The sequence below is a fragment of the Solanum stenotomum genome, chromosome 7 (genome assembly GCF_019186545.1).
Source record: "Solanum stenotomum isolate F172 chromosome 7, ASM1918654v1, whole genome shotgun sequence".
In the NCBI taxonomy this organism is placed as follows: Eukaryota; Viridiplantae; Streptophyta; class Magnoliopsida; order Solanales; family Solanaceae; genus Solanum; species Solanum stenotomum.
The window spans coordinates 35646970-35719058 of NC_064288.1; positions in this window are offsets into that span (position 1 = coordinate 35646970).

A 72089-nucleotide genomic window follows, 5' to 3' on the forward strand; every position below is an offset into this window, starting at 1 on the left:
GGGTTTAGGGGTTAAACATCAAGGTACGACTGCCCAAGGGCCAACCAAAGGGGTCCTTGAGGAGGCCCCAAAACTGTCCCTAAAACTACCTAAAAAGGGCCACATACGGTTGGGACTCATTCCCCGTAGGTGGACCCACGCCCCGTGGGAAGGGGTCATGGATCAAGACCCCATTTGGAGAGTTGCATACCAACTCTTATGAGTGTGCAGCACGCCACGTAGACCCACCCAATGTCTGTGGTTCGTGGTCTCGTGGGTTGGGGCAACTTTGTGTTAAGTTGTTTTAAGTTGGGGGTTACATGAAGGTTCTAGAGTTAGTTAGTTATTAAGGAGGGCCAGTTTATTAGTAATTAGGCCACCTATATAAAGCTAATATACCCTTCATCAGATGACTTCCAAATCATTATTTTAGGTTCACCAAAGAACCCAAATTCCCTCAAGAAATTCTCTATCTAGAAGTGAAGAAGAAGAAGAAGAAGAAGAAACCTAGGGAAAATTACTCCATTGTTGCAAGATTTTGTGAAGGCTTTGAATCAAGGTATAATAGCTTATTCATCCTTAGATTCTTCCATCCTTGGAGCCCCTTAGATTTCCCCTAATTGTGAAGACAAAACCCAATTCTAGTTAGGGTTTCTTCCTACATTGTGGGTAGTGATTGAGTATGATTCCAATTGAGTGGATAGTACTTGATTATGAATGTTTTAGTATTGATTCATGATATTATGATGATTTTACATAATTTCCATGGTTAACCCTTGTCTAATTGATGAATTTGATATTTTGTGGGTTTATGCCATGAAAGGTGAAAGTAAAGACTTAGAGATGATCTTCTAGAATTGATGATATAAATAGTAATTGCTCAAGATTAAAAGCAAGTAGACATGAGTTGTGTTAGATTATAGTATACATTCTGGATCATGACTAGTAAAGTTGAAATTGAACCTTTATGATGAATTACGACTAGAACCACCTACTAATGAAGAATGTGATTAGAATGCCTTGAAATCTAGGTATAAATGATGATTATAGGAAGTAAAGCTATGAGAGTAAGGCTTGTAGTCAAGAATGTTGAATCACTAGGGCATTGAGAGTAAAGTTAATGTGATGAATAGAAGTCTAATAGGTAGAATTGTGGTAAAAGGCCTACTCTCACCTAACTTACCTTATAAGTGCTTGAATGTATAAAGTGATAGAATCACTTGAACATGGATTGATTGTCAAGGACATCCTTCCATGAGACATGAATGTTAAGCAATGCTTAATAGTGAATCTTAGAGTGTATGCTTAGACCCAAGTGGATATTGACAATGAGATGGAGTGTCACACAAGGTAGGGTCCGGGCTCCAAGTTGAAAGGAGAACCACATTTAGTTGATGTGAGGACTATCCAAGTTAAAGGGGGAACTCTTACGTAGTAGAGTGTGGGTTTTCCCAAAGTTAGGTTTTATGAGGTGTAAGCCTTCACCTAGTGGTGTTAGGGTTGCAATCTCTGTATCCAATGAACTAAGACTTACTTAAAGAAGTACCTCATAGTGTTCAAAAGCAATAATGGACTTAGACATACTTAAGGACATATCTGATAGGGTCCATCTTAATAATGAACTTAGGCATGCTTAAAGTAGTATCTCATAGGGTTCAAATTAATAATGAACTAAGATGTGCTTAAGGGAGTACCTCATAGTGTTATAAGGACTAAAGAAAGGAACTAGTTTCCAACCAAGAAGCATGAGTATGAGGATCTAAAAGTGGTACTTAGCATGGATATGATTATGGGGTCTTTTTCATACATTGCACAAGTATGACTTAAGGTTATTCAAGAAAGTGTTTTCTTGTGTGATGTATGTTGAGATATGATTGTGCTATAGTTTCCTTCCTTGTTATAATTCACTAAAGGTGAGAGATTCCGTTAGTTATGAGAGTTAATCTAGGGATGAGATCTTAAAATGGTTAGTTTGATGGTCTAAGGTTGTACTTAGTGTGAGTGAGATTATGGGGTCTTACTCATACATTGCACAAGTACGACTTGAAGATAATTATAAAATGAAAGTCTAAAACTTGATTATTGCATAAGGAGTATGATTTATATTGACTAATGCTTACATTATGTCTTAATTGGAGATTATGCTTATGACTATGTTATTATCTCTTGTGTTTTGTGGATTATTTCTTATGTTGACTAACCATTATGTAATACTCTTATGATGTTGTGCTAGCTATCATATTTAATACTTTTGTACTAATGCATACTTTGACTTCATTCTAATCAAATGTAGGGTTTGGAGATTTGAGTTCCATTCTTGAGGATATGTTTCTAAGGAGCAAGGAGTTGAAGATTGGGTGAGTCCTCATAGCTTCGAGGACAAAGCCACTATTTCCTATATGTCTTTTATTTTCATGTGTTGAGACTATTGTATGGGCTGGGTCCCAAAGATTTTAATTCAAAGTTGAGTTAAATGGTTTGAGACAAAGTATAGTAATGACCTCCACTTGCTTTTATAAAAACTTCGATTGTATGGATTAAGTTTTTAAATTTTCTGTACTTTTTCTATTATCTTATGTTCATGATATGCTAAGGGCTTGTATGAGACTCATTCGGGGTCAAGTACGCCGTGTTACAACTAGGGTGTACTCAGGGTCGTTACAAACTTGGTAATCAGAGCACAAGATTTAGATTGGTTCTAGGATTATCTCAAACCATGTCTAGTATAGTCTTGTTGATAATTGTGAAGCACGCCACATTTATGAATAAGAGGCTATTGGATGTTTAGGAAATCTCACTTCTTCATTCTTTAAGTCGTGCCATAGGGTTTGGCTCTAATAGGTCTTTCTTTTAATCTGTGACCTATGGTTTTTTCGGGTATGGCTAATACAAGGGCAAATGCTAGGAGAGATGAGGATGGCAATGTAGAGCAAGAGGTTCCTCTCCAAGTTCTACTCCAAGCTCCTCCTCAATATCCAATTGACCATATAGAGGAGAATGTGACTCACGCGGAGTTTAGGTCTACTATACAATTGTTGGCTCAAGCCGTGACAGCTCAAGTCAATAGAGGGATGGTAGCTTCGGTGAACCCTAATGCAAATTCCGCAGCTTTTAGAATAAGAGTGTTTTTGAGGATGAACCATCCGGAGTTTTTATGGCTCCAAAGTGGAGGAAGATCCTCAAGGTTTTATAGATGAGGTGTATAAGGTGCTTCCTATCATGCAATTAATTTCGGTAGAGAAAGCGAAGCTAGCTGCTTATCAATTGAGGGATATAACACAAATATGGTATGAACAATGAAAGACAATAGGTCGGTAGAAGCAGGTCCAATAGAGTTGGAAAGGTTCAAAGAAGCATTTCTTGATAGGTTCTTTCCCTTAGAGTTGAGGGAACGAAAGATGCAAGAATTCATTAACCTTCGTCAAGGAGGTATGAATGTGAAGTAGTATGCTCTTAAGCTCACCCAACTATCCAAGTATGCTCCAACTATAGTGGCAGACTCGAGGGCTAGAATGAATAAATTTGTGATGGGAGTGTCCGACTTAGTAGTCGAAGAATGTTGTTCGGCAATGCTTATCCAAGTATGAATATTTCAAGTCTTATGGTCCATGCCGAACAAATTGAGGAGCAACAACTCATGCGAATGAATAGGGAGATGAAGAGGGCTAGGACTAATGAGTGGAACTTTTCTAATGCTAAGTTCGATGGGCAAGGTAGACCTAAGTCTAAACAAAGATAATCCGATCAAGACTCTTCCAACACCCACAGGTTTGACCAAAAGAAAGGTAGTGGGTCTCCATCCCCTAAGTCTATTTGCACAAAGTGTGGGAGGAACCACCATGGTAAGTGCCTAGCCGGCATGGATGGTTGTTATGGGTGTGGGAAGAGTGGGCACAAAATGAGATATTGCCCGGTTCTTAAGGCTAAGGGAAGAGAAGATAAGCAAGTTGCCACTAGTGGTATAGATCCAGAGCCTCAAAAGAAGAATAGGTCTTATGCCCTCCAATCTATGGAAGATCAAGAGTAACCTCCTTATGTTGCTACTAGTATGTATTTCTTGCTTTATTTGATTCCGCTATTGTTTGGTCTTTTGTGACATGATATGTTAGACTTTGAAGTTGTCCTTAGTATGAATGATGTTTGAAAGTGGTTGTATAGGCTTACTCCCAAGGGGGAGATAGTGTGCCTAGAAAGCAAGGTTATTGTGTGTTTATGTGTTACCATGATTTCCTCACATGCATGTTCATGAAAGCTTATGATTTAAAAGAGAAATGAGTTTGCATGATTATTTCCTCATGTGGTGGTGCATTGAGTATGAGCATGCCTTGGTTTAGAGTTGAAAGATTCCTCCTTGAATAAATGCTTTTTGAGAGTAAATTGCATTTCGGCTTCATGAGTGTGTGTTGAGCATGTTTTAGTTTGGAGATGGTAGTTCCTCCTTGAAAATGAGTAGGTATAGAATTTCATGCATTTTGGGTTGTTAGAAGTAGTTCCTGCTCCCTTGTGTTGCATTAAATATGCTTAGCTTGTAATTGAAGTTTTCTTCCTTTGCTTATGTGCATTTAGATGAGTTAGATGCATGATGGGCTGCTAGTCTAGAGTTGTTTCCTTACGATGGGGTTTTAGAGTTTGATGTGAGAGATAGAATCGTAAAATGACTTTCTGAACTTAGAATGAGTGGTTTAGGTGTTAAACGTCAAGGTACGACTCCCCAAGGGCCAAACAAAGGGGTCTTTGTGGAGGACCCCAAAATAGTCCCTAAAACTACCCAAAAAGGGTCACCTACGGTTGGGACTCATGCCCCGTAGGTGGACCCACGCCCCATGGGAAGGGGTAATGGGTCAATACCCCATTTGTAGAGTTGCCGACCAGCACCTATGAGTGTGCAGCACGCTCCGTAGACCCACCACGCTCTTTGGGTCGTGGTCTCGTGGGTTGGGGCAGCTTGGTGTTAAGTTATTTTATGTTGGGGTTTAAGGGAAGGTGCTAGAGTTAGTTAGTTATTAAGTAGGGTCAATTTATTAGTAATTAGGCCACCTATATAAAGCTAATAGACCCTTAATTAGATGACTTCCAAATCATTATTTTAGATTCACCAAAGAACCCAAATTCCCTCAAGAAATTCTCTTTCTAGAAGTGAAGAAGAAAAGAAGAAAGCTAGGGAAAATTCCTCCATTGTTCCAAGATTTTGTGAGGGATTTGAATCAAGGTATAATAGCTTATTCATCCTTGGATTCTTCCATCCTTGGAGCCCCTAGAATTCCCCCAATTGTGAAGAAAAAACCCAATTCTAGTTAGGGTTTCTTCCTACATTGTGGGTAGTGATTGAGTATGATTCCAATTGAGTGGATAGTACTTGATTATGAATTTTTTAGTATTGATTCATGATATTATGATGATTTTACATAATTTCCATGGTTAACCCTAGTCTAATTGATGAATTTGATATTTTGTGGGTTTATGCCATGAAAGGTGAAAGTAAAGACTTAGAGATGATCTTCTAGAATTGATGATATAAATAGTAATTGCTCAAGATTAAAAGCAAGTAGACATGAGTTGTGTTAGATTATAGTATACATTCTGGATCATGACTAGTAAAGTTGAAATTGAACCTTTATGATGAATTACGACTAGAACCACCTACTAATGAAGAATGTGATTAGAATGCCTTGAAATCTAGGTATAAATGATGATTATAGGAAGTAAAGCTATGAGAGTAAGGCTTGTAGTCAAGAATGTTGAATCACTAGGGCATTGAGAGTAAAGTTAATGTGATGAATAGAAGTCTAATAGGTAGAATTGTGGTAAAAGGCCTACTCTCACCTAACTTACCTTATAAGTGCTTGAATGTATAAAGTGATAGAATCACTTGAACATGGATTGATTGTCAAGGACATCCTTCCATGAGACATGAATGTTAAGCAATGCTTAATAGTGAATCTTAGAGTGTATGCTTAGACCCAAGTGGATATTGACAATGAGATGGAGTGTCACACAAGGTAGGGTCCGGGCTCCAAGTTGAAAGGAGAACCACATTTAGTTGATGTGAGGACTATCCAAGTTAAAGGGGGAACTCTTACGTAGTAGAGTGTGGGTTTTCCCAAAGTTAGGTTTTATGAGGTGTAAGCCTTCACCTAGTGGTGTTAGGGTTGCAATCTCTGTATCCAATGAACTAAGACTTACTTAAAGAAGTACCTCATAGTGTTCAAAAGCAATAATGGACTTAGACATACTTAAGGACATATCTGATAGGGTCCATCTTAATAATGAACTTAGGCATGCTTAAAGTAGTATCTCATAGGGTTCAAATTAATAATGAACTAAGATGTGCTTAAGGGAGTACCTCATAGTGTTATAAGGACTAAAGAAAGGAACTAGTTTCCAACCAAGAAGCATGAGTATGAGGACCTAAAAGTGGTACTTAGCATGGATAGGATTATGGGGTCTTATTCATGCATTGCACAAGTATGACTTAAGGTTATTCAAGAAAGTGTTCTCTTGTGTGATGTATGTTGAGATATGATTGTGCTATAGTTGCCTTCCTTCTTATAATTGACTAAAGGTGAGAGATTTCGTTAGTTATGAGAGTTAAGCTAGGGATGAGATCTTAAGATGGTTAGTGTGATGGCCTAAGGTGGTACTTAGTGTGAGTGGGATTACAGGGTCTTACTCATACATTGCACAAGTACGTATTGAAGCTAATTATAAAATGAAAGTCTAAAAATTGATTGTTGCATAAGGACTATGCTTTATATTGAATAATTCTTACATTATGTCTATATTGGAGATTATGCTTATGACTATGTTATTATCTGTTGACTAACCCTTATGTTATGCTCTTATGATGTTGTGCTAGCTATCATATTTATTACTTTTGTATTAACGCATACTTTGCCTACATTCTAATCAAATGTAGGGTTCGGAGATTTGAGTTCCATTCTTGAGGATAGGTTTCTAAGGAGCAAGGAGTTGAATATTGGGTGAGTTCTCATAGCTTCGAGGACAAAGCCACAATTTCCTTTATGTCTTTGATTTTCATGTCTTGAGACTATTGTTTGGGCTGGGTCCCAAAGGTTTTAGTTCAAAGTTGAGTTAGATGGTTTGAGACAAAGTGTAGTAAAGACTTCTTCTTGCTTTTATAAAATACTTCGATTGTATGGATAAAGTTTTTTAAATTTTCCATACTTTTTCTATTATCTTATGTTCATGATATGCTAAGGGCTTGTATGAGACTCCTTCGGGGTCAAGTGCGCTGTGCTACATCTAGGGTGTACCCCTGGATCGTGATAGGTGTATCACTGCAAGAAGATGAATCGGGAGAGCAGCACAACATGCTTGATAAAAATGGCTCTACCCCCTTTGGATAGAAGTTTGGAGTGCCATTATGAGATTTTGATGAGAATGTTGCTTATCATATCAACAAATAAAACATTTGGTTTCTTCCCCACATAAATGGGGCATCCAAGGTATTTGGTAGGGAGGTCTTTGTACTCTATTCTAGTGATGTTTTTTTTATTTAGCCACCTTTTCTAGAGTGGAGTTCGGGGACAACATGATGCATGACTTCATCTTGTTAACAAGCTTCCCCAAAATAACTTCATATTCAACTAAAGCTTCCAAGATTAAGTTGATAGAATTTCCGCAACCACTAGAAAATAAAATTATATCATCCGCAAAAGTTAAAGGGTTAATTTGTGGGCCTTTTTTATTCATACAAAAAGGAGTGAACAAGATGGTGATAAGGGGTTTCCCTGTCTTAAGCCTCTTCCCCACCTAAAGAAGTCTTGTCTAGTGCCATAGACCAAGATGGAGTATCAATTGTTGGAAATATGTCTATGAATTAGGTCAATCTAGACTTCACAAAAATCCATTTTCCTCATCAAGATGCATAGGTATGACCAAGAGACTATCATAGGCTTTGGCCATATCCAATTTTATGATGACATTTCCGTTAGTGTTAGGTTTATTTATGTCATTCACAATCTCTTGGGCCAATCAAATGTTCTCAATGATGGATCTTCCTTTAATAAATCCACTTTGGTTGTTGCTAATGAGGCTAGGTAGTAATTTTGGACAATTTGGAGTTGAGGACTTTGGCAAAAATCTTGCTAATAACATTTCATAGGCTGATAGGACTTATGTCATTAAAATGTTGGGGATGAGGAACTTTGGGGAGGAGAACAAGACAAGTGTGGGTAAGCCATTTAGGAAGTTTGGCACCACAAAAGAAAGCTTTGAGGGCCAAGATGATATCATTACTGATCAAGTCCCAACAAGTTGATAAAATTTAACAATAATGTCCAGCTTAAAGTAGTCAACATAAATTGGATCTTGGCTAAATATACCCTTGACGTAAGTCACAACAACTTTGGACACTTCAGTAGTGCCCTCCACCCATTGATTGTATTCATTTTAGATTTTGTAAATGCTCTATTTCCTTCTCTAGTCCTTGATGGCACCGTGGAAGTATTTTGTGTTGAAATCTCTATCCGTGGCTTTTTGTCTGAGAATGGAGTCTTGGATCATTAGGTACTTCATAAACTCCGCCTTGGTTCTATTATCATCATTATTGTCAAAGATCCTCTTTCATGTCCAGCTCATAAATTTCTTCCTAGCCTTTAAGATTCATTATGTACATTGTCAAAGGTGTCTTTACACCACTTACTTAGATTCGAGGACGCTTTCTTCAATTTCACATGGAAGGACCACATATAATCCCCTCCGACGTGGGTGTTCCAGCTCCCAGGGACAACTTTGAGGAAATCATCATGATCTGTCCAGAAGTTCTGAAATTTAAAATATTTGATAGTTCTGGCTTCCTCATTTTTGCACCGAATGAGCAAAGGGTTATGATCAGAGCATGCATTGGCTAGGTGAGTGACAATGGTGCTATTGGAACCATCAAACCGCTCTGAGTTATAAACCAGCCTGTCAAGCCTCTTCCGTATAGTATCTGGATGCCCTCTATTGTTACACCAAGTTACTATGTTGCCTAGGAAGCCAACATGTTGAAGGCAGCAATCCCTTAGACAGTTGATAAATTCAATACTTTTCTCAATCCTATAGGGTGAGCCTCCTATTTTTTCTTCAACTTTTGTGATGACATTAAAATCTCCTAGAACAGCCCAGGGCTCATAAATTGAATTAGAGAGGGCGACCAGGTTTTGCCATAAATTGAAATAACAGCTTTATATAGAGAGATTTTACAAGTGACATGTTGCTCAGTGTCTTTCACAACTATGATGTTATAGTTCGAGTTCCACATGAACCAAATTTTATTGTTGATATTGGAGTGGCATCCTTGTAGGACAAGGTTCCTCATGTAGTATTCCATATACAGAGAATTGTCTTTGGGTTCCTGCAGGCAAATGAGGGGGATATTATATTGATGCTTCAATGTTTTAAGCCTTTCAAGCGCACTTAGAGTCCTCACACTCGTAATATTCCATAAGAGGATGTTAAACATTGGAGGACGAGGGTACAGTAGTTATGTTAGCCTTTGAAGAGGCCTTGATGTTGGAGAGAGATGTACAACGCTGCTGCAATGGATCAATCCTTCTAGGGGATAAATTATAGGCATGCTTAATGGATCAATCCTTCTAGAGGAAATATTCATCCTCGAATGGTACTGAAGCTAGCATGAACAGAATAGGAGAGAAACTAACAACCCAACCTAACACATATAAACATGAAGAATCACTCCAAGCTAAATCATGACATCAAAAATCAAGTTTTTCATGAGTATACATGCATATGGAAACATGAGGATGACTAAAACACTTGAATCCGAAAGAATGAACCATGAGGAGCTAATACCTCAAGCTAGAATAAGAGCGAAAGGAAAGAGATGAGGATACCGGACATCATATCGGCTTCGGCCTCCGAGTAGCACCCCCAACTATTTGGTTCTTTCAAAGAACTTTTACGAAAACAACTTTTTGTTTCTCAACTTCTGAAATTGTTCGTCTAAAATATCAACCGGAACCTCTTCATAAGAAATATTTTCTTTAACTCCCAAACCTTCCAAATGTACAATGGATGTAGGATCTCCAATATACTTCTTCAACAAAGGGACATGGAATATTGGATGTACCTATGCTAAATCATTAGGCAACTCAAGTTCATAAGCAACTTTGCCAATATGTCTCAAAATCTGATATGGGCCCACATAATGGGGACTAAGCTTTCTTTTCTTTCCAAATCTTACACTCTTCATGGGTGAAATTTTCAAATAGACACAATCATTAACATCAAACTCAAGATCTCTTCTTCTAACATCGACATAAGACTTTTGTCGACTTTGCCCTGTTTTCAACCTTTCGTGAATAAGTCTAACATTTTCCATTGCCTCATGCACCAACTTTGGCCCTATCAAAGCGTTCTCATCAACTTTAAATCAACCTATAGGAGTTCTACACCTCCAACCATAAAGGGCCTCTAACGGTGCCATCCCAATGCTAGAATGATAGCTATTATTATAAGCAAACTCAATCAACGGGAAATGATAATCCCAATTACCATTGAAATCAATCACACAATTGTATACCCAGCTTGTCCATCGGTCTAAGAATGAAAAGTCATGCTAAGTTTAACTTGAGTACCAAGACCTTTCTGAAATGACTTCCATAACTAAGACGTGAACCAGGAGCCACGATCGGAGATAATAGACAAAGGCACTCCATGTAACCTTACCATTTCCCGAACATTTAGCTTGGCATACTCTTTGGCTGAAAACAAAGTCTTTACGTGAATATAGTGAGTTGATTTTGACATTCGGTCCATAATAACCCTAATTGAGTCAAATCTTCCCACTTCCATGTAGGGATATTAATATTTTGAGCCACACCACCTAGTTTTTGATGCTCAACTTTTACTTGTTGACAATTCAGATATTTAGCCACGAATTCCACAATATGCTTCTTCATCCCATTCTACCAATAGACTTTTTGTAAATCATGGTACATCTTAGTGGCTCTCGGTTGAATAAATATCGAGAACTATGAGCTTCTATCAGAATCTAATTTCTCAAATCATCAACATTAGGAACACATAACCAATTTTGATATCGAAGGACTCCACCTCCCCTTTGGGAGAAAGCCTCAATGACTTTTTCGAAAACCACTTCTTCAACTCAACTAGCATCGGATCAAGATCTTGTTTAGCCTTTATATTCAACACAAAATATGATTCTGAATCATTATGAACAACCACACCACCTTCATTAGAATCAACCAAACGAACAATTTAATCAGGCCAATCAATGAACATCACGAGCTAACTCCTTCTTATTATCCTCAACATGAGCAATACTTCTCATTGATAGTCGACTAAGAGCATCCGCCACCATATTTGCCTTACCGGGATGATATAGGACACTCATGATGTAATCCTTTAACAACTCAAGTCATCTCCTTTGGCAAAGATTCAAATCATTTTGAGTGAACACATATTTCAAACTTTTGTGGTCGATAAACACATCCACATGGACACCATATAAGTAATGTCTTCAAATATTTAAAGCAAGCACTACCATCACTAACTCCAAATCACGAGTCAAATAATTCTTTTCATGCACCTTCAATTGCCTTGAAATATAAGAAGTAACTTTCTCATGTTACTTAAATATATACTCAAGACCAATTCGTGAAGCGTCACAATAAACCACAAAACCATCTGATCCTTCCAGTAATGTCAATATAGGGGTCGAAGTGATTCTAGCTTTCAACTCGTGGAAACTCTTCTCACAAGCTTCTAACCAAAGAAATTTCACTCTCTTTTGAGTCAATGTTGTCAAAGGTAAAAAAAATAGAGAAAAATCCTTCCACAAACCTTCTATAGTAGCCGGCTAAACCCAAGAAATCTATATATGTGAAGTGGACAACGGTGCAGGCCAATTCTTAACCACCTTAGTTCCCTTAGGATAGACTTGAATACCTTCACCGGAGAAAATAACACACCTCAACAAAATCTTGTATTTGCTAAACTTATCATACAATTCAAAACCCTTGAGAATTCGTAACACAATCCTCAAATTCTCAACATGCTCAACCTCACTTCAAGGGTAAATCAAAATATCATCAATAAACACAATCATAAACATGTCAAGATATTATTTGAATATCCTATTCATCAAATTCATGAACACCGTCGGGGAATTAGTTAAACCAAAAGACATCACCAAAAACTCATAATGACCATATCAATTTCAAAAAGGCGTCTTCGGAAAGTCACTCTCCTTCACCCTCAATTGGTGATAATCAGACCAAAGGTCAATCTTAGAGAAGTAACTCGCTCCTTAGAGTTGATCAAACAAATTATCAATCCTTGAAATAAGATACTTAATCTTAATGGTAACCTTATTCAATTGTCGACAGTCAATGAACATTCGAAGGGAATCATCCTTCTTTCGAACAAACAACACCGGAGCACCCAAGGAGATTTACTCGGTCTAATAAAACTCTTATCCAACAAATCTGTCAATTGATCATTTAACTCCTTAAGTTCTGCCGGAACCATTCGATAAGGAGGAATAGAGATAAACTGCGTGTTTGGGAGTAGGTCAATACTAAAGTATATTTCCCTTTTAGGAGGAATACCAGGAAGATCATCAAGAAACACTTCCAGAAACTCATTTAAAATCGAAAGTGACACAAGAGTAGGGGTTTTGAAATCTATCCCTAACTCGAACAAGATGATAAATGCAACCTGTTAAGATCATCTTTCTAGCCTTTAAGAAAGATATAAACTGACCCTGAAAAATATAATTTCCCAAAAATGGTCAAAAGGAGATTAAGGACCATACAAGCCTAATAATACATCCTACTACCTTCTAACGATCATGTAACTCATTTTTATATAGAAACTAACTAAGATAAGTCTAAAAGGAAATATTTTGTAACCTACTTCGAAGCCGAAATCACAATTAAGCGTTTCCTCAAGAGATTTTTCTTTCTAAAGAGCCTCAGATGCTACCACGCAATAAAAAATAGAATATACATGTCAATATGATACTAACATTATCCATATTGATGTTATGAAAATTACACGGAAAATTGGGTTAAAATTGACTCTCGAAGCTCAACAATGAATCAGAAAACTAACTCTGTCATTATGTTTCCTTACACGTGAGAATCACATGCCCCATATGGTCTAAAACAAAACTTTAAGGAATAAGAAATAAAGGAATTTTATCTTAAAATAGAATTCAATTGTTAAAAAAAACCTAGAATGTGTAATACAAGGTGAGGGGGAATAAATCTACCTTGAAATCAAGAGAAATGGCCAAGCGACGAGAAATTCCCTCAAGACCGAGCTCTAACCCACTTATTCTCACTTATGAAAATGAAGAAGATGAGACAAATATAACACTAGTAATGACCGCAAAAAACGCTAGATCTTAGTTGGTCAACTACTGAAAAAAGGTTCGGAGGCCGCCAAAGCGGTCACACCACCAACTTTTGCATAAACCAAAAGTTAAGATGAAATTCTTCTCCAAACGGGTCCTAGGGATTCGTTCAGAACCCCATGAACGCAAATGGAATATGCAACCATACTGAAAACAACATTGTAAGCTCCACGAAATTGACGAAATGACTAACGAAGGCCATCTCGATTAAATGTTGATCCAAATCAACTTGCGCACAAATAATCAGAGTAAGTATTTCACAAAATACCTCAAATCATTCTGATCACCTTGGGATCCAAATCAGGGGTCATTCTAGACCAAATTCGACGTTTTGGAACTAACAACGCTAATAAAAAAATTCATCTGAGCCCGTTTATAAAGAATGTTGACCAAAATCAATCTTGTCAATATAAAAGCTTCAAAAATGGAGAAAATTCACCCATAACTCTCCTGACCACCTCGAGAAGTGCGCCATCCATCCCAAAACATCAAAAATACAATACAAAAGCTACAAAAACGGACAAAACAGTAATATCACACAAAGCAAGAAAATGACCGAGAGGGTCATTACAATAATCATACTGATGGTTTGTCAAAATTTCATCTTAGATTGTGAACACAAATTTGTATGCTTATAAGAACTGATGAATTAAAATCCTCTGTGCATAAGCTAAATCTCTATACACTACATCATTTACTAAATAAGTTGATAGACACAAATGAATATATGATCTTTTAACTCTTTTATTAAAATTGAATAAATAATCATTCTATAATAAATATTATATATAAACACATGAGTATATATCACAACAATTACCACTATTTAATTCACCTTTCAAGACTATATTTATGAATGACAAAAACTAAAGGAAGTAGTGCAGAAAATACAAAAAGCAAAACGATACAGCCACCAAAAAATAATCATATCAAAATATAATTAGCATTATCTCCATTTTTTTGAATGATATTTTGTAGAATGATTTTGAGTTTTTTTATTATTTGATATAGTTAGATTTTTTATTTTTTTTATTAAGCTTCAGGTGATGTTTTACACTCCTAAAGTTTACCTGGAGGCTGGATTATTATCACGAAATTGATAATAATATAATTTTATTATCTCCTAAAAGTTTGTTTGGAAAGCCACATTGATAATTGGATTTGGTGTAATAGAGTGTAAATTACATTGTTTGACATGTTTGATTTGTCATGTAATTACTATGTCAGTAGGTAATGGATTGTAATTGACAGGGGTAATTACACTCTCAAACTCTCAAAGAAGGCTCTGAATTGCTAGTAATTGTATTACCTTTTAATTTCTTCTTTGTATTTTTATTTTTATTATTTCTAAAAATATATTTTTATTTATATTATCTATTTTGTTTATTTATTCTACTTTTTTTTTATTAGCATAATTTTATTAGTATTCTAATTTTTAAATGGAAGGAAAATTCATTATTAAATAAGGTTATAAGTTTATGTTTTTCTTTTCTTTTAAATTACATATATGTATGTTATGTTGAAATTTGACATAAGAGTATTATATTAAATTTCCTTTCGAATTTAGAACTGATGTTATATTTTCAATTTTATTTTATTTTAGTAGTATTAACTTGATATTTCACATTACAAGTAATTTATTTTTAGTTAGATTTGATAGATTATCTTTTGGTTAAATATTTTTATAATTTATGAAATTATATTTATAATATTAATCTTTTTGAAAACATGTATTATATGATGTTCATAGAAATCTTGTACTTTTAGTTTTTATTATTAATTTAATTAATAAATACTAATTTGAAAAACATAAATAATTATTTTTTAATAATATTAGTTAATAACATATGTTTGTTGATTAATATATTTTTAAAAGATAATATACATCTTAAATATTTAATTCAATATCATTTATAAAATTTCTTATTTGTCTAGTATAAATTTTTAATTTTAGATAATGAACTTTTATTCTTAGAATTGACTATAACCTTATGATTGGAATTGTCCAACCGAACAGTACATTTGTAATTACATTGTGACAAAAAAACATGCCAACGTAATTACTAGACTGATAATTACTACTATAATAATTACACCAATTTTAATTACATGGTGACTTTCCAGACAAACCCTAAATATTTTACACTTTTGCAATTTTACAGTGAAATATTATATTGATAGTAAATGATAGAGGTAATTTATTTGAGCTGCACTTATTTTTTAATTAATTAACATTTTATTTTCAAATTCACAGATGAAATGACTCATAAATTTGAATCAATTAAAAAGAATGTATATATGTAACTTTATATTAGAAATATTGTTATGTATCTGTAATAACAATATTTATTACTTTTGTATGGTATAAATGAAATTGAGACTTATGTAGTAGTCATTATATGAAGGCATATATTAATGGAATTTCTAAACTGCTTTCATTCTAGAAGAAAGCACAAATTTTAAGATGGGAAACATTTGCACAAATATGTAATGTAGAGTATAATTTGATGACCGACAGCAAGGGCTACGATCGAATTTCTTTCTTCTTTATTTTCTTGTATTGTCGAAGGTGTCCTTTGGCTCAATAAAAAGTAAGATTCTTCAGCAATATATTATATAAAAATAGGTTTGTCTTTTGTAGAAAGGGTATATTTTACTTTTTAGTTCAATGGAGCTACATCTCTCTCTCTCTCTCTCTCTCTCTATATATATATATATTGGACTGATCATTTCTTTCTTCTTTATTTATTTGGTATATGCATGATTGGATCTGGGCAAAAACGTTGGAGAAATGTATATACATAGTTTTCACTTAGATTCGTTGAACCAAGCGATATGAAATCATGATTTTAAATTATGATATGAAATCATGATTTCAAATCATAAGATGAAGTTAATGTTTTGTTTAGACATGAGATTTAAGCTTTTTATATTATATATTTTCTCATAAAGACAGAAATCTTATAAGTTGTAAAACTATTAAAATTGTCTCAATTCTGTATACAATCTTACAAAATAAATAAATAAATAAAATTAAAATCGCATAATGCACTATCACAAAATTATTCTAAAAAATAACATTTATTGATCAAACCTTAAATCATTAAATAAAATTAAATTGAACATAAGTTGTAGTGTTCAAGTTGTTAGTATCTAAGATAAGTATCTTTTCAATTAATGTGTAGTGGTTAGTCTTGTCCACTCAATATAATTTTTTTTTTCATTAAACATTAGTTTGAATGAAATAGTAATAAATTTGATAAAAAAATAATGAATTTGGTGAAATATATAGCGATATAAAATCATAAGATGAAATATGTGTTTGGACATGCGATTTCATACTGATTTCATTACTAACGATTTAATTTATTTCATATGTAAATAAAATTTTAATTCACATCATTACTTTTTAAACCATTTATATTACATATAATGATTATTCTCACTAACAAATTTATTATTGCTTCAAATAAATTTCAACTCTACTATTTATATTCATCATTAATTAATTTTTTATCAAATATATTTATCAATCAAATTGACCAACAAATGGTTCAAACTAACGATATAATGTCGATTCATTTCTCAATCATATGAACAAGAAATGTAAGTTCAACATGAGAAGATTGTTCGTACTATGTTGGTCGTTGGAGGATTATATTAAAGAGTAGTACACAAAAAACTTATGTTTAATTTTTTTTTAATGAATTAAAACTTGATCAATAAATATTGTATTTCTTAAGAATATCTTTGTGATAGTTGTTATGCAATTTTATAAACTTGTGCTTATTTGATAAGATTGTATAAAGAATTGAGACAATTATAATAGTTTTACAACTTATGGGGTTTTTATAATTATGAAAAAATATACAACATAAAAAATTAAATTACATGTCCAAAATAAAACTTTAACTTCATCTCATGATTTAAAATTATGATTCCATATCACATGACCAAACGGGCCTCTAGTATATATAACTAATTAATATTTTCAACGAGTTCAACACATGGTATAGGGTATAGACATGATGCATGTTCAAATGTGCCAAAATATATAATTCAGGTGCACATGCAAAATCAAATGTTATCATTCATTATTTTGTATTGTTATCTATTACTCCACCATTAAACTATCAACAACTTAGCAAAGTAGATGAATAGAAAAATGGAAGTACTCCTAATTCATACATTGAAATATCATAATCTTTTGGAATAGAACATAAAAATACTATACTCTCCATTAGTAAGAGATTTTAATTATCATTTTAAGAATTTGGTTCTTGTTTTGTACAAATAAGTGAGTTTATAACTATAATCTTTTCTCTCTCATTGGTATATTTATCTCCCTCTTCAATCATAAGTTTCTTCCTACGTATACATTCATTTTGTTTTCATGATTCTACTTTCTTGTTTCAATTTAAGAGGTCTTTTAATATAGTTTTTCACATATTCTTATAACTTTGTTTTTTTATGTTGTATTATTATTACAGGTGGTTTCCAATAAAAAATTTGAACATTTTACTTTGAAGTTCAAATTTGAATTTTGATAATTCAATTTAATTAGATAGTTATTCCAAAAACAACATCTATAGGAGAAGTTCTATTTTACCTTTACTCATAATCTATCCTACATGTTGCATTTTCTTCCATTGTGTGACATGTTTCATGTCAACAATATTTTGAAATAATGTTAAAACAAAAGAAAATCACACCCACTCATAGAATTACACTAAATTTATTGTTGTTGTTAAGTAAATAAAGAAAGGGTAAGAAGAAGCAAAAATATTAATCGACAACAATACAAATAGTCATAAAAAAAAAAGACTATATGCAACCTGCACAAAACAAGACATAGCAACTAAACTGAAAAAAAATTATTATGTGTGAGGCACGTCAAATCATACTTATGTGAAACATTATTTGATTGATAAATGGAACCAAAGGAGACCCATTTGCCAAGCTGACAAACCCACAAAGGGACATCTTAATCCGTCATTGTTTTCTTTGGTTTACTCTTCTTCAAAATATTTTGTTTTTCTATTTTATTGAATATTTTTTCTCTCTAATTAATATTTTCTTTCAACCAAATCTTTCGGAAATTTATTTAGCTGATATAATTAGGTTATGTCTTTTTTTATGTAGTAAATTTCGATTTATGCTTTTGTGGTCAATCTATAAGTTTTCAGTTTAATATTTTGATATTATTTTTTCTATTCTAGGTTAGTTATCGACATTATCATAAATAGTTGTTTGAACTTAATTGTCAATTTATAAAACTAAGATATAATTAATTTATTTATTTATTTTCATTTCGTCCCTAAAAATTAATTTATTTTGAATTTGTAAATAAAAATTGTAAAGTTGCAAAAAAAAGTCTCATAAGAAGTAAATTAATAAAATAATAATTCCATTTATGATTTCTTAAGAAACGTGTAAAAAGAATAATAGAAAAACAAAATAAATGTCGTAAGAGCCTGTTTGACATTGTTACTAAAAATAACTTATTTTAGAAGCGCTTTTTAGAAATGGCTTTTCAAAAAGTGCTTTTAAAAAATAATAATTTATATTTGGCTAATTAATTTGAAGTGCCCTTTATAATCAGAGGAGTGACTACAAACTCCTCTCAACTCTCGAGAACTTGTGTCAATCTTTTGCAGCTCCATCTACGTGAAATTGGTGGGTTTCTTCCCCTTCTTTTTCTTATTTTTCATGTTGTTTTTCGTTGTTACTTCCATATTTTTTGTGTTCTTATCTTTTTCGATCTTTTGTATTTTGGTGAGTTCTTTCTATCTTCTTCTTCCTTTGTTCCGCTGATGAAACATAGTAATACGAAATGCTTATATGCAATAAATTGTTCGATTATAGAGAACATGAAGAACAAATCTTGAATATAAAAAAATAGATTTTGCATGTGGATCTTCGGGAATGTTTAACTAAGTACTCAGGTTCTGTTGATTTTTGATTCAATCGTGTGTTCAAAGTTCTGAGTGTGAATTGGTTTTGTAGCTTCCATCATTGCTCTGATTGAATTCTTATTTTCTCCTTCTTGGTTTTCAATTTGAGTTGCATGTCAATATTGTAAGCAAATATTTTTATTTCAAAAGATTATTTTATTATATGTATTTACAAAGCCAAATAATTAAATTGTTTTGAAATTGTTATTTGGAGAAACGGCAATTATACTTTTATTAAGGCAAGATTTTATTTCATCTCTTTCACCTTTACTTCCACATGTCACTTTGCATGTAAGTGTTTGGACAAGTGGCATGGCCACTTGTCATGATACAATTTCTTTCTAACACTATAAATGCTCTCATTTCTTCTTTTAGGAACAGATAGAAATGAACAACACTGCATGATATCACGTTTTCACCATTTCTCTTCTTATGTTTATTTTAATTAATTATTTTGGCTTTGTTATTTATTTTCCACTAATAACTTAATAACTTGCTGATATTTCATGTATCCTCTATTTAAGATAGCTAGGGAAGTGCTTGTTTAATCTTGGGAAATATTTTACACCGTTGAAATAGTTTCTTAGGACAGTGTCCATCACGACTCAAATATTAATTTTATGCACTATTTTTATATATCATCGTAGTAATTTTTATCTTATTTTCAGGACTAATTTTTGTTGATAATAAGTTATATTATTATTGTGAAATTTCAATTATTTTCCCAACATTACCATACCGTGGGTATTTGATAGTATGTCTAAATCAACTTTGCCCCTTCTTTAATTGTACATTTATAGAAATTTTTACTCAAACTTCACGTTTATTGCAATTCATTGTTGGTCTAGAAAATTTTGATATTCTCTATTTAAAAGTTTATCCTTTAATTTTTCCTATTTGTTGGTGAAATCTTCCTCAACTTATGGTCACTATTTTTTGGTAATCACCTATTTTGTCGGTATACATTTTGCAATTCTTCCTGCTTTGTATTGATATGTGGGTTACAATTTTATTGCATGGTTGATTAATATTTTATCTTTACTCTTGGTGTGTTGTGTTTGCTGCGCTCTCCTTCTCCTCCTTTTGAGGTGCGGTCCTTTTCAGTTCCAAGCAATACGTTATGTGTTTTCCCACAAAAAATGTTTAATCTACTTTGCAAAGTCAATTCACTCCAGCTTTGGCTATGATCAGATGAATCTTTTCCCTTCCTACAACAAATATCCAAATATATTTGTTTTGTATGTATATATTGCCATTATTGGGACCTTGGACATTGACAAACGAATTTGATGCATGCTCAAAATATGTATACAACACTTTGTTTTTTATTGTGTTAGAAAAAAAAACAGTGTAAGAGCTTAAAGATTAACTAAAGGATATGTGTCTTAGTTTAAGATACCACCAGGGGCGGCTGGCAAGGCTACTAAAAAAGTCTTTGGCCTTAGGCCCCCAATTTTAGGGGGCCTCATTTTTTAGTTAATTAGGTAGGATTAAATTAAAAATAAAATAAAATTAGAACTAAGACAATAAATGTAAAGGCCCCATTTTTTAGTTAATTAGGAAAGATTAAATTTAAAAAAAAAAATTGTTAGAGCTAGTCAATAGTGTAAACGGCTAAATGAAGTGATAGTCATAGATATGACTATCACTTTTTAACTTTCCAATAAAAAAGTTGTGTACTTTTTTTTAGTGTACAAGCTATCTTATTTTTTTATCTTATTTTTTTTCTAATTGTATTTTTATATATTCTATCCTCCTCCCTTCTATTTCTTTTCACTTTCTCTTTTCTAATCTTATATCTCTCTCTTATTCAAAGCTAAAAAAATTACTTATTGATAGTTTATATTTTAAATTTGGAGAAAACTATATTGCAGCAGTCCAATTCATTTTCGGAAATCAAGTCTTCATAGCTTTTGAATTCGGTAATATCATTCTAATTTCTAATATTAGTTTTGTTTTGTGTCTTATGTTTATTATATTTTTTATTTGATATTGTAAATAGTGTTTAAAATATTTGTTAGATTTTAATATGTCAACTAGAAAATATGAATCCGGTCATTCAAAACTTAAAAAAAAAAGAAAAGTCGATAACTTGATAAAATCTCAAAAAGGTGCTCTTGATAAATTTTTGGAAAACAATGAAAAAAGTAAATCAAAAAAAGTAGGGGAATGCTCTTTAGAAGAACAAGTTACAAACTTAGTTGAAGTTGAGTTAGATAATTATATAAACCAAAAAGAAGAAGAAGGAGAGGAAATTAGTGAAAAGTCGGATGTAGATTCCCAAGAAAATCAAGAACTTATAAATGAATTGAATAATCATACTCCTAAAAATATCTATGATCCTAGTCAATGGAATATTGTTGATACAAAGTTAAGAGACTTATTAGTAGAAAAGGGACCAATTAGAATTACCGACACATGTTTTCCAAAGGATAAATTTTTAAGGCACTTTTCTATTACATATTATTTTCAAAAGTTGGCAAATGGAGAAAGACATGAAAGAAGATGGTTAGTTTATTCCAAAGATTTGAATAAGGTATTTTGTTTTTGTTGTAAGTTGTTTAATACGACATTTAATGCAACGAATAATAAGTTAGCTAATGAAGGTAGTAGAGATTGGAAAAATCTTACTACTAAGCTTAGAACCCATGAAACAACTAGCCAACATATTATTAATATGAGTTCATGGATTGATTTAGAATTTAGATTGCGTAATAATAAAACAATCGATAAAAACATTCAAGACCAAATTAATAGAGATAGAGAACATTGGAAAAATGTATTGTCAAGAATTATTTCCGTCATAAAAACTCTTGGAAGAAATAATTTGGCATTTAGGGGGAAAAATGAAAAAATCTATCAAGAAAATAACGGAAATTTCTTGAGTCTTATTGAAATGATTGCAGAATTTGATCCAATTATGCAAGAACATATTCGACGAATCAAACATGATGAAATTCATAATCATTATCTTGGACATAATATACAAAATGAATTAATAAATTTATTGGCAAGTGAAATTAAGAACAAGATTATTGAAAAAGTTATAAAAACAAAGTATTTCTCTATCATACTTGATTGCACGCCAGATACAAGTCATCAAGACCAAATGTCTTTTATAATACGGAGTGTAGATATTTCGACAACTCCAATAAATGTAACCGAATATTTCTTAGAATTCTTAAAAGTGGATGATACAAGTGGAAAAGGTCTTTTTGAAGTTATTTTAGATGAAATAAAATGTATTGGACTTGATATTGATAATTTAAGAGGACAAGGATATGATAATGGGTCTAATATGAAGGGAAAACACCAAGGAGTGCAAAAAAGACTTCTTGATATAAATCCTAGATCATTTTATACACCATGTGGCTGTCATAATCTAAATTTGGTACTTTGTGATATGGTTAATTCTTGTACGAAAGCTATATCATTCTTTGGAGTGGTACAACGTATATATTCACTATTTTCTTCGTCTACTAAGCGGTGGAAAATTTTAAAAGATAGTGTACCTAGTTTAACTCTTAAATCATTGTCACAAACACGGTGGGAAAGTCGTATTGAAAGTGTTAAAGCAATAAGATTTCAAACTCCACAAATAAGAGATGCTTTATTTAAATTAGAAGAAGTTAGTGATGATCCAAAAATTAAAAGTGAAGGTAATTGTTTAGCAATTTTTGAGCTTGAAAATTTTGAATTTTTATTGGGTATGACTATTTGGTATGATGTACTATTTGCTGTAAATTCAATTAGCAAAAGTTTACAATCAAAAGATATGCATATTGATGTCGCTATAGATCAATTAAGAGGTTTAGTTTCTTTTTTTAAAACATATAGAGAAGAAGGATTTACAAGTGCTATGATTTCGGCTAAGGAAATTGCATTAGAGATGAATATTGAACCTGTATTTCGTAAAAAACGTGTAATTTATAGAAAAAAACAATTTGATGAGAATGTTGATAATGAAATCACAAGATCTCTTGAAGAATCATTTAGAGTTGATTACTTCTTATACATAGTAGACCAAGCCATCTTTTCACTTCAAAATAGATTTGAACAATTTGAAGTATATGAAAATATTTTTGGTTTTCTATTTAGTGGGAAAAAATTGAGATCATTAAATGATGAGAATTTAAAAAAATATTGTCTTAATCTTGAATGTTCCTTAAAACATAATACTCACTCCGATATTGACGGTTTAGACTTATTTTCTGAATTAAAAGTGTTAAGAGAAATCATAAAAGTAGAAGACAATACTCTAATTGAGATACTCAATCAAATAAAAAGACTTGATTCTTTTCCAAATGCTTACATTGCTTATAGAATAATGTTAACAATTCCCGTAACAGTCGCCTCAGCCGAAAGAAGTTTTTCAAAATTAAAAATAATAAAATCTTATTTAAGATCGACAATGTCTCAAGAAAGATTAAGTGGTTTGGCTATATTATCGATTGAAAAAGAATTATTAGAAGAGATTGACTACACAAAAATTATTAACAATTTTGCATCTCAAAAAGCTAGAAAAATAGATTTAAAATAAAAACATTTATAATTTTTTTTAAGGGCCTCTAATTTGATTTTGGCCTTAGGCCACCAATGGGTTTGAGCCGCCCCTGGATACCACAAATTGAAGAGAACTTTAATTTGTGTGGCTCTCTAACTCTACCTGTTCTTATTTTCAAAATATCTTGGGTGAACACATGACACTAAGATTCAATATCGAATGACATGTGCCACTCCTAATTGAACTTGCAAATTCCAAATCGTTGACATGAGTCGAGAGCGAGAAAGTTTGGCAAAAGAAAATTAGATTTCAAGATCTGATTTTGGATTTGGGAAGATGATGAGGTACTTTCACCTATAGTAGTTCCATCGAATTTCTTCTGCATAATTGTATTACTTCCTCACATCTCAAAAGCTATTAAACTATAACAAATTATGATAGTTTTGCATGGTGATAATATTGGACATTGTGCAGATAAGCTTCACATACAAGTTTATCGCTGAACACCAGATTCAACTCAACAATACGCATTATTTCCAAAAATAAAAACGATTTCTTTCCAATTCCAAGTCTTTCTAGTTCTTTCAAAAAGTGAGGTGTTACAAGATGGATCTCATTTTTTCCTTTTTTTTCAACATAATAATAATAATAATAATAATAATAATAATAATAATAGTGATGGTGATAATGTGAGTATCGTCAATCCCAAGACTATGGTTTCTCAAGAAAATTCTGTTACTAATGCTGCAAAATAGACCATACAGATTCAAGATTTTAAGCTAATGGGTAATAGTGTCTTTTTTCCATCAATAAGTGCACATTATGTTAGTTGCACATTTAGGATTTTAAGTTTTTAGCATTTAACTTCTTGTCTTTCTAAATTTATAGATTCATCTACTATTTTAAGTGCAGATTCATCTACTATTTATTGCGGAAAAAAAATGGCTCACATGAAGTTTAAGAACAGCACATACCTAAGTGTAAGCGATAGAAAATCCAACCTTTATAAAAGAGTAACAAGCTTGTTCAAGAAAGCACAAAAGTTATCAAATCTATGTGAAGTACAAATTGGAATAACTATTTTTAGTTCAGATGAAGTTCTTTTACGGCCATTCGAAACTGAAGCTATGGAAAAAGTCCAGTGGTATTTAAGCCTTCCCTAATTTGAAAGGATGAATCATCTAGTTTTAAATGAACCTCTTCTTATCAAAATTGTGAAGGATCAAGAAGAAAGAATTAAGAAATTGGAACAAAAGTATGGGGACAAAAAAAATGGAGTTGTTGTTCAATGAAGTTATAGAGGGTAAAAGTACCCATGAACTTGATGTTGAAGAACTTAAAGGCTTGATTAAGTTATGTGCTCTTAAGAATGCTAAAGTTGCTGAATGAGAGAAACAACTTCATGAACATGATCAACCAATAGAAGGTAATGACAACAATGTTGAAGAGAAGAATGATGGCCGTCCCAAAATTTAATTATGATTAAGCATTTACTGCTTTTATTGTTGAGACAATAGTAATTTTATATTTCATATCGTTTATCTATCCTTATTATCATGTTGTTTGTTTTATTGATATGTTGAAGTTATATTGTTTTCTTGAAAAAATTGTCTTATTGTTGTTCATTCAATATTGCTATGGGTACAATTTACAATGTTGTTGAATATTTTTTTTCTGTCATATATATCCTTCCTCCTTCTTTCTCTTTAGCTTGAATAATTTTAAATTAATTTATTCTATATAAATATTAATGGAGACATTTTGATTATTTATAGAATTAATGAAATTTTTTTATTGGTCGAGAACTCGCCATCATAAAAAATAAAAATATCTATCATAAGTGTGATGCCAAGTCCTTTTTCCAGAATTCTTCATGGATAGTAGAATAACTATAATAAGCCATAGTTCGTTTATTTATTATAATATAAGGTATGATTTAAAGTCATTTAATTCTGGATGATTGTATCAAAATATTTAACTAACAAAATCAGAAGAAAAATTAAAGAAATAGATTTAATTTTTCTTTTTTCTACTCCGGAGAGATATGTGGTAAGTATTACAGAGTTTACTAACTCTCAACTTCATGGTTTATTTATATCTATATCTATAATCTATAATATATTAAAAGCATAAAATATATGGTAAGAGGAAAATATATAGTAAAGGATACTAGGAAACTTGATGATTAATAAGTCCTAAAATATGTGGTAAGATTATTAGAAAGGTTAATAATTAAAAAGTCCTAAAATATATCATTAAAAAGAATAGTTTAATAAATAAGGAGTCCTTGAATATATCCTAAATCTACTTCATGGATTATATTCTCTAAAATAATTGTTAGACTTTCTAGTTTTTTCAAGTATTTTAAAAAAGTGCATAAAGAATTCATGACTTAAAAACTAATTTGCTCATCAATTTATTTCAAAGTTGGACAACAAAATCTGTTCTTTTTGTAGTGTGCCTGCAAATGAAAATATGAATAAAAAAACTTAGAAACAATAGGAATATAAGTAAAAGTATAGAAAGGTCCCTCTTTGTAAAAATAAATAAATAAATCTTATTTAATAATGGAATTGAGCATCCGATTTTATGTGATTTATTGATACATACAAGTTACACCTTCAATTGAATGCAAGATGGTTGTGAATCGTGATAAATATGATGACTCAAGTAGAGCCGAGATCAAATGCATAAGAAATGTATAGGTTGAAAAAATAAGTATCTCAATAAGCTACCTGATATATCCTAATTTAGCTTTCAAACGAGATGATGAAATAATTAAACTACTAATTACACTAACATTTATCTAAGAGAATTTATAAAATATCGAAAATGCAATACTTGAGCAAAAAAGTTATCAACTCTATGTGATGTACAACTTAGGCTAATTATTTTTTGCCTAGGAGAAGTTAGGGAAAGAGTCGAGAGGTAATATTTAAGCATTTCCAAGTTTAAAAGGGTGAATAATCTAGTTATAAATAAAACACATTAACAAAATTGTGAAGGCACGAGAAGAAAGCAATTAGGAATATGGAATAAACGAATGAGGATAAAAAATAGAGTTGTTTATTAATGAAGTTGGTGAAGGAACAAACATCTATGAACTCGATATCGGAGAACTTAAAAGCTTGATAAAATGTACTTTGGACATTGATCTTAAACTCCAAGAACCTAAAAATTCCTTACTTCAACCCTAATAATTAATTACCCTAGTTTCCTCAAAAGGTATCGCGTAAAGTTACATCTTCTAATGCCTCACTAATTTTCCAACCATTTTATAATTTTGTGGCAAAAATGAAAATGTCAACCCCCCATATAGCTACAACTACTCTTTCTTATAGAAGCTTAAAGTTGCAGTGTTAGAGTGGGTAAATGTCCCACACTGATTGAGGAATGGACTAGTGGTTTGTTTATATGGACTTGGGTAATCCTCCCTCATAAGTTAGCTATTGAGGGAAGGATTTCTCAAGTCCATTTAAACAGACCACCACATTAGTTGGGGAATGAATTGGTGATCTGGTTAAATTGATTTGGCAATCTTTCCCTCATGAGCTAACTTTTTGGGTTGAGAATTTATAAAATATCAAAAATGCGATACTTGAGCACAAAAGTTGTCAACTCTATGTGATGTACAACTTAGGCTAATTATTTTTTGCCTAGGAGAAGTTAGGGAAAGAGTCGAGAGGTAATACTTAAGCATTCCCAAGTTTAAAAGGGTGAATAATCTAGTTATAAATAAAACACATCATAATAAAAATTGTGAAGGCACGAGGAGAAAGCATTAGGAAAATGGAATAAAAGAATGAGGATAAAAAATAGAGTTGTTGATTAATGAAGTTGGTGAAGGAACAAACATCTATGAACTCGATATCGGATAACCTAAAAGCTTGATAAGTTAAAGTTATTTATTCTTAAGAAGGCTAAAGTTGATGAAATGAAGAACCAACTTCATGAACATGATCAACCAATAGAAGGTAATCACAATGTACATGTTTTATTAAATCTCTTTTATGCTAGGCATACAAATGCTACTTGATGATGTTAATAACAACGAATCTGGTTCACTTTGGCGCAAGCGTACCAAATAATAATGAAGCAGTTCAAATAGATAAATTGGAGATTGGTACTTTATAATAATTTAGAGAACTTTCACTTTAGTTGTTTCATGCAAAATTTTTATATGAATACATAAATATTTTGGTTACCTTAGAATGTTGTGATGTATTGAATGAATTTTTAAAAAGTGAAAAATAATTAAGATTTTATAGGAATATATAATATCTATTGACATTTGTGAACAATTTCATTCAACCAATCATCTAGTTAAGAAAATATTTTTCATGATAAAATGTATTTTGGACATTGATCTTAAACTCCAAGAACCTAAAAATTCCTTACTTCAACCCTAACAATTAATTACCCTAGTTTCCTCAAAAGGTATCTCGTAAAGTTACATCTTCTAATGCCTCACCAATTTTTCAACCAATTTATAATTTTGTGGCAAAAATGAAAATGTTAGCCCCCTATATTGCTACGATTGCTATTGCTGCTACTTGGGGAAAAACAAATAAAGACAAAATACATGTATAGAAGCTTAAAGTTGCAGTTTTAGAGTGGGTAAATGTCCCACACTGATGGAGGAATAGACTGGTGGTTTGTTTATGTGGACTTGGGCAATCCTCTCTAATAAGTTAGCTTTGGAGGGAAAAATTTCTCAAGTCCATATAAGCTAACCACCACATTGGTTGGGGAAAAGATTAGTGATCTGTTTATATGGATTTGAGCAATCTTCTCCTCGTAAGCTAACTTTTTGGATTGAGTTAATCCAGGTGTCATCAGAGCCAAGTCCATTCATGTTTGGGCTTCCGGTCCGCTCTAGTTGGGCCTGAGCGTGAAAGAGGGTGTTAGAGTGAGTAAAAGTCCCCATTAGTTGGGGAATGGACTGGTGAATTACTTATATGGACTTGAGAAACCTCCCCTTCATAATTAGCTAGCTTTTAGAGTTGAGTTAGACTCAAATATCATATCGTTATCGGCACCAACTTTTGGATCAACACTTCAACTATGCTAGTGCCCAAATAGACGCCCCTTCTTGGCAGAAGTTTTTCCTTGAAAATCCTTAAATCGATAAACACATGAAGTACAAATATTATTGACATGTCAAAAGAATGAATCACAGAATGCAGGTGTGATAAGAAAAGAGAAAAACACTTTTTATTAAATAAAAAAATATCTTTAAAGGAGAAAAAAGAAAAAAAGAAAAAAAAAAAGTAAACCCTCACTTGTTTTCTTTTTAGGTAATAAATAAGGTAATTAGATCTCAAAGTTAAGAAGGCAATTAACATAATTTAACATTTTTCAAGTTAAGGAGTTCATACTTTTGATATAGTGTAGATTTATTAGATTTATTTTGTTTTCTTTTTCAATAAATAAGGTAATTAGATTTTTAAAGTTCATTAGGCTATTAATGTAATTTAATTTTCGAGATACAAAATTTCATTCATTAGGTTATTAATGTATTCTTTATAAAATATAAAATAAAATAACATGCTTGTTTAAGAGAGCACAGAGTTATCAACTCTATCTCTGACTTCAACCATAATAATTTTGTGGCAAAAAAGAAAATGTCAACCCCAATACTGCTACGAATGCTCTTGCTGCTACTTGTGAAAGAAAAAAGAACTAGTTGCGGAATAGATTGGTAGTCTTTTTATATGGACTTGGACAATTCTCTACTCAAAAGCTATCTTTTGAGGAGATGATTGTTCAAGTTCATATAAGGAGACTAGCTTGGGAAATCATCCCCTCATTAGCTAGCCTTTTGGGTTGAGTTAGGCCCATATGCCATATCTTGACATGGTAAGTTAGCTTTTTGGATTGAGTTATGTAACACCTCGCTAATTGAAAGAACTATAAAGAACTAGAATTAGAAAGAAACCGTTTTTGGAAATAATCAAATTTGGAAAGTTTGACTAAGTTAAGCTAAGAATGAGTTTTGGGTCAACTTTAAATGACTATAAATCCTAGAACAGGATGAGTTAGGTGGGCTACAAGATTCCGTAGGGAAGATCTTTGAATTATCTTTTTCAACGCCACCAAGTTTGCTCAATTTCGAGTTCGTATGAAGGAGATATGCCTATTTGAAGTCGGGTTGTCTAGATAAGGAAAGTCTAAACCGGATTTTGGAAGGGTATTATGGTCTTTTCACTACCCAATTAAATTATTTCGTTTTTTGTAATTACTTAGGGGTCTAAACTGAATTGGATCAGTTTACGCACTCAAAGATTTCACGCTAGATTTTTTTAGAGAAAGAACACAAGAGGAGAAAGAGCCAAAGTTCGTCGTTCTTGAAGTTTAGCTTGTGGATTTCGCCAAGGGTTAATCCCTACAAGGTATGTGAGTTCACATAGTGTTGGGTTCGTTCACCCACGTGCCAAACATGTTTATTTCAGTGTATTTTTCTTCCTAAAAGATTGAGGATTTAGTGTTCTTGAGTTGTGTTCTTGAATTGCTTTCATTCTTGAACTTGGATGGGATTGATGAGTTTCTTGAGATAGTTTTATCGACTTTAAGAGTTGTTTTGAGTTAGAATCTTGTGTACATATATTAGGTATCTGAATCTAGAGAGGAATTGAGAAAAATAATCAAATTTAGGTGAATTGGAGTGAGAAAACGAAGAAGGAAAACGTCGAGCAGATTTTGGCACGCAAGTCCACGTCCCGGACTTGCTCCCCCAGTGCACAAAAATCACGTCCGCATCGCGGAGAGGACGCGGACTCCTCTATTTCAAAATTATTTTCGCGATCAAATATTTAAATGCATCTCCGCATCACAGACTTGTTTCCAGACGGGGATTTCTTGATCATTTCTCATGTTTAACTATCTAAAAACACTCCTAAACATCACAAGATCTTTTCTATCACAAATCACAACCTTGAATTCATAATTCAAATTCAAGGTAGAGTTAAGAGTCAATTCTTGAGAGTTCTTCGAGTCATTTTAAGAAGTCATTTGCAAATCTTTTAAACTTGTTTTAAGACTTAAGCATTAAGAGTGAGAAAGAGTAGAGCCGAGTTCATTTCCTTAAAATGATATATGAGGACTATGTATTCCCAAATGAGCAAATGTTTTCACATTTAAGATGAGAGGAAACATTGATGAAAGTTTCCATGAGCAGTTTTGAGTTCCATCTCTTTTAAGAGATAAGTTTTTGAGTAATAATCTCAAACCACAGAGAAAGAGTTATGTTTTAAGCATATGAGTTAAGTATATTTTGGGAGTAGTATTGAGCACCGATATGGGGACGAGTTCATAACAACTCAAAGTCTCCATAAATCATGTAGCCAACGTGGGTAGAAAAGGGTCATACTTTTTAGATGATTCCTTAATGCTTTTTAGCTTAGACTAGTGGATCCACTTAGTTGAGGCGCTCTATATACCGACAAGTTATAGGACAGTTCAGGCAGCGTAGGCGAGACGTTGTATCATCACATAACTCATAATGATGGTTGTCGGTTAAAGAAACTCCCACAAAATTATATTACTTTATTATATGATTACTTTGAGTTTCTATTCATTGTTTAAATGCTTTATATAAACTACACATTTACTGTTGTTTAATTCTGCATTTGAGTTGAGTATCCATGAGTTGAGTAAAGCTGAGGTAAGTGTTTCTTTCAGAATTCAGTTCAAGCTTATGTCATGTTTAGTTTTCCCCTCGCATGCTCGTACATTCAATGTACTGATGTCATTTGGCCTGCATCATTTTATGATGCAGATACAGGTAACTAGGATCAGCATCTGGCGCTTCATTGATCCAATTGAGCATTTCAGAGCCATTTGGTGAGCCTCCTTGCTTTCCGGAGGATCCCTTTTATTGCTTTATTAGTTCAGTTGTAGGATGATTGGGGGTTTTGTCCCGATATCCCTCACAGTTTTAGAGGCTTCATAGATTGATAGTTATAACTCTTTTGTCTTTTCATTTTCAGTTGTTTATGTTAAGACTTGTTGCTATGTTGTCTAGTCGATTGTTTCTTTTAAGAAATTCTAAGTTGTTGATTGTTCTTGTTATTTAAGTCTTCCGCTAAGATTTAATCCAGACCAAGAGTTCACTTGGGGCCAGCAGTGGTTCTTGAGTACCAGTTCCGCCCAGGGTGTAGTCTCGGGGAGTGACATGTTAGGCCCATATGTCATATTTTTACATGGTATCAAAGTTAGATTCATCTCGTTTGGGCTTCCTATACATGCTTCAGTAGGACCTGGGCGTGAAGGGGGTGTTAGAGTTTGTAAAAGTCTCACATTAGTAAGGGAATGAATTGGTAGTTCTGCTTATATGGACTTGAGTAATTCTCCCCTCAGAAGTTAGCTTTTGGGAGTGAATAGTTAGGTTCATGTATCATATCTTTACAGACATCAACTGCCGAATAGATATTTCAACTATATATGCTAATGCCCACACATACATCCCTTAATTCTTAGCAGAAGTTTTTCCTTGAAACCATGTAATCGATAAACCTCACACATGAAGTACAAATATTATTGACATGTAAAAAAATGAATCAGAGAATGCATATGTGATAAACCATAAATTCGAAAGAGATACGAACGATAGATTGTAAAGAAAGTTGTGATGGTAAATAGAGGTAGCTCAATTCATACATGATAAATATAGGAATAAAAACAAGAGTTTGTACTAGAAATAATAAACGCTTGATGATCTAGAAAGATAAATAGTTTGATAATTGTTAGAGCTTAACAATCAAAAGATTTATTAGAAAAGTAAAATATTTGATAACTTTCTAAAATCTCTCCTCATACTTGAAAAGAACTCAAAATAGTGTTTGAGCTTCACCATCAAAAGATTTATTAGAAAGATAAAATATTTAATAACTTGTCTAAATTAATTCTCTCCTCATATTTAGGGAAAAAACAAAAGTTTGTTTGAGCATAACAACCAAAAATATTATTTGAGCTTTGTTTTGGACATAGTAGCAAGGTAATTATTGTATTTCAAACTTTTGTTGAGTTTCTTATAATAAAAAAAGTATAATCAATTACTTGTTGATTATCATTACTCTGTTACTTAACTCACTTATGTAACTAGGCTTTTTTTTTTATAAATTGGTAGGTTGATATAGAGATCTTTGTGTCAATAAAATATTACACAGTTAATTTGAAATTTTATGGATGAAATCATTTAATTATATTGTCACGACCCAGACCGTCATGTTTGACACCCACACTAACACTCCGGTAGGAGAACCATTACTACAACCTAAACCAAGCAAATAATCTAAAAATTAAGGCATTTAAGTCAAACACTAAGGAAATAAAAATAGAGTTCCCATAAACTCTAACAATAATAACTAACAATGCAGAAGAATAACCTAGAACCTGAAGGTCAATGTACCAAAACATCTAACAAATGATCCAAGTCTAAACAAGAAGGGATACAACTCCATACTAATGAACTAATCAACTAACTAAAACAGATGTCTAAGTCCGGAAATGGTGGACATAGACAAAAGAGAATTCCATGGAAGCCCGGAAAAATTGGCTCACCCTTGAATTCGAAGCAACGATCACTGATCTCCTAAGCGAGCTCTGTCAATAGCCGCTTGAAGATGCCCTGCACTCAATAAAAATAAGAGCAAGTGCAGAATTAGTACACAACCACAGTGTACTGGTAGGTTCACGTGGCTATCCTACTAGTGCAACATAAATAAGTCAAGATAATCATTATAATCACATGCATATATATCGAACATATACAATATGATCAATATTTACGAACAACGAACAACTTCACATTTAATAGCACACCATTGGTCCTCTCACGGAACCCAAACTCAAACAGTTAGCATGTCGGAACGTGGCAACCGATCCCATATTTATGCCGGAACGTGGCAATCCGATCCAAGTTAGTTATGCCGGAACGTGGCAACCGATCCCATTCACACACCACAATCACAATCACAAGTATATCATCAAGATCATACATTTAAGTCATGATTTCATGGCAATCATCATTCATTATCTCAATTACCACAAGTGTGATCAACATTGCAACATTCATATAGAAACAAGCATCATAATGAAACAAGAACAAGCATACATCACACAATCATAGAATCACAACCATCACCTACCTTGAAACAAGCTTGAAACCCTAAGAAACTTGATCTTTCCCTTTCCAAATTCATTCCGCTTGTTCTTGGTCTATAAACAATCAATATAATACGGGAATCAATAAACAATCACTAATTACCCGAATCACTAACAATTCTACGAACTCTAGATCATACCCATGATCCCAATTATCCAATTGAGGGTTGTCACCACCATAGAATCTATAACAAAACCCTCCCCCATCAATATCCACCCATTCTATTACGTTCTACGGATTGAAAAATGGATTCAAGGAGTGAAAAGCTTACCTTTAGACTCAAGAATGGTGAAAAACAAGTAAGAGTCGCCTAGGATTCGTTCCTTAGCTCTAAAAGTTGAAAAGTGCCAAATAAGGTCGTTTAGGGGTTTATTTACGACGTTAAGTCGCGTCAGTCCCATTGCAGCGGCCCTCACCCCGTTGTAGCAGCCCCGCCAAAGTGACCAGAACCCCCGCCCCAGTGGCTTCCGCGTAACAGTGAGCTATTCGTCTTTCATCTACGATTTTGAGTCTCGTTGTACCCCCCACAACGACCATCATCTCGCTGCGGCGGCCACACTAAAGCGGCAACTATCCCGCCAAAGCGGTTCAAACAAAACCAAAGGGCTAATTAAAAGAATTCCAAAATACCATTTCACAACACACCTCTAACCCACGACGATCAGAAAATACCCTTTACGCTAAGATCGATTCTGGCAGTTCTACTCACCCGAATTCAATTCCCTAAAGTCGTACAGATTCTTTAATGAGTTATCTAACTACTCATGTAATAAAAACCATAAGAGATCCACCCGATTGTTACCAGATTTCTCTACACCTCAAAGATTTTGATTTCGTCCAAATTTGGATAAGGTTGGAAAAATCCAAAAACTACGGAAAAAAAATTCGACCCCAAATTTCCCCCCATTGGCTTTTCTGTAACGACGGGAACGAGTCGTTACAATAGATACCAATTTACCCATCACTCGTCCCTAAGTGACAAAATTTTGGAAAAGTAGGCTAACGAAAGAATAAAGTAGTACTCGAATCGATGAACAATTGGGGATACTTCTCTCGCATGCCCCTCTCAGTCTCCCAAGTAGCTTCTTCAACTGGACGATGCTTCCATTGAACCTTCACAGACTTAATCTCCTTGGTCCTCAATTTGCGTACATCATGATCAAGGATTGCAATCGGTTCCTCCTCATATTGGAGGTCCTTGTCTAACACAATTGAGTCCCACTTAATGATATAATCCCCATCACCATGATACCTCTTCAACGTGGATACATGAAACACCGGATGAACACTCGATAAATTAGGAGGTAAAGCCAATTTATACGCCACCCATCCCACACATTCAAGAATTTCAAATGGACCAATGTATCTAGGATTTAGCTTACCCTTCTTACCAAATCTCATCACCCCTTTCATGGGTGATACCTTAAGAAGAACATTTTCACCGGATTGAAACGCCATGTCTCTTACCTTATGATCCGCATACTTCTTTTGTCTACTCTGGGCTGCTAGAAGCTTAGCTTGAATACTCATCACCTTATCTTGAGCATCATTCACTAAACCAACCCCCAACGCTTTCACATCTCCAGCCTCAAACCATCCTATGGGTGATCTACATCCCTTCTCATAGAGTGCCTCAAATGGTGCCATATCTATGCTGGAGTGATAACTATTATTATAGGAGAATTCACACAAAGGTAAGAACTTATCCCAATGCCCTCCGAAATCAATTACGCATGCCCTCAACATGTCTTCCAATACTTGAATAGTCCTCTTCGATTGTCCACCCGTCTGTGGATGAAGGGTTGTACTAAAGGTGAGTTGTGTGCCCAATTCATCATGCAATTTCCTCTAAAACTTGTATGTGAATTGGGTATCACGATCTGAGATGATAGAGAGGGGCACCCCATACAACCTCACTATCTCTTTCACATACACTTTAGCCAATTGTTCAGCATTATAATCAATTCTTACTGGAATAAAATGGGCTGACTTAGTCAATCTATCAACCACTACCCAAATAGAATCAAACTTCCCTAAAGTCTTGGGAAGACCAACCACAAAATCCATGGCTATTCTTTTTCACTTCCATTTCAGAATTGGCATTGTTTGAAGTAAACATGCGGGCCTTTGATGTTCATACTTCACTTGTTGACAATTTTGACACTTCGCCACAAACTCCGCTATGTCTTTCTTCATGCCCGACCACCAGTAAATTCACTTCAGATCTCTATACATCTTGGTCACACCCGGATGAATCGAATATCGCGAACCATGAGACTTTGCCAACAATTTCTCAATCAAGTCATCTACTCTAGGAACACATATTCTGCCTTTGAAATTGAGTACACCATCCGCATCAAGAGTGGTCTCTTGCTCTTTACCAATCGCAATCTTTTTTCTAAGCTCCTCCAAATTCTCATCCTTAAATTGTTTGGCCTAGATCTCTTCAATGAAAGTGGCCCTTACTTCAATACTAGCTATCACCCCACCTCTTTCTGAGATGCCCAACTACATGAACTTAGACTCTAAGGTCTGAATTTCCTTAGCTAAAGGTCGCTTGGATACACTTAAGCAAGCTAAACTCCCATACTCACTGCTTTCCAACTCAAAGAGTCTGCCACCACATTAGCCTTACATGGGTGGTATTGAATGATCACGTCATAATCTTTAAGTAACTCCATCCACCTTCGCTGTCTCAAATTCAGATCCTTTTGAGTGAACACATGCTGCAAACTACGATGATCAGTAAATACCTCACACTTGACCCCATAGAGGTACTGCCGCCATATTTTAAGAGCAAACACTACTGCTACCAACTCTAAATCATGCATTGGGTAATTCCTCTCATGCACCTTCAATTAACGCGAGGCATAAGTTATAACATTCTTATCTTGCATCAACACAACACCCAAACCAGAATGTGAAACATCACAATAAATAATAAAATCTTTACCTTCAACCTGTAATGCTAGAATGGGCGCGGTCAAGAGAGTCTTGAGCTTTTGAAAGCTCTCTTCACTTTTCAGTCCATTCAAATGGTATCTCCTTTTTAGTCAAATTAGTCAAGTGAGTAGCAATGGAAGAAAAATTATTAACAAATCAACGATAATAGCTAGCGAGTCCCACAAAACTCCTAACTTCCGTCACAGAGCAAGGCCTAACCCAATTCTTAACCGCTTCAATCTTTTGAGGATCTACCATTACCCCTTCTTTTGAAACTACATGTCCCAAAAATGTTACCGATTTTAACCAAAATTCACACTTAGAAATTTAGCATATAACTTTTTCTTCCCAAGAACACCCAAAACAATACGAAGATGGTTGATATGCTCTTCTTCACTTTTCGAATAAACCAAAATATCATCAGTAAAAACTATAATGAACGAATCAAGAAATGGTTTGAACACCCCATTCATCAAACTCATAACGAGTTCTAAATGCCATCTTGGGTATATCTTCAAGCCTAATTTTCAATTGATGGTAACTAGATCTCAAATCAATCTTAGAAAAACTGGTGCACCTTGCAATTGGTTAAAAGGATCGTCTATTCAAGGCAAATGTTACTTGTTTCGAATAGTGATTCTATTTAATTGTCGATAATCTATACACATCCTCATACTACCATCCTTTTTCTTAACAAACAACATCAGAGCACCTCAAGGGGAAGCACTAGGAGGAATAAATCATTTATCAAGAAGCTCTTGGATTTGAGCCTTAAGCTCTCTTAATTCTGCTGGAGCCATGCGATATGGAGGGATAGAAATGGGGCGCGTACTAGGCTTTAAATCAATACAAAAATCTATCTGTCTATCCGGAGGCATACCAGGCAAAGCATTTGGAAACACTTCACTAAATTCAGACACCACAGGATAGACCCAATGGATGGAGCCTCAATCTCAACATCCCTAACATGAGCCAAATAAACCAAACAACCCTGCTCTACTAATTTGCTCGCCCGACTGGAGGATATAATCTTAGCTTGCTTAGTCTTGTACACCCCTTCCACTCTAATTTTTCCCTTCCCGAAATTTCTAGAGTTACAGACTTAGTATTACAATTAAGCACAACATAATAAGGGGACAACCAAGTCATGCCTAAGATTATGTCAAAGTCAATCATATCCAAAATCACCAAATCAGCCCAAGTCTGATAACCCATAAACAAAATAGGACAAGCACGATAGACATAGGTGACTATGACTGACTCTCCAACTGGGGTAGAAACACGAATAGGGGCATCAAGTACATCACAAATCATATCAAACTCGGAGGCAAATCGCACAGATACATAAGAATAAGTAGAACCCAGATCAAATAACACATTAGCCATCCGATCACACATAAGAATAGTACATGTGATCACCGCATCAGATGCATGCCTCCACCTCATTCTTGCTCGAAAAAGCATAACATTGAGCCCTATCATCTTGACGAGCTACTTATTTTCCTAGTTGCGCGTTACCCCTACCTCTGTTACCATTTCCTCTACCTCCAAGGCCTCGTTGATTACCTCCTCGCCCACCTTCTGGACGTCCTCTACCATTGTTACCATTCCCCGTGGGTACAACTGCTTTAGATGGCTGTTGCGCGAACTCAAACACACGTGGATGGGGATAATATCTCCTCATAATCCCAGGTTCTCCACAATTATATAAAGTACGATCAAAAGATGGTTTGCTGCCCATCGAAGGCGCGACAATCTGACTATCCTGAAAATTATGAGATGGAGCTCCCGAGTAGTTACCTGTAGAGGCGGGCATATTGGACTGAATTGGTTTGGCTGCAAGTGTTGGCCTTCCAGACCCCTTAGAGTAAGAACCTTGAAAGTTACCCAAATTCTTGGCCCTTTTTGCCCAAGCCTTAACTTGATCGTCTCGCCCCCCCCCCCCTCCACTTTCTTAACATAGTCTATCACCTCATTAAAGCTTCTCCCTGCAGAAGTCATATGAACAGATAATACTTGCAACTCAGAATTCAAACCTCTAATAAATGTTTGGATCCTCTCCTCCTCAGTAGTAACCAATTGCGTAGCATATCTAGATAAAGCATGGAACTTGGCCTCATAAGCAGCCACAGACATGCCACCTTGGTCTAAAGCCATAAACTCATTTTTCTTACGATCCCTCAAGCTTCTAGGCCATACTTATCCAGAAACAGAGCATGAAATTGGGTCAAAGTAAGTAGAGGTAAAGTAGAAGATTTGCACTCAATATAAGCTCTCCACCATTGCTTAGCCTCCCCTTGAAGTTGGAAAGACACAAACTCAACCCCATGTTGGTGAACAATACCCAATTTATGTAGCCTCTCATAACAGTCTAGAATAAACTCATAAGCATCTTATGTTTCGAAACCAAGAAATACCAGAGGATTAAGCTTCAAAAACTTAGTCAACATGTCATGCTCATTACCGGTCATAATGGAACCCAACAAAGGACAGAAGAAAGCTTTAGTACCTACATTTCCACCCGTCTTGGGCGCAGTGCTAGCAACAAGAGGATTAGTAGGAGCTTGAGCAGATGGAAGCACTCTAGGACCAGGCAACCCTTTCAAGAACACCATAATCTATTGAGCTAACACCGGATCGATGGGAGGAACAACCGCAGTCTCCGCTGGCACCTCTTTCTCTTGTCCATTTTCCTCAATATCCTCTTATATCTTCTCATTATGCGCATGAGGGTTCTCATTCATAGGAACATTATCAATCGGTACCTCATTCACATCAGGCGCTACTCTCCCACAGCCTTTACCCCTAGCTCTTCATCTACCCCTACCTCGACCGCGACTTCTCGTTGCAGATTCCTCAGTTGGAGCATTGACAGGAGCTACGGGCCTAACACCGTTATACCTAATATTAACCATCTGCCAGATACCAATTGGAATCAAGTCATAGCAAGAAAGGAGACAAGAGAAAATAGAGAGATTTCCTAAAGTCCTATAGCCTCTCGAAGAAAAGTAAAGGCGTCCTCGTACCGTTCCGCGAGACTCTATAAGACTCGTTTAGGTACATCGAGATCAACGAAACCTAGGCTCTGATACCAACTTTTTCACAACCCAGACCGTCGTGATTGGATCCAACACTAACACTCCGATGGGAGAACCACTACTACAACCCAAACCAAGCAAATAATCTAAAAACTAAGGCATTTAAGTCAAACACTAAGGAAATAAAAATAGAGTTCCCATAAGCTCTAACAATAATAACTAACAATGCAGAAGAATAACCTAAAACCTGAAAGTCAATGTACCAAAACATCTAACTAATGATCCAAGTCTAAACAAGAAGGGATACAACCCCATACTTGTATATTTCTTGTTTAAAAGTTTTATGTTTACATCTCTATCGTTTAATAAACAATGTTACGTTAACAAATCTATATTTATTGAATTAAAAGAAATTAAAATTGTTTTTTGATTTCAAATCTATTGTAACTTGTATTTGTCATGTTACCAATAAAAAGTATAAGATCATAAAATTAAAAACTACTTCACAGTTTATAATCTTTAATTTAAGATCATAAAATTTAACCATTTTTTTTATTTTAAATTTTATGTCCCATCAAATTAAGACTCTTAAATTGAAACAAACGAATAACAATTTTTTTGGGGCAAGTTCCAAACAAGCAATTTATTAATAATAACGTCTACCAAGTAGTCAACATGCATGCACGCACGATAAGAAATTATAATTCAATATAACTCTATGTTTGAATATAATTCCCTCTTTGCAGACTTCTAATGATAGTCAATTTGATCACATGGCTCAGTAAATTATAATTCAACATAATCACTTATATTAGGCATATATTATCACGAGATTAACTTTTCTCCACTGACAGTGGACAAGCAAATTATATCGTCAGTTCATTTTTAGAAATAATTATTTCTCTCAAGAGATTTAAGTTATCTCCACTGACAGTGGATAAAAAAATTTCATCGTTGGTTCATTTGTAGAAATAATTATTTCTTTTAATTCAATTATTATAATTTTACATTTAAAGATTAATGTCAGTGGACAAGCAAATTATATCGTCAGTTCATTTTTAGAAATAATTATTTCTCTTAAAAGATTTAAGTTATCTCCACTGACAGTGGATAAAAAAAATTCATCGTCGGTTCATTTGTAGAAATACATATTTCTTTTAATTTAATTATTATAATTTTACATTTAAAGATTAATGATTTTTCGGCTTCTCTTTTTCTTTTTCTTTTTTAATTTTTATTTTTTAAAACAAATTTTATATATCTAAGATTTATTTTTTGAAAGAACGTTCAAATATTTTTGATACTATCGACTTTGAGTAATATTTAAATAAATTATTTCTAGAATAGAACAAGATCATAATTTAAGGAAAAAGAAGGTCCGCTGAAATGACAAACAACTACCTTACAAACCTCCACAAGAAGTCTCAAACAAGGAGAAGAGAAAATATATAAAGGTCCGGGCTAGTAACCTACAAAAAAATGAAGTAGCAAGGGGTGAATATCAAACCACACGGTACTCAGCAAATAAACCTCTAAACACAAGCTAAGGGATAGAATACGGGTACTCCTTACACCCCAACCGAACCTCCACAACTACAACCTGCATAAAACCAGCCCAACCTAACAGTTCACAATTTACAACCGCATATCTCAACAACAACATTCTAACAATCACATATTCTCAACAACAAGCTCAATATTCATCAATTACAACCTCCACAACTACAACCTGCTGAAAACCAACCCAACCTAACAGTTCATAATTTACATAGCACACAGCTCAACAATAACACTCTAACAATTACATAACCTCAACAACAAGCTCAATATTCATCAATCAAAGTTCCACAGAAAGGCACTCACAAGATCGGCAAAACACAATATCAAGTTCACTAATGATAAATATGAGCAATGCAATGGAATACAATGTCAAGTATAGTGATACATGTCTGACCTAGTGATACACACCCGTTGTCTCTAAGTCCGGGACCCATGAGGGACATATTTGTCCATGCATCCATCGCGGTGCGCGACACGTCCTTCGATAATAGTATCTATCGCGGCACACGATACATCCCTCGATATATATAATTTGTCACGAAGCGCGACACATCTCTCAAAATGGTACATCCTCTTTAATTTCTTATTCTTTCTCAGGTCACATAACACTTGTCACAATCATATATCAAAACAATGCACATGTTCACAATAATGAGGAGCTAGTCATTTTCATAACAATGCACAATTCACAACAACACAATGATTCAACAAGCCTTTCAAACCATTCTCAACACATCACACACCAACAATTAATCACATTGTCTTTTATTACCCTTTTTTCATCATTAGAATTAATCAATATGGACAAGTCAACCCATCACCAAGTATCATTACCCAAACACATATTACAAGGAAATACATGAATTTCATATACTTAAGAAGGGTTTAGAAATCCACTTGCCTCAGTTAAACAACAATTCACTCCAGGACTCGAGCCTTCCCTTCGTTGAACTTCCCAACTCAAAGCAATCTATTCAAATAAATGACCACAATAAGATTTCAAAATTAACAACACTCACATTACTATGTGTTTAGCCTTGAACCAAAAATTCACCCAATTTTATAATCAAGTTCGTAAATCTTGATGCTAATTAACATTTCAACTATCATATTTTTCAAGTTTCAAGTCTAGGGTTAAGTCATAATTTCTCCAAACACTACAACCCTAATAACTTTCTTATAATATAGTACACCAGATATTTAATTACATATCTCAGTATATCAAACTTGGATCTTAATATGAAAACTATAAGAAAAAATCAAAAATCAATTACATAGAAATTCCATAACACTCAAATTAAGCCTAAACCATTTGCACGGATAATCTGCCTTGAATTCACTTATTACGCTATTATATTCTTGATGAGGCAATCATTAGTTATCATTGAATCATCATTGGCCATATAGAATTTCATTTACTTTGTCTCCAACATCAACCATTCATAAGAAAAATTAGAAAGGCTAGACGCAATGTCACACCCCGAGCCTACACCCTGAGAGGTACTGGAACTCGAAGACCATTGTTGGCTCCAAGCGAACCCTTGTCCTGGCTTACTTAACTCAGCGGAAGACAATATTCATACTTAATGATCAATAACACTTAACTGAACTGAATAATAAGATAACTGAGAATGTTTTAAGGTTAAACATTCAACTTGGCCCAAAAGTGGCAACTCAATTCTTAACAATAAGAAATGATAATGAAGAGACTCAAAGGACTAACATATGACTGTCTATGAAGCCTCTAAAACAACTGAGATGGATGTTGGGACAACCCCACAACATCCTAATGAACTAACTAGAAAGCAATGAAAATAGATCCTCCAGAATGCAAGGAGGCTCACCGACTGACTCTAAACTGCTCACTGGATCAACGGTGCACTGGAATGCCGATCCTAATTACCTGTGTCTGCATCATAAGACGATGCAGTCCAACTGGCATCAGTACATTGAATGTACGAATATGCAAGTTGGAATGCTAAAACAACATAGGCTTGAAAGGGAATCTGAAAGAAACACTTACATTGGCGCTTCTCAACTCATGAATACTTAACTGAACTCATTTCAATATAAAGCAGTTTAAAACAAGTGCAATTTAAAGAAAAGTTGTTTAAAAACATGATGTCAACTCTGTGTATATACAAGGATACAACATAACTCTGAAATATATGTAAAAATACAATAAACTGATGTATATAAAAATACAATAACTTCTATGGGAGTTTCTCTAACTGACAACCATCACTTAAGAGCTATAGTGATGATACAACGATCTTCCTCATGCTGCCAGCGCATCCTATACCTTGCCACATATATAAGACCTGAACTACTAAGAGGATCCACTAGTCTATGTTAAAATGATTCATCTAAAAAGTATGACCCTTTTCCACCCATGATGGCTACATGGTTTATGGGAGTTGCGAGTTGTCTGAACTCTCCCCCATATCGATGCTCAATACTACTCCCAAAATACACTAGCTCTTTATGTTTTAAAAACATACTTCTTTCTGTGATATGAGAATAGTGCTCAAAACTTAGCTTAAAGGCTATCTTGGAAATCTCAGTTTCCCTTCTTGCTTCATTTAGAAAGCTATTACTCTTTGCTAAAAACTATCCCGAAGGTTCTTTGGAAATTTCAGTTTCCGTTCTTATTTAAATGTGAAGACATTTTTAAATCTCTTTGGGAATACATAGTCCCCATATACTTTTTTGAAGAAAAGAACTTCAACTTTACTTTTTACTGAATTCAAAACTCAAGTATTAAAACAAAGTTAAAACTTTTGTAAAAGACTTATGAAAACTTGAAATGAACTTCTCTTACTAGACTCTTGACTTCTCTTGACTTTGATCTTAACAACTCTTGACTTGACTCTTAACTGATCTTTGAATTGAATTATGGATTCAAGGATTAGGGTTGGTGTTTGGAATGATCTCATGTCGTTTAGGAATGATTTTAGATACCTAACCATGAGAAAAGACCGAAAATCAAGATTTAGAAGTGGGTCCGCGACGCGGAGGCATAATTAAATTTTGGTTCTAAAAACGTCTTTTGAGGCAGAACACCTCGTGTCAACTCCGCGACGCGGAGTAGAATTTTTAAAAACTGGGCCTTACGCGCGCGACGCGTGGCTAGCCTCTAATTTCGTCCGATGAAATTTCTTCTTCGTTTTCCAACCCCAATTCATCCAAACTCGGTTCTTTTTCTAAAATTACTTTTAGATACAGATACCCAACAAATGTACCTACGAACCTAACTCGAAAGACTCTCTGATGCGACGTAACGAACTCAGAAACTTCCCAACTCAGTAAAATTCAAGAACAATATATGCATTCAAGAATAGATATCAAGATCATCAATATTCAAATGCTTTTAGGATGAATCCAAACTGAAATTAATATGCTTGGAACGTGGAAGAACAATTCCAACATTATGAGAGCCTCACATACCTGATAGAAGTAGATCCTTGGCAAAACACCAACTTTCTTGATCGATCTTGATGAATTTGCCCTTTTCCTCCTTTTTTTCTCTTCTTCTTTCTCCTTAGCCCTAGCGTGAAATTCTAAATTCTAAAACTGACTAAAATTTGATTTGACCCTTATTAAACTCCTAAAAATGGATTAAAATAATAGGGCAATGAAAAGACTAAATACCCCTTAAAATTCCGGATTGGACATTTCCTTAATCCAACAGCCCAACTTCCAAAGGGCATAATTCACTCATACAAACTCGAAATCACGCAAACTTGGCGGCGTTGGAAAGATAATTCCAAGGGTTTTCCAACCATATCTGGAATCACACCTAACTCATCCTGAGCTAGGAATTATAGCTGTTTGAAGTAGACCAAAAACTCACTTTAACTTACTTAAAAATTTCCAGATTTCCTCATTCTTTCCAAAAGTAAATATTTCCAGATTTTAAACTTCCTTCTAGTTTTTTCTAGTTGCGAGATGTTACAATATCTCCTCCTTGGGAACATTCATCCTCGAATGAGATTACTCTTACTAGGCTTAGGTGTAGCATCAAATTCAAACACCCAACAAGCAATTGCAAACAAAACAACATGCTCATTCATAATTTAAAGAGAACTAAGAAGAAAATTAGTGTCTTGATCTTCACTTTCTTCAGATTCAAAGAGATGTGCAACAAATTGGTTCCTCCAAAGAACTTTGACAGATGCTACCTACTTTGTTCTCAACTTGCGAACTTGGCGATCTAGAATCTGAACAGGAATCTCCTTATAAGATAAGCTATCCTTGATCCCAATATTTTCAATTGGTATGATCAATGAAGGATCGCCCATGTACTTCTTTAACATGGAGACGTGAAATACTGGATGAACAACTGCTAACTCTTGTGGTAGCTCCAACTCATAAGCTACATTGCCAATCCTCTTAGCTATGTGATAAGGTCCAATATATCGGGGACTAAGCTTTCCTTTCTTACCAAACCTCATAACACCCTTCATGGGTGAAACTTTCAAATACACCCAATCATCTACTTCGAACTCTAATGCCCTTCTCCTAACATCAGTGTAGAATTTTTGACGACATTGTGCCGTTTTCAATCTTTCTTGAATCACTTTCACCTTCTCCATAGCTTGGTGAACTAAATCTGGTCCTATCAACCCGGCTTCACCAACTTCGAACCATCCAATAGGAGATCTGCATCTTCTCCCATAAAGAGCTTCATAAGCAGTCATTTGGATGCTAGAGTGGTAACTGTTGTTGTAAGCAAACTCAATGAGAGGTAGGTGATCATCCCAATTCCCTTTGAAATCAATCACACAAGCCCTCAACATATCCTCTAAGGTATGAATAGTGCGCTCTGCTTGACCATCTGTCTGAGGGTGAAAAGCAGTGCTCAAGTTCGCCTTTGAACCCAAGCCTTTCTGGAATGACTTCCAAAACGGTGTAGTAAATTGTGCACCTCTGTCTGAAATAATGGAGATCGGAACCCCATGAATTCTTACCACTTATTGAATATATAGCTTAGCATAATCTTCTGCTAAATAGGTAGTCTTTACCGGCAAAAAGTGGGTTGATTTCGTCATTCTATCGACAATCACCCAAATAGAATCATGCTGCCTGTGAGACCTTGGTAACCCTGTGATGAAGTTCATATTAATCATCTCCCACTTCCATTCTGGAAGTTCTATATTATGAGCCAAACCACCGTACCTTTGGTGCTCTACTTTAACTTGTTGGCAATTTGGACACTTAGCAACAAATTCTGCAATGCTCTTCTTCATACTATTCCACCAATACACTTCTTTCAAATCATGATACATCTGTGTGGAACCCGGATGAATGGAATATCTGGAGCTGTGAGCTTCCTCCATGATCCTCTCTTGGAGTCCATCCACCATTGGTACACACAATCTACCTTGACATCTCAGTACGACATCTCCCCCATGTTCGAAAGCTAATACTTTTTGCTTTTGAACATTTGCCTTCAACTCAAGCAAAATAGGATCTTGGTCTTGCTTTACTTTAACTTCTGGCACTAGTGATGATTCAGCCTCATTCAACACCACTACTCCTCCTTCTGTGGAATCCATTAGTCGGACTACTAAGCGTGCAAGTCTATGCACATCTTTCGCTAACTCTCTCTTTTCTTCATCAACATGGGCAGTACTACACATAGACAACCTACTCAAAGCATCAACAACAATATTAGCCTTACCTGGGTGATAAAGAATACTCATGTCATAATCCTTGAGTAATTCTAACCACCTCCTTTGTCTGAGATTAACCTCTTTCTGGGTGAACACATATTGAAGACTCTTATGATCAGTGAATACATCAGCATGCACACCATACAAGTAATGACGTCATATCTTCAAAGTGAATACTATAACAGCCAACTCTAAGTCATGGGTGGGGTAGTTCTTCTCGTGAACTTTCAACTGTCTGGAGGCATAAGCTATAACTTTGTCGTTCTGCATTAAGACACAACCCAACCCAACTCTAGATGCATCACAATACACCACAAAACCTTGAGTACCTTCTGGTAAGGTCAAAACTGGGGCAGTAGTCAACCTCTTCTTCAATTCCTAAAAGCTTTTCTCACAAGCTTCATACCATTGAAATTTCACTATTTTCTGAGTCAACTTCGTCAAAGGGGACGAAATGGACGAGAACCCCCTACAAACCTTCTATAATAGCCAGCTAAACCCAAGAAACTCCTAATATCAGTTGGAGATGTGGGTCTAGGCCAATCCTGCACTGCCTCAATTTTCTGAGTATCAACTTTAATTCCCTCTTCAGACACAATATGGCCTAAGAATGCCATAGACTCAAGCCAAAACTCACATTTAGAGAACTTGGCATACAACTCCTTATCTTTCAAAGTCTGGAGAACTATTTTGAGATGGCTAGCATGATCTTCTTCAGTCCTTGAATAGATTAGTATGTCATCAATGAAGACGATAGCAAACATATCTAAATAAGGTTTGAAGACTCTATTCATAAGATCCATGAACGCTGGTGGTGCATTGGTCAAACCAAAGGACATGACCAAAAACTCATAATGACCATATCCGGTTCTGAAAGCTGTCTTTGGAATATCATATTCCCTTACTCTTAACTGATGATAGCCTGATCTAAGGTAAATTTTTTAGAAACAGGAAGCACCCTGAAGCTGATCGATAAGATCATCACTTCTCGGAAGAGGATACTTATTATTGATGGTAACCTTGTTTAACTGACGGTAATCTATACACATCCTAGGGAACCCATCTTTCTTTCTCACAAACAAGACCGGAGCTCCCCAAGGTGAGACACTTGGTCGAATGAAGCCCTTATCTAATAGATCATTTAACTGCTCTTTCAACTCCTTCAACTCTGCTGGTGCCATTCTGTATGGCAGAATAGAGATAGGACGAGTATCTGGAATGATGTCTATACCAAGGTCTATTTCTCTCTCAGGAGGGACTCCGGGAAGATCATCAGGAAAGACTTATGGGAACTCTTTTACTACTGGAACTAACTGAATAGGAGGTACCTCAACACTTGAGTCATTAACTCGGACTAAGTGATAGACACACCCCTTAGAAATTAACTTTCTTGCCTTAAATTACGAAATGAAACGACCCTTAGGCACTGCTGAACTGCTTTTCCACTCTAAGACTGGCTCATTTGGAAACTGAAACTTGACTACTCGAGTTCTACAATCAACTGAGTCATAACAGGCATGAAGCCAGTCCATACTAAGAATGACATCAAAATCTACCATGTCTAACTCAATTAAATCAACCATGGTACTCTTGTGATTGACGAAAATGGGACAATCACGATAGACTCTCTCTGCTAGAATAGACTCACCAACAGGCGTAGAGACATTGAATGGTTCACTAAGTTGCTTAGGAATAACATCAAAAAGTCCATAGCAACATATGGAGTTACAAAAGATAAACTCGCTCCTGGATCTAACAAGGCATAAATAGTAAAGTCAAAGACTTGAATCATACCAGTGACAACATCCGGTGAATCCTATTGCTCTTGGCGACTGTTGATAGCATACAAGCGATTTGTTCCTCCGGAAGTAGCCCCTCTAGGTGCAGCTCTGTCTGGTGGAGCAACTGATGAAGATTGGTCTCTATTGCCGCCATTACCATTTCCCTGCTTGTTCTTTGGACACTCTCGTATGAAATGCCCAGTCTGACCACACTTGAAACAACCAGTGGATCCCTCACGCCAAATACCTGAGTGGTTCCTCCCACACTTGGCGCAGGCAGGAGGCTTACTACTCCCTTGCGCCACACTACCCTGGGAATAAGCAGGTTTAGCTCTGAAGTTCTGATTAATGTACTCAACTTTGTTCTTAGGTGCAGGTGCACTAGCAGATGATGGAGCAGGTCCCTTCTGTTTCTGTTGGAAGGATGACCGGTTGGCATTACTTTTCTGTTGCCTGGACTCATTCCCTGTCTTAGCCCTCTTGTTCTTGAATTCCTCTCTATCCCTCAGCTTCTCTTCCTCTACTTGTTGCACATAGACCATCAACCTCGAAATGTCCATGTCCCCAATAAGCATTGCTGCCCGGCCCAACCCAGCAACAAACAAGCTCATCCTACTCATCATGTCCTTAACCATCTCCGGAGCATATCGAGATAGTTGGGTGAAGTTCAACCCATACTGATGAACACTCAAAGAATCTTGCTTAAGTGTAAGAAATTCTCGTACCTTAGCCTCTTTCAATTCTCAAGGAAAGAAACTCCCCAAGAAAGCCTCTTCAAAACATGCCCAACTCGCATGTGGTGCATCCAAGTCTACCCCCTTTCCACTGGTCAAACCAAGTCCTAGCAACATTTTTCATCTAATATGCAGCTAGCTCAACTCTCACAGTATTAGTAACATGCATCACATCGAACACCTTTTTCACCTCCTCAATGAAGTTCTCTGGGTCCTCAGAAGTGCTTGAACCAGTGAAGCTTGGAGGATTCATCATCAAGAACTCACGAATCCTTGAAGTGTCAGCTCCTTCCTATCGAGCTCCCCTCTACTAATCAACCTAGTTAGTCACAGCTTGACTCAACATCCTAATTGCCTCTCTAAACTCAGCATTGGTGACTTTTCCTTGAGGTTGCACTTCAGGTGCATTTGTTAACTCTTGTTCCTCAGCATCGCGTCTAGAAGGACGACCTCTAACAGCTCTTCATAGAGGCATGATTATCTGAAACACGCACAACCACGAATTAGAAGGAACTTCTTAGAAATCAACTCTGACGCACGAAAAGAGTGTGAAAGAAGTGAAGGAATTCCTAAATGTTGAAGCCTCCTAATTATAGATGTGGCGCGCTTCACACTGATAACTAGGACTCTACAGACATGGCTTCATAGACTCCGTAGGACTCTTAAACTCTGGGCTCTGATACCAAATTTGTCACGCCCCGAGCCTACACCCTAGGAGGGACTAGCACTCGAAGATCATTGCTGGTCCCAAGCGAACCCTTGGCCTGGCTTACTTAACTCAACGGAAGACAATATTCATACTTAATGATCAATAACACTTAATTGAACTGAATAATAAGATAACTAAGAATGTTTAAAGGTTAAACATTCAATTTGGCCCAAAAGTGGCAACTTAAGTCTTAACAATAAGAAATGATAATGAAATGACTCAAAGGACTACTAACTGTCTATGAAGCCTCTAAAACAAATGAGATGGATGTTGGGACAACCCCACAACATCCTAATGAACTAACTAGAAAGCAATGAAAATAGATCCTCCGGAATGCAAGGAGGCTCACCGACTAACTCTGAACTGCTCACTGGATCAATGGTGCGCTGGAATGCCGATCCTACTTATATGTGTCTGCATCATAATACGATGCAGTCCAACTGGCATCAGTACATTGAATGTACGAATATGCAAGTTGGAATGCTAAAACAACATAGGCTTGAAAGGGAATCTGAAAGAAACACTTACCTTGGCTCTTATGAACTCATGAATACTTAACTGAACTCATTTCAATATAAAGCAGTTTAAAACAAGTGCAATATAAAGAAAAGTTGTTTAAAAACATGATGTCAACTCTGTGTATATACAAGGATACTACATAACTCTGAAATGTATGTAAAAATACAATAAACTGATGTATATAAAAATACAATAACTTATGTGGAAGTTTCTCTAACCGACAACCATTACTTAAAAGCTATAGTGATGATACAACGATCTTTCTCACGCTGCCAGCGCATCCTATACCTTGCCACATGTATAAGACCTGAACTACTAAGTGGATCCACTAGTCTATGCGAAAAGGATTCATCTAAAAAGTATGACCCTTTTCTACCCATGCTGGCTACATAGTTTATGGGGGTTGTGAGTTGTCTGAACTCTCCCCCATATCGGTGCTCAATACTACTCCCAAAATATACTAGCTCTTTATGTTTTAAAAACATACTTCTTTCTGTGATTTGAGATTAGTGCTCAAAAGTTAGCTCAAAGGCTATCTTGGAAATCTCAGTTTCCCTTCTTGCTTCATTTAGAAAGCTATTACTCTTTGTTGAAAACGAGCCCAAAGGCTCTTTGGAAATCTCAGCTTCCGTTCTTATTTTAATGTGGATACATTTTTAAATCTCTTTGGTAATACATAGTCCCCATATACTTCTTTGAAGAAAAGAACTTCAACTTTACTCTTTACTGAACTCAAAACTCAAGTCTTAAAACTTAAAACTTTTGTAAAAGACTTGTGAAAACTTGAAATTAACTTATCTTACTAGACTCTTGACTTTGATCTTAGCTGCTCTTGACTTGACTCTTAACTGATCCTTGAATTGAATTATGGATTCAAGGATTAGGGTTGGTGTTTGGAAAGATCTCATGTCGTTTAGGAATGATTTGAGATAGCTGAACATGAGAAAAGACCAAAAATCAAGATTTAAAGGTGGGTCCGCGACGCGGAGGCATAATTAAATTTTGGTTCCGAAAACATCTTCTGAGGAAGAACACCTCGTGTTAGCTCCGCGACGCGGAGCAGAATTTTTCAAAACTGGGCCATTGGCGCGCGACGCGTGGCCACCCTCTAATTTCGTCCGACAAAATTTCTTCTTAATTTTCCAACCCCAATTCACCCAAACTCGGTTCTTTTTCTCAAATTAATTTTAGATACAGATACCCAACAAATTTACCTAAGAACCTAAATCAAAACGACTCTATGATGTGACGTAACGAACTCAGAAACTTCCGAACTCAGTCAAATTCAAGAACAATATATGCATTCAAGAACAGATATCAAGATCATCAATATTCAAATGCTTTTAGGACGAATCCAAACTGAAATTAATATGCTTGACACGTGGGAGAACGATCCCAACGTAATGAGAGCCTCACTTACCTAATAGAAGTAGATCCTTGGCGAAACACCAACTTTCTTGATCGATCTTGATGAATTTGCCTTTTTTCTCCTTCTTCTTTTCTCTTCTCCTTTCTCCTTAGCCCTAGCGTGAAATTCTAAATTCTAAAACTGACTAAAATCTGATTTGACCCATATTAAACTCCTAAAAATGGATTAAAATAATAGGGCAATGAAAAGAATAAAATACCCCTTAAAATTCCGGATTGGACATTTCCTTAATCCAACAGCCCAACTTCCATAGGGCATAACTCACTCATTTGCGCAAACTTGGCGGCGTTAGAAAGATAATTCCAAGGGATTTCCAACCATATCTGGAATCATACCTAACTGATCCTGAACTAGATATTATAGCTGTTTTAAGTTGACCAAAAACTCACTTTAACTTACTTAAAAATTTCCAGATTTCCTCATTCTTTCCAAAAGTAACTATTTCCAGATTTTAAACTTCCTTCTAGTTCTTTCTAGTTGCGAGATGTTACAATATATCCCCCTTGGGAACATTCGTCCTCGAATGAGATTACTCTTACTAGGCTTAGGTGTAGCATCAAATTCAAACACCCAACAAGCAATTGCAAACAAAGCAACATGCTCATTCATAATTAAAGAGCACTAAGAAGAAAATTAGTACCTTGATCTGCACTTTCTTCGAATTCAAAGAGATGTAGATATCTCTTCTTCATATCCTCCTCAGTTTCCCAAGTAGCTTCCTCAACAAATCGGTTCCTTCAAAGGACTTTGACTGATGCTACCTACTTTGTTCTCAACTTGTGAACTTGGCGATCTAGAATCTGAACAGGAATCTCCTCATAAGATAAGTTATCCCTGAGCTAGGAATTATAGCCGTTTGAAGTTGATCAAAAACTCACTTTAACTTACTTAAAAACTTCCAGATTTCCTCATTCTTCCAAAAGTAACTATTTCCAGATTTTAAACTTCTTTCTAGTTGCGAGATGTTATACGCAGTACCTGTTGTCGTTGTATTCGGCTTCCAGATTTTCTTTTTCTTTTTTTTTTCTTTTCTTCTTAAGTTTGTTTAGTCTAAAATTATTTAATCCTACTAATTTATTTTCATTTATGAGCCAAATAGGCTTGGGTTTTAAATAAATTGTGGACTTAGCCCATTAGCCACCAATTTAAATTAATTATTTAAAAATCACCCGTCAACTAAACAATCGTAATTAACAAATAGCTCAAAAATTTTCAAAAAGGATTTTCCGAGTCACTACATTATCCACCACTGAAAATCATGTTCATCCTCGAACATAAGGAAGAAGAAAGAGGAATAACTGACGTTACCAAAAGTCTAAGTTATGACCTACCAGTTGGTGTTCATCCCTCTATGTGAGCTCCTCTTTAAAACCATTTCATCAAGAACAACTACTAAGAACTGAACTTTCGAATCAAACTTTGGCAGACCTACAAACCATGAGTTATTACCAAAACCACAAACTAACACATGAATTCATTTTGAACTGAAACCCTCTGAACAATAACACAACCATCAAGGCAAATCTTTTCTTCACATAACCAAGATAACATTCTGAATCGATACCGGCTACAACTAAAAGTGAACTTGAACCAATCACCACACACTCATAATGCACAAACCATCGCAGATCTTATCAAGATTCCTTTTTCACAAAATAATCTTTTCACGAGCTTAAGTTATAAAAATCTAATATTTAGACATCCGATACTTATCAAGGGAGAATAAAACCTATTTAACCTAAAGAAGAACAAGAGCAAGTAACCACCTAACAAGTGGTACACCCTAATATGCAGAACCTTTAACAACATTATCGAATAACTGTAACTATTCATAGAAGCTCTTCTATAAGTTCTCATATGCAAAGTCGTGCGTGTAGAACCACCGGTATACTTTAACTATCCCAAACAATATCAAATTTGTTATAACTAAAATGACCAAGTATGCCTAAGAATGTCACCCGACTAAGAGGACAATCACAGGATCGGTACACCCGATCCACCACTAGGAATTTACCCAAAGATGTGAAAACATGTGTGGCCATAGACAACTAATCACACTTCAAATCATATCCAAAATAAAGTAGGTGGTCATATCAGAATATACAAAACCAAGGTTGAATAACACTTAATACTTCTTCCATAGTGCCCATATCAAATATTTTCATCCATATGACCTTATCTCTTTGATTTCTAGCCACCCACAATCACCAATCTAGTCTCAATTATAACTGCATACATACTTGGTTTGTCAAACCCCTCATGATCTTCACAATACTCCCTTAAAGTCAACACTCCTAATACTAACAAATCATCATAACCACACTGATCATTTACCTTACTCTCAAGCTGTTACTAGTATCAAAGTCTTCTTAACAAACACATTATCACCTCCAAAATTTTCAAACTATGGCGCTCTCTCTTTCCAAATAAGCATTTTATGATAAATACGAGTCCCACACAAGGCTGATAGCACTAATTTCAAATCAGATAGTACTTTCCATCGAGATAAAGTTATTAAATCACACCCACAGTCAAGTCCACGCAAACTTTCACATACCATGTTTTAACTACCATTTATACCATCATGTACCTCATGCCAAAACTCAAAGAAATCATTGGTCACTCCAATAATTATGTATACTATAAGCTCATAATCTCTACTAACCATCAAATTCCTATGTAACACATCGTAACAGTCTACATCGTCCCATCAACAATGTAGTTTCAATCCCCTTAAAATTCTCATTAACCATGTAGAACTGTAGGTCCACACCGTTTAACATCCATAAGTTACCTATCATATTTTGAACAATCTAGCTCGACATAACCACATAGAATCTTCCATACATCATGGCTTGTAACCTAAATCAAAACTCAATTTTTATAAAAGTTGATGATAAAACCCTAGTAAGTCTATATCGAACCAATTCACATCCATAGTCATATTAGAACTTATATATGAAAATCCATATATCCTTCAACTTTGAACCAAAAGTCTATATGAGAGGTCTTATTCCTTCACATCTCTTAAATTCTTCCCATGATGCAAGTTTTAAATACCTTGGACTCTTAAATACACCAGACTCTTTTTCTTGTCTCTAACTTGCTTACCAATCCTATCCTTTGACCAACAAAGTTTCCATAAACCATGTAGCCATCATGGGTAGAAAAGGGTCATACATTTTAGATGATTCCTTAGTATTTTTAGCATAGACTAGTGGATCCACTTAGTGAGTTAGGTTCTATACCCCCAACAAGGGATAGGACGGTCCTTGGCAGCGTGAGGTAAGACGTTGTATCACCACTTGGGCTCATAATGGTGGTTGTTTGTTAGAGAAACTCCCACATAAACTATATTACTTTATTATAAGTAAAGTTGAGTTTGTTATTGCATTTTCTTTAACGAACTAAGTTGTTTTTACTGTTTTATAAAGCTTTCCATATATTGCATGTGTATTGCTGCTTTACATTGAGTTGAGTATCCAGAGTTGAGTACCTAGAGTCAAATATCATATCTTTGAGTTGAGTATCTTATCTCTAAGTTGAGTATCTTATCCTTGAGTACTTCTGAGTTGAGTAAGTTTGAGTAGTTTTAAGTATCTTTGAGTATTCCTTTAGTTGAGTAAGTTTGAGAAGAGGTAAGTATGTTTCCTTTTTATCAAGTTCAAGCTTATGTTTATGTTTTAGAATTCCCCTTACATGCTCGTACATTCCACGTACTGAGCCATTTGTCCTGCATCTTTTTCATTGTGCAGACACAGGCATTCAGGATCATCAACAGGAAATTTGTTTATACATCCGGGAGTTCGAGTTAGCTATGGTGAGCCTCCTTGTTTCCGGAGGATTTCATTTAATTTTTAGTTTAGTCAGGATGTCGTGGGTCTTGTCCCGAATTCCATCTTTATCAGTTAGAGGCTTCATAGATAGTCAGTATAGTTGAGAAGTCTGTATTATTCATTTATTTTATTAAATATTTTAAAGACTTAAGTTGCCTATTTTATGACAAGTTGAATATATTAGTTTTATTCTAAGTTGTTCATTTGAGTTAAAGTTTTGAAAAGTTGAGTTTATTGAATTTTATTCGGTTCTAAGCTTTTGCATGCTTAAGTTAGTCTTTCGTTTGTAGTCAACCAAGATGAGGGTTCGCTTGGGGACCAACAATGGTTCTTGAGTGCCGGCCACGTCCAGGGTGTAGACTCGGATCGTGACACTAAGATATGTGAATTCATAAAAATATCTTCAAGGTATGAGTTAGTGTTGATAGATAAAAAGATTGGGTTACACAATTGGATTCAAAATTCACGGTTTTCATTGTGAGTTTAGGTTTGTGGTAGCATGTTTTGTCAAGGTATGTATTAGTAAGGTAAGAAATGATCGATCACATTGAGTATGAAGTACTTGGAAGGACTTAAAAATAATTTGAGTAGTAAATTTGGTTACTTTTGATTGTTATACCTAAGGGGGGTTTCACATAATGTTTTAGTTTAGAGGATAAGGTAAATATATCATGGGTTGTTGGTCAAAGGATAGGATTGGTAAGCAAGTTAGAGACAAGAAAAAGAGTCTGGTGTATTAATCCCCATATCGGCGCTCAATACTACTCCCAAAATATACTTAGCTCATGTGTTTGTAAAAACAAAACTCTTTCTTTGGTTTGAGATAATTACTCAAAACTTAGCTTAAAAGCTCTCTTGGAATCGATGTTCCCTTTCTTGCTCAAAACTCTATTGGAAATCTCAGTTTCCTCTCATCTTAAATGTGAAAACATTTACTCTTGGGAATACTTAGTTCCCATTTAACATTTTAAACAAAATGAACTTTACTCTTACTCTTTACTCAACTTCAAAGCTTAAGTCTTAAAACAAAGTTAAAACATTTGTAAAAGACTTTTTAAAATATGGTTCATGTTGAATTATGGACGTGAACGACTCAATGCAAGGTTTTCAGTAACCATTGATAGAACTCAATACTTGGAACTCAAGAACTTCAATGATACTACTCATCTCAAGACTGTTCGACTTATAGTGTTCGTGGGGGATTATGTGAAATGTTCAACTCAAGGACTCAAAGATACTTCTCAAAAGGGATTAGGAACTCAACACTTAAAGGCTTAGAACTTGAAGATACCACTTCTCTGAAGGATGCTCAACTTACGAAGTTCATGCAGAATTATGGGTATGAAACAACTCGACTCGATGGTCTACATAACAATATGGAACTCATGTATACGACTATTCTTATTCTCTGACTTACTTCCTCAAAACTTAGTTCAATTCGATAGTTGATCTCAAAGGATTCACAGTTGAACTCAAAGGCTTTCTTGAACTCTACTTTTAACTCTCTTGAATGTGAATTATGAATTCAAGAGTTATGGTTCATTATAGGAAAGATCTCGTGATGACAAAGTAGACTCATGAACACATTTTTCTCAACCTCTTACTCACTTACTCGAGCCTTGAAACAAATTACTAGAAGTTGTAGAAGACTCCTCAAAAGGGCTCAAAGGGACTTTCTTAGAATGTTCGAATGAATTCTCAAAACTTAACCCTTAACTCTACCTTGAATTTGAATTATGGATTCAAGGGTTATGCTTCGGAATATAGGACCTCTCAATGTTTTAGGAGGGTTAAGATAGTTGATCACAAGAACGGGAGAAGACCCAAATTAAAGAACACTGGCGCGACGCGGAGATGGAATTAAATCTTTGATTGCAAAAAAAAAAAAATTGGGACAGTGGACTCCGTATCCTCTCCGCGACACGGAGAGTGGGGTACTTTCCGGGGGACTAAATGTTTAAAACACCTCTACGACGCGGAGCTGGGCACATATTTTTTTCCGATCTTTTCTTCCTCTCTCAAACTCGAATCAACTCACACCTACTGCAATTCTAAGGTCAAATTTCACGAATTCTTTTAACCCAAAACAATTTCAGTGAAACCCACCCAAGGAACTATCAATTAACTCATCTTATTCGCGAACCCTCGCCTCTAGTACTCAATGAGAACTTCATTATCAAAGAACGAAGCACAAACCTCAAGAACTCAAAAAGATTATCAATATTGGCTAAAACTCCAGAATTTCTCAAGAACTTAATAATTCAATCTCAAAAACGAATTCAAGGATAGAATTAAACATGATTGGCGTGAGGGCGAACAAACCCAACACTATGAAAGCTTACATACCTGAAAGAATCATCTTTTTGAAGAACTTGAAGGAAAATCTAGGAAGATGAACTTAGCCTTAGCGTTTCTTGATTTTCTTGAGCGTGGAATTTTGGAGTGGATGAGAGGGTTTGATTTATGAAAAACTGGTTTTCTACACGTTTAGGGCAATTTAGATGACCTACTAAGGTGTTTTAGGACTAAAATAGCCTTAAATAAATAAATAAAACGAGCTGGGAGTGGGAATGATTTTTCACCAGGCAGTGAGGTCTGTATTGGCTCCGTAACGCGGAGCTGCTGCCAGGTTTGAGCATCATTAGTAAATTAGTCATAACTTTTTACTCAGAGCTCGGAATTTAGCAAACTCGGTGGCGTTGGAAAGAAGACTCGAAGGGCTTTAATTTTCTATCTTGTAGCTCACCTAAATCATCATGTACTAGGAGTTATGGTCGTTTGAAGTTGACTCAAAACTTAAGAAAACTTAAGAATGACTTGAATGTTTTTCTCTTTAGTTCTTCTTGGAACTCAAGGTGCAACATCTAGTGACCTTAATACTCAAGAAATTTTAAATTCCTTGCAAAAATCTCACTCACTACGAAGAACGGTTCAAGTCTTAGCTCAAAAAATTTCTGGGGTATTACACTTAGCCTATAATTGATCGCCTCTTCATCGATCTTACCGTATCCTTTGTCAAAATTCAACTATACCAGTTACCAAACTTAAAACCGTAAAAGAACCTATCACCACACTCGAGTCAAACATGTGTAGACTTCTTTCTCAAATCTTACCCAATTGATTTAACCAATCTGATGAACCTGTGACACTATTACCATAATAAGAGCAAAATATATAGAATCACGTTATCTCTTAACCCAATTCTCAACTCTCTAAAGATATATCTTTGTCCTTTGCAATTAGCGTAAATATCTTTGTTCTCGATTGCCTCTTTCCAATGACTAAAATACATCCCACTAATTCTTTTCATTTGTGACTCTAGTTCATGTCAATTCTATTCGAGTGGTGTCTCAGCACCTCCTAAAACTTTCCATGCAACCACGTTACTCATCAAATAGTAGCAAATCATAACATTAGATACTCGCAAGTCGTCATTACCACAAAAAATCCATTTAACCAACAATCTTTATCATATAGTTGCATCCTAATCACAATCCATCACGAACTCGTATTACCATCAAACTCAGTTATCTCTTGTCATCACCACGAAGTCAACCTTTTCATCAGTATGACATTTTAAACCCAGTTATACCAATCAAATCCAAAGGGCTAACCCACTTTTATATGCACTTTTTGCTAAAATTTTCAATTACATTCACACAAGTATACTCTTTGGGACTTCCTTTACCCATAAACTTGTCATTCTGGTATCTATCCATTCCCTTGGACCTTAAGATGAAATCACCGATCCTCATTTAGAACCCTCGGGATACACTTCTGAACCTAACGCATTAACACCGTATCAACGATCCACCACTAAAATATTCCTTATACACACTACTTAACTCCAAACATCCGCAGTAACAACCTAATTGATTTCTCAAATGTAAATGCAACACCGAGTCTCATTATACAAGCATGCGATACAATTGATAACTCTTTAAGTAGTTAGAATTTGCATTTGAAAATCGACGCATCCGTTTCCATGTACCACTAGTACCACATTGTGAAAGTCTGTTAGATCCACCACTAGAACACATCATACCTACTGAGAAGATTGTACCCAAATAGCCCATACATTTCTATCCATTGAATAACTGCAATACACTACCAAGTCTATTGGGTCTCTCATCCAAAGCGATATCCATTTCTTCATATATCAAATCGAAAGTAGAAATAACACACTCCATCACTCTAACCAGGTAAAAATCGGTACCATTATAGTAGTCATTTCATGTTCCTCTTTGACATGCGCTTAATCTATGAAACTACAGTAGAGATTCTAGCCTCAATTAGTATAACATCATTCTCATCATTCCCTAAGTAGCCCATATATGTTATGACAACATTACTAACTGTAGTTTTCAAAGAGACGTTGTTCATTACCTAACATTTCCTTTAATAATTTCACTCTCAATTGTCGAGCCATTCCTGATTCTGCCTATACAACACAAGTATTATTCCCTCTATTGAGGTAACTAACCTAAAAGGATCACACGCTCATGAAGTCCCTCAAACCATTGTCCAACCTCATCATTCAAATATCCTCACAATGCATCATCAAGTCATCACCTTACTCAATCCTTTCAAATTGTTGAACATTCATAATCTAACCACCCATCATTTCCATAAGTTCATCACTTCAACTTTAGTACTAGGTCTAACATTCAAGTCATACACGACACACCAACTACTCACATGAGGAACTACGCACGAGTCATCACTATAACTGAGAGTGAATGGAATGAAGCAATAAGAATCAAATTGGACCAAGGACGCACGATAGCGATTCAAAAAGTGAATGATTTTCCTAAAAGTCATTATAGCCTCTCAAAGATAAGTACAGACGTCTCCGTACCGATCCTCTAGACTTTACTTAGACTCGGCTTGTATACACGTGATACATATGAATTTGGGGATCTAATACCATTTTGTCACAACCCAAAATTGGACGTGATGACACTCATCTTATCCCACCAAGACAAGTTAGCCTAAAACTAAACCATTACAATAAAATGCGAAATTTTTTATAATCAACTCAAAAATACCCCCAAAATCTGGTTGTCACGTGTACAAGCCTAATGTGTTATAACAAAATTGAAAGAAAATACAAGTTTCAAATGACATTGTTTCTAGAATAGAACAAGATCATAATTAAGTATAAAGAAGGTCCGCTGAAATGACAAGCAGCTACCTCACAAACCTCCACAAGAAGCCTCAGACAAGGAGAAGAGAAAATATCACAAGGTCTTGGCTAGTAACCTACAGAAAAATGTAGTAGCAAGGGGTAAGTACCAAACCACACGGTACTCAGCAAGTAAACCTCTAAACACAAGCTAAGGGGATAGAATACGGATACTCCTTACACCCCAACCGAACCTCCACAACTACAACCTGCATAAAACCAGCCCAACCTAACAGTTCACAATTTACAAGCTCATATCTCAACAACAACATTCTAACAATCACATATTCTCAACAACAAGCTCAATATTCATCAATTACAACCTCCACAACTACAACCTGCTTAAAACCAACCCAACCTAACAGTTCATAATCACATAGAACACAGCTCAACAACAACACTCTAACAATTACATATCCTCAACAACAAGCTCAATATTCATCAATCAAAGTTTCACAGAAAGGCACTCACAAGATCAGCAAAACACAATATCAAGTTCACTAATGATAAATATGAGCAATGCAATGGAATGCAATGTCAAGTATAGTGATGCATGTCTGACCTAGTGATAGACACCCGTTATCTCTCAGTTCAGGATCCATGGGGGACATATCTGTCCATGCATCCGGCGCGGCGCGCGACACATCCCTCGATAATAGTATTCATCACGGCGCGCGATACGTCCCTCAATATATAGAATCCGTCGCGGCGCGTGACACGTCCCTCGAAATGGTACATCCTCTTTAATTTCTTATTATTTCTCAGTTCACATAACATTTGTCACAATCATGTATCAAAACAATGCAAATGACATGTTCACATAATGAGGAGATGGTCATTTTCATAACAATGCACAATTCACAACAACACAATGATTCAACAAATCTTTCAAACCAATCTCAATACATCACACACCAACAATTAATCACATTGTCTTTTATTACCCTTTTTTCATCATTAGAATTAATCAGTATGGACAAGTCAACCCATCACCAAGTCTCATTACCCCCAAACACATATTACAAGGAAATACACGAATTTCATACACTTTACAAGGGTTTAGAAATCCACTTGCCTCAGTTAATCAACAATTCACTCCAGGACTCGAGCCTTCCCTTTCGTTGAACTTCCCAACTCAAAGCAATCTATTCAAATTAATGACCACAATAAGATTTCAAAACTAACAACACTCACATTACTATGCATTTAGCCTTGAACCAAAAATTCACCCAATTATATTATCAAGTTCATAAATCTTGATGTCAATTAACATTTCAACTATCATATTTTCCAAGTTTCAAGTCTAGGGTTAAGTCATAATTTCTCCAAACACTACAACCCTAATAACTTTCTTATAATATAGTACACCCGATATTTAATTACATATCTTAGTATATCAAACTTGGATCTTAATATGGAAACTATAAGAAAAAATCAAAAATCAATTACATAGAAATGCCAGAACACTCGAATTAAGCCAAAACCGTTTGTACGCATAATCTGCCTTGAATTCATTTATTACCATATTATATTCTTGATGAGGCAATCATTAGTCATCATTGCCTCATTATTGGCCATATAGAATTTCATTTACTTAGTCTCCAACATCAACCATTGATAAGAAAAAGTAGAAAGACAAGACGCAGTACCTGTTGTCGTCATATTCGGCTTCCAGGTTTTCTTTTTCTTTTTTTTTTTCTTTTCTTCTTAAGTTTGTTTAGTCTCAAATTATTTAATACTACTAATTTATTTTCATATATGAGCCAAATAGTATTGGGTTTTAAATAAATTGTGGACTTAGCCCATTAGCCACAGTGGCGGAGCCAAAATTTTCAATAAGGGGGCTCAAAATCTAAAAAAATAGACATACGAAATAGCCGAAGGGGGTTCGACATCTACTAAATATACCTAAAAAATTATTTTAACCATGTATAAATCATATAATTTTCCGCCGAAGGAAGTTCGAATCCCTCTCATAATAGGGTGGCTCCGCCACTGATTAGCCACCAATTAAAATTAATTATTTAAAAATCATCCGTCAACTAAACAATTGTAATTAACAAACAGCTCAAAAAATTCCAAAAAGGATTTTCTGGATCATTACACTACTATCACTCCTTCAGTTTCATTTTACTTTTCTCCAACATCAATAGACTTTCATTTTACTCATCTGTTTTAAAAATTTAAGAGATTTTTTTCTTTTTTTATATTATCGTTAGTATTAAATATATAAATCAAATAATCTATATATATATATATATATATATATATAAATAAAGTAGAAACATAGACAAGGTGATGTGGCACCTCTCTATGGCCTCCATTTTTGAGATTTTTTTTCTTAATTTTTTTCATTAAATATTTTATTTATTAAATAAAAAAAACAATCATATTTACTATTCTAATTTAATTTAATGAGTTACAAAAAACCTCCATCTATTCATATTCTCTACTTAAATAACATGTCTCTTCAACTTATACTTATGGATTATCAAATCTATAAATTACAATCATCCATAGAGATGTTGAATATTCATTTTTCATTTTTCTCATTCTTTCTTTCTATTAGTGTAGTTTTTTGCTCATTCTTTCTTTCTAATAGTGTAGTTTTTTTTCTCTTTTAAAAAAAATAAAAATTATTCTTCATCTTTTCCATAAGAAATCATAAAAAAGACAATGACATGATATGTTCTTCACTTTGATGAAGATCAAAGATATATTCTTCAAAGATTCATTACAAAGAGATGTTCACATTAATTTAGTACAAGATCATCAAAATGAAGAAGAAAGCTTAATTATGTTGAAAGATTCATCAAGAGAGATGATCATATTAGTATAAAGTTTGAATGCTTCTAGTATTTTAAAGATTCATTAATGTATTGTTTTGATTTCAATATTCTAAAATTTTGCCATGCTTGAAAGTATATTATCTATGATACATTTCTTATAGCTATTACATATTGTTGTACTTAAAAATCTCATAGAGAAATGAAGTTGCACCTCTCTTTTGCCAAAGATTCTATTTATCTTTTTTCCACAATTTTTCATTATTTTTATTTACTTATTGTACAAAAAATAAATATATCAATTACTACTCCTCTATTTATTGTTATACTTAAATGTCTGAAAAATTATTTACACTCATTATTATTCTTTGTTACAAAAAATTAAAAGTCTCAATATTTACTACTTTAATATTTCAAGTTATTTATCTATTTTTTTTATTGTTTTTTTTTTTCCTCTTTCACTTTTGTTAAACACAATGGAGTAGTACAAAAAGAGAAGAAGTTGATTTGCTTGCTTTCCTAATAAAACTTAAACATCCAACAAATGTTGAATAGTTTCATCAGGTTTTTTTTTTGTCTTCATTATTTTATTTTTTCCTTCTTTTATTTATTTTAAAATTCTTATCTCCATAACTTATACCTAATTGATTTTTTATTTTAATTAATATTATTAACTCTTTTTCTTTAAATTTTATATTTATAACCCCCAACTATTTAATTTCAAAATTTAAGATACCTTATGATATTAATTTCTTCAATCTTGTCTATGTAAATTCATATTTTTTTCATTAGATTCTTACTCAAGATTATTATTTTTATTCCATATTTGAAATAGTGATATTCTATATTATTGTTATAGTATCAGATTTATACTTTAGTTTGACTCCATGAAAAGGCTCTTGGATATGGATAGAAGGGGTGTCTAATAAAAGCTCAAAAATAATTGCATTGATTATATGATTTTTTATCATCTTTGTTTTTGTGATTAAGGACTTGACAAAATTGTGTTGTTATTTTTCTCTTTTTACTTGCTTTTTCATATGTTCTCTCTCTATATATTTTTTAAAATTTAGTTTCTTATAATTTTTTTAATTTTACTAAATTACATTTTCATTTAGGCTCAAATTAGTTATTTGTAACTTTGTCAGAACACAACTAACTACGCTAGTAGACGTTTAAATTTTATTACTCATAGCTCAAAAAAATGCATATTAAGTATTGAAATACGGAATTATTAGGTATTTCTTATGGTGAAGAACCATTTAAATTTGTTCATTTCTTCTACTTCTAATGAATCCCCATAACAATATAAGATATATACGAAAAATTAGCAATGAGGTTTATTTAGATGATAATGAAAAATAGAGAATAATAATTATTTAGATCATGATGATAAGAGAAAAAACAAGGACAAAGAAGGGATTAAATATCGAAGAAGAAATGAAATAAAAATATTTATCTCTATTTCCTCCTATTTTTAGTTTCATCGTTATTTTTCCGAACTAAAGGAAGATTCATCGGATAGCAAATTTATCATTTGACAAAAATAAGAAAAAAATTCAAGTCCTTAAATATGTTTATCCGAATTTTATGTATTAACATCATAATATATGATTTTTTTCTTAACAAATTAATCTTTTATTTTTGAAAAACATTTGATGATAAAAATGTAATTCACTTAAGCTCTAATTCTACAAAAAAACATTTGTATTGTGATTTTATCATTTTTCTTATTTCTATAATTATTTTTTTTATTTTTTGTATCATAATTATTTTTTAAAATAAATTTACATATATATTTCATAATTGCGCGAAGCGCGGCCAAATTCCCTAGTATTAGTAAAATTTAGAGTGTTAAAACTCATACATCTCTAATTAATTTTTTTTAAAAGAGATGTATTAGGTTAATAGCGACCAACAACAACAACATACCTAGTTAATTAAATCCCACTAAATGAGAGTCTAGGGAGAATAGAGTGTACGTATATTTTATTACTATCTCGTGAAGATATAAATATCGTTTTTGAAAGATCCTCGACCGGTCAATTACAACCAAGTATTACAAAATGAAGGGAGTATGTCTTGTACTCATTACCACTAAGTGGATGTCTAGGAAGAATAAAATGTACGCATATCTTATCACTATCTCGTGAAGATATAAATACGATTTTTGAAAAACTCTCGACCGGTAAATAGCAACCAAGTAGATGAATTGTCACATGACAAAAACGGTTACCAACTTAAAGGCTCAAAGTTGTGTTAAATGTTTATTATCAAAAAGCTACTCAAGAGAAATCATCTTTATTTTGACTCTTCGACTTTTAATCAGTCATTGGAAATGCTATTGGAATCTAATAAAGCTAGTGAAGCAAGGGTTTTTGGAGCCCCAGCTTTTACTTAATTATTGAATTATCTTTTGAGTAGTATTATATGAATTTTTGCTTAGTATTATATTTTTCATGTGTAGGATTAAAACAATGAGCAAAGTTGAAAAGATTTGAAAGCAAAATATATAGGTTGTAAAATTTTGGTTTTATCTTTCTTTTCCATATTTATTTATTTTTATGTTTTTTTTTAGGATAATTTATTGTAATTCTTCCATGTCTATGTGGAGCTAAACTTCTTCAAGGATTATGATAGTTTATGATTGTTATGGTATGAACTTGAATTGACTTGGTTAAGATATAGTTACATGCTACAGCTAGTGTGTTTATTTACTTTTTCTTGAATTTAATCTTGATTACCTTTTTTTCTTGAATTTAATTAATTATTTGATTGCTTGATTACCTTTTTTTCTTGAATTTAATTATTTGATTACCTTTCAAATGTTATATGTGGCTTGTAACTTGGACTCAAAAAAGAAAAAATTTATGCATTATTCCTTACTCTGAGTAACGTTTTTTAATACGTTATTCTAAGACACGTTTTACACCTAAAACATTACTCACTGTAATGTTTATGAAGAGTCCAACAAAGCATATGTGAACCCAGAATATGAAGACATCGGGTGCACCAATATAATCTTACCTAAAATATGAGCTCTGAGCTAAACTTAAAATAAAAATAATGAAAAAGGTCTTTAGCTGGATTCGAAACCCTGTTCTCAAGGTGGTTTCTCTAACTTATACCAACAACACGAGGTCACTCTTATGTTTTTCATGGGTGCACTGTTAACAATATCCTAGTTCTGTTAGTTTCTCAAAATAGATACACATGTATACATATGATATTTTTCAAAGTTAGCAGGTGCACATGCACTCCCCCCTAAAGGTGTGAGTCCGCCTCTGAATCACAGGTCATCAAATCTTGCAAACTTAGAATTGAATTCTGCAAATTTAGTTATAAAACATTATTATTAGTAAAGTTTTACCTTAAAAATGTGACCGCCAATTACGACACTCTATTAAAGTCATATTCCTCTATTTTTCAAACTGACCACATGTGATTATAAAATAAAGAGAAAATGGTCTAAAACCCCTCCAATCTATACCTGAAATCCCAACTACACACTCCAACTTCACGGTTGTCCTATTATCCCCCTAAACATTTTAAAAGTGAAATATATACCCCTTAAATAGTCATACCCAAATTTATGTTAAGTAGTGAGATACACTCGCCTGTCACATAATATAATATTATTTTTTTAGTAAAAATGTTATTATTCTTTATCTTTATTTTATATTTTCTTTTCTCTTTTTCTCTTTATTTTTAATCCCCCTTTTGACTTTTCTTTGACACTTTTTCTCCATTGATATGAAATTCACAAGAACATTACATTCTTCTTTCTTTCTTCTTCCGTATATTCTTTCTTTATTTTTTATTTTTTAGTTTATTTTCTTTTTCATAATTTTAGTGAAGTTTGATAATATCATTGAATCAAAGTTGAGTCAGCCAACCAAAGAATTAGATGATCGGATTGATAAGTTCGGGTGGTCATTTAGTTTTCGAAAAGTGGATGGCATATTGGAGTTGAGATGATAGGAAAATTCAAAGTGGATTTGTGATTTGAAGTATTTCGCTATTTTTAATCTCGTTGCCATGTCACTAGCTACGAAAGGTATGTTTTATTGTTTTAGAAGAAATTAATCTATACGTCTCACTTTTAAATACTTCTTAATCTACTATTACTCAAAATTCAATAACAACACGTACTATGATAGTCGGAGGGTTTTTAGATCTGAAAAAAAAAAGGTAGAAATGGCGACATGGCAGTGGTAAAATTGATGGTGTGAGAATGAAAAATTTAAATTTATGATTAAAAGAAGGGGAGTCAATTTCTTTTGAAAAAAAAGAGAGGAAAAAGATAGCATTAGTGATAGCTAAATAGTGAAGTAAGTTTGTGGAATTTTCCGGTGACTTAAATCCGGAGAAGGGTTAAAGAGGACAAAAAAAGAAAATGAAAAAAATTTAAAAAGAAAAGATAAATAGAAGTAAAAGATAGCATAATTTTTTTAAAAAAAATTAGAAACTTAATAAGAGAAAGGCAAATTATTTTCAAAGTTAAAGGTTTAACAAAACAAAAATTGTCTCTCACTCTCTCAAAGAGAGTGAATATACTTTCTTTGCCACCTCAGCATATAGGGTGGCACTAATTCCATTTTAAAATAGTTCAAGAGGGTAATAGGATACTCGTAACGTATAGGTGTGTAGTTGAGAATCCGACTATAGGTTGGGGAGGCTTTTGGCCATTTTCTCTAAAATAAATCTTGTTGTAAGGAATGTTCTACATATTCCAACAATATTCAACAAAGTTTTCAGAAAACTTCATCAGGTATGAATTAAATAACTCAAGTTAATATATCGTATTATGTTAAGTTCTTACTATAGCTTTACAATTATTTTTCTGATTTATTAATTATAAAAAAAAAATGTCTTATTTTTATCAGTAGGATAAAGATGGCAAACTTTGAACATTATGTGATGGTTGTTTTGTATTGGGGTGATAAAATAATTAGTGATATGAACTGATTCATGTATACTGAATGTGCTAAAACGATTATTAGTATGTCTACCTTAACTAACTATGTTGAATTGGTTGGATTGTTGCATGAGAAAATGGGAACAAATAGTGAAAATATTCAAATGAATATTTCTAGAAAATCTTCAGATTCAATTCAAGATAACAATACAAGGTTCATTGAGTTTAAAATTGAGAATGACCAATCATTGTTATAATTATTTTCATTTCTCAAAAATTTACAGATAAGATTGATATAATTAATATTTTGGAGATATATATAAAGACCGAATCGACAAATCAAAATTATTTTTTAAAAAATGAGTGAACATAAATTATATAAAGTTCAGAAATTATATTTCATGCTTGTCCTTTCAATAACTAATTCTGATTTAATCAACTTTAGATTAAAATTTGCAAATCATTCAATAAAAGGGATAATTTGATAGGCCTTCTTACGCTAAACTTCTTTATTTTAACTCCTTTTTTTATGATAACTAGTATATGTACCCGTACTTGCGCATTGCGTACCCGCGCGTTGCGTGGACATATAATTTTTCTTGTTAAGAATTTATTAATTCAAACTTTTCACATAAAATATTAAATATCATAAGATTAAATGACATGTTAGTATATTTTGTATATGTTTTTTTCTAATTCAGAAGGTTCAAAATATTCTTTACATTTCTAAATTTGTGTAAAATTATAATAGAAAAATGATTTAAAATAGAGTAAAGATAAAATAGTTTAATAATAATACAAAAATATACATAAAATGCAATATTTAAAATTATTATATATATAATCATTGAAATAAATTAATTACAAATAGTGAATCAGTTACTTGTTGTATTATTTTTTACATTATTAATTCAGACTTTTAATTTTCACATACGAAAATAATAATTTATATGTTTATCAATGAATAGATGTCGAGGAACTTATCAATTTTTCTAGTATTCTAATATATTAATTAATGCGTAACTTTCACTATTATAAAGTTTATCACTATTTTTAATACGTATTATTGTAATACTACGTGTAATCTTTACTTATTATTTTTATTCCATAGTTATTTTAGTTTAATAATAGAAAATATAATACTTACAATAATTTCTATTTTTATTAACGAAGAAATCTCGAGCAAATTCAATAATTCTTCTAATTTCCTATTAAGAATACTGATTAAAATTATTTATGATCATTGTTAAAGTTTCTACACAATTGAGATAAAAATTGAATCTGTATACAAATAAAAATATTTTTAAACAAACAAAATAATTATGTGCACTATTAGAGAGTACCTTCCAATGTTATTCTACTATATTATAAAAGAGAGTTTAGGCCTAAGTATAATATATAATATTTAAGATTGGGACTTTTCCCAATCTTGAATATTATATTCTACTATATTATAAAAGAGAGTTTAGGCCTAAGTATAACATATAATATTCAAGATTGTGACTTTTCCCAATCTTGAATATTATATATTATACTTGTGGGACTTTTAAAATTCTATTTTATACCCAAGTATAATAAATAATATTCAAGATTGGGACTTTCTTGAATATTATATATTATATTTATTATATAGTAGAACTTGGGCATAAACTCCATATATATATATCTCACAAATGGAAAAGTCTCAATCAAGGAAGCAACATTTATCATTTACAAATGACTTAAAAAGCTTTAAAATATTTAAAAGCTATATAATAAAATAGGTTGACTCTCAGAAATCTATCAGGCTCACATATATTGGGACAGAAAAAATAACACATATCATTTTAATATTACCAAAAAAGTATTATAAATAATAATAATTAAAAACTTAAAATATCTGAAAGACATTTTAAAAGGGTTAATTTTGTAATTTTATCCATATCACATAAATTAGGACAAAGTGACCAGTAATGTACATTATTTAAAAGTTACATAAAAATATTATAAATCACAATAATTAATAACTTCAAACATTTTAAAAAAAAATATGAAAATTTGGATGACTCTCCAAATTTCATTTGTGTCACATAAATTGAGACAACAAAAATAACATATATTGGGTCCATTTTAATTTATTTGTCTTATTTTTTTTATATTTAAAAATTGCGTAAAAATACTATAAATCATAATAATTGACAACATAAATATGTTTTGAAAAAAATACAAAAAATTCCACTGATTCTTGAAGTGAATCTATTGTAAAAATACTATAAATCATGATAATTGACAACATAAAATATTTCAAAAATGTTGTATGTGGGTAGTCTTATTATGCCTTAAATAGCGTCAAAGAAAGTACATGTTTGTGATAAAAAAACTTATTCCTTTATCCACGCAAACAATCGCTTCAAAAACTCGATTATTAGCCCCAGAATATATCATTTATATTATTGGGCCCGTGCTATACATTATCTAGTAATTATATACAATTATGACAACTAAAATCGTTAGTGAACTGTTAGTTGTTTCACAATTTTGTTAAATGGCCTAATATTTTACACCTTTTCTTTAATAATTCCTAATTACTTAAATGGTAATTTCTAAGTAATCAAATGGCATACTATGTATTTCACTTTTGATAAAAATAATTTTTCGTTTCTTTGAGACCTTGTAATATAAGAAATCTCCTTTGTACCATTTTATTTTTAGAATCTCTATACATTCTATAGGTTTAAAGATTCCAATAGTTAAAGAGAGTTCATTTATTTTAAGTATAATATATCAACATAGTAATTACTTTTCAAGAGTATTTTGTAGAAATATAATTTCACAAAAATAGGTAGTTTCACAAAATATGCTTAACTAATTTGTGAATTTTTTTATCCATTTTGAACGTTTTTTTGTTTGGTTTCAAGTAAAATTATCCTTAATAATTAAATTCAAATTATTAACAAATAATTTGTAAGAGTTAATTTTTTTTATCGCTA